The sequence below is a fragment of the Prionailurus viverrinus genome, chromosome A3 (genome assembly GCF_022837055.1).
Source record: "Prionailurus viverrinus isolate Anna chromosome A3, UM_Priviv_1.0, whole genome shotgun sequence".
Taxonomy (NCBI): domain Eukaryota; kingdom Metazoa; phylum Chordata; class Mammalia; order Carnivora; family Felidae; genus Prionailurus; species Prionailurus viverrinus.
Genome location: NC_062563.1, coordinates 10973875 through 11044810, shown reverse-complemented (window position 1 = coordinate 11044810; position 70936 = coordinate 10973875). Strand labels below are relative to the sequence as shown.

The following is a 70936-nucleotide window of genomic DNA, read 5'->3' as shown; positions in this document are numbered from 1 at the left end:
GCTGGGCATTCCCTGTTTGCTCCCCACACCCATTCTCTGCCCCGGGGGACTGGCCAATAGAAACTGCATCTCTCAGGCATCCTGCCTTCTGGCTTCTGGTTGGGTTTGCAAAGGGAGGCACTGGCAAAAGATGGGCATTTTTATTTTTATTTTATTTTATTTTATTACCTGTTTCCTCCCTGCTCGGGCCTGCAGCTGTGGGTTTCTATACGACCACAGCTCCTGCTGGGAAGATGCCTCTATAGCTCCAGGGCTGGGGATGTGTTCCGATTACCAACGTATTTTGCCTGTCGGCTCCAAATTCACCCTTCAATACTACCTGTTCTGTGATAACGCACAGGGCTCCGCAAACATCCTTCCTTTGTAGTGAGTGCAATGTCAAACGCCATCAGTAGAGGGCGCTAAAGGGATGCGGCTGGCTCACCTGTTTTCCTGCTTAGTCCGCTTTCAGCCCAGGGGGTGGAGCATGTCCCCAGGCCAGGCCAATCAGAGCACTGACTCCTGGTGGCCTCACTGCTGGACTCAGGGGTGGGCACATGGTCTAAGCCACCTCACAGTCAGAGTGAATCTCAAAACTTGTGGCAGGAGCCACCCAAGAGGTGCCTTGCTCCTTCCTGTTGGACTTGAATTTGAGGAGATGAGAGGCGGGGCGTCTGCAGCCCCGTTGTCACTATGCAGGGAGAGTCTTGAGCTGCCAGGTGGAACAAGAGAGTGGAGCCCAACAGGTGGAGGCTGTAAGATGGTGACTCCTCATGACTTTGAACTGCACCTGAGGCGGGCAGGACCTTGTACTTTCAGATACGTGAACCTATGAATGTCCTTTCTCCCCACTCCTTTCTCCCCACTCCTCACTTAAGCCAGTTTGAGTTGGGTTTTCTGCTATTTGGAAACATAATAGTCCTGCCTGATATAATATGCATTACAATTTTTACAAAGTGGCTTTAGGAAAAAACTACGACCAAATACCTCCTTCTTGCCAAACACTTGATTGCGTTGTCTCACGTGGTCCTTTCCCCGTCCCCGCACAGCCTTGGAGAAAGGCATTATTGTCCCTGTTTTCCAGATGAAGAAAACAATGCTCAAAGAAGCTAGGTAACTAGCTCAAGGCTACTCAGTTAGGCACTGGTACAAACAGGACACAGCCCCTCATAGCACTCCATGCTGCTTCCCAGCAGAACGAAGCCATTTGTCCACCTTCTCGAGTGGCCCGAGCCGTGCACTGCAACAGGGAATACACACTGGCTGCAGGGGAAGGCAGGGGGGAAATCTGGGTCCCCGAGTTATTGGATAATACAGTTCCCCCACATTGATTATCTAACTGCTAATGAAAAGATCTCCCAATTGCGGTCCTGCCAAACCTGTTGGAACGAAGTGCGAACGTGCATTTGTAATTAGCAGCCGCTGCCGTGCAGGCAAATGAGAAACGTGTGAAAGTCCTTTGGAATGTTATAAAAAAGCAGGCTAAGGCATACCCTTGTTATCTTGTGTATGCTATTAATTTACCAGACCTCTTTCATTGTTGCTAGTTGAGTTCTCGGGGAGCAATTAACACTAATGGCCATAGCTACTATTTATTGAGCACTTACTATGGGCCAGATTCTGTTCTTGATGCTTTATAGTGTTTGTTTCACCCAATTGGCTCATCACTCCAGGTTGATGGGGCTTATTATTCCCCCCCCCCCTTTTTTTTTTTTACAGAGGACCAATGAAAGGTTTAGTAACCTACCCGGAGATACACAGCAAGGCAGTGTCAGGGAATCGAACTGGAGATTCCTTGGCTCCAAAGCCCAGGATCCTTCTTTCTGTTCTGGGACTTGGAACGCCTTCTGCTACTCCAAGTTTTCCCACTCATCGTAAGAGCCTGTGCCTATCTGGGGTGGTTTAATTAAGAAAATTGGGCGGATTGACTCTTCTGAAGGCAAGTGTGCCTGGTTGGCTAGAGTGCTCAGTTCAGCTTTAAGATACTCTTATTCTTAAGGCTGTCTTGATAGATGCTAAGGTTCACAGGACCCTTCCTGGATGCCCAGTTCAGACCCAGGTATGCACCACTCAGTGAACATGACAGAAACCCAATTCATTGAATCATATGAATAAAAAGTCCAATGGAAGGGATGGCTCCAGGTATTTCTGGTTCCAGAGATTCAACGCTGCCTAGAACCTAGCTTCGCTCTCTCCGTCCTTTGGATCTCTTTCCTCTGTATTGGCTCTATTCTCAGGCCAATCTTTATACCATTTCTATACCACTCAGGTTTATATTCAGTGAGCAAGAGAGAAGGTCTTTGCTGACAGGCCCATAAGAATCTGAACATCCGTTTGGAGGATAGATTCCAGAAATACATCTGCTCTAAGGTATCCTCAAGGACCCAGATTCTCATCTTCCTGTCCTACTGCCCTCAGCACTTAGCTTGTATGTTTACGGTCACCTCCTGGTCCAAGAGGGCTGTTCGAGATCCAGCGATCGCATGTATGTTCCAGGAACAGGAAGAACAGAAGTACCATCTCCTCCCTTTGAGGGAACCTTCTGAAAGTCCCCCACAAGACTGTATCTCACTGGCCAGAACTAGGATTGGCCATTGGCCGTTTGGTCGCATCCAGCTGCAAGGGAGGCTGGGAAATATAACCTCCATTCTCAGTGTCAGCACATCTGGATCAACTCGGTGGAATTTTATCAACATTAGTAAGGAGGAAGGGGAGTGTGGCTGTCGGACGGGCCACTAGAATTTCTGTCCCAGTGGCCGTTGGCAGAAGCTAGTGGAGAGAGGGAGTCCAGGTGCCCGCTAAAGCCGGCAGGCAGTGTTGTGCTGAGGTCGTATAGCTCCTCCAACGTGAAACGGGTATCTTAGAAGGAGCTCCGGAATAGTGGCCCTCAGTTCTGGATTGCTAAGTAAGCTCTGCCACGAACTGGCTGTATGATACACGTCATTTTGCCTCTTGTGCCTCAGTTTCTCCCACTGTAAGATGGGGATCATAATCCCACCAGCTGGATATGCTCTGGCTGCAAGCTGAGAACGCCTGACAAGCAGTCGGATGACCAAATTGTCCAGGTTTTCCGGGAGCTTTTCTGGGTTCAGAATGGAATGTGGCATCCACATTCAACCACCCCGGGCCTGGGCAAACCAGGGTGGTTGGCGCCCAAGTGGCAGCAACTGAAATCATGAAGACATCCCCGGGTGGGTCCGGCAGCTTAGTCACATCCTCGCGGCCTCCTGCGGGCTCTTTGCGTCTTTCAGCCCCGCCTCCTTCACCGGTTGGGTTTCCTTCCTCCCAGCTGACCAGCCCCTGGTGACGAGTGTGGCCACCCAGCTGCGGCACCCATTGCCTTAGCCCGGGCTCCCTAGAAGCAGAAGCTGGGGGGCTGAGATGGGGATTGACGGGCGCGTGATTTAACAGGCGTGCTCGCAAAAGAAACCAGCAAGGGAGGAGGGAAGCAGGACTGCGCGGGGAAGGGGGCCAAGTGTGGTTTCAGCTGGAGCTGGGTCTCAGCAGGACCCCATGGGGAGCTGGGACGCATACGCACCATCACGGGACGCGCACGCCCCCGGTCAGCCGGTCGCTGGCTGTGCCCCTCTGGATGCTGTGAGTCCCTGGGGAGGGCGCTGCCATGAGGCACGACAACGCACAGAAGCTGGGGCTGGACACCCACAGCGTCTTCTACCCACGTGCCCGCTCAACAGCATCCAGGGCAGAAGGGAGGAAAGAGGAGAAAAGGGCTTTCTCCGCCCAGAGGAAATACATCCGCAGTAACCTCAGGCCGGCTCCTCCTGGGATCTCATTGCCAGGGCTGGTCACGTGCCTGCCCCTGGGACATTCCGGCAAAACGGTGATGGGATGACCTTGGCTGGCCTGAACCCTGGGACTGGCTGAACGCTGGACCTCCTGGTGGGGAAGTCAGGGGAATAGCCTTCACGTAGGCACCCAGCAGCCTCTGCCCCCCGAGACTGAGCACTGATCACAGACACAAGTGGTTGTCACTGACCCTCTAGATCCTTCCCCAGTCCCTGCGGGCAAGTATGTTAGACTCTCTTAACGGAGAGGAGGTACCCTCCGAACTCTCCCAGACCCTGCCTGGCAATTTCTGGGCAAAGGCAGGCTCTTGCCTTACGTTCGTGGAGGAGGCTGGAGGACCCACTCCTATTCTTTGCCAGCAGACGATCAGGCTCAGTGTTTGGGGCTGTGCTTTTGGCTGGGCCTCCCAATGTATTCTTTGAAAGCAAAATATAGCCCAGCAGCCCCTAATGGGATACAATTGAATACAATTGAACAGCCGAGGGCCAGAGAATAAAGGGCCAGAGAATAAAGGTACTGCCGCTCCCCTTTCCCCACAACTGTCCCCAGATACCTTGATTGACTGTCACTGCTGAGTAATTTTTATGCCAATTGCAAAAGACCTCCGAGCTTCCAAAGTGAAGAGGCTGTTCCTATTTAATTGACTGTATGGAGAAACCGTTTCTGTCCATTTAGCAGCAGTCCTGGCCACCTATTAAATGCACTTGTCATTTAAAGAATGATTCTAATTACTTTTTTTCTTGGGGGCCCCTGAATGTATAATAATAAAACCTAATAACCAGGAACCCGCGCCTAGGATCTGGTCCTTTATTATGCCCTGTCCCCACATCCCCCACCCCGCTGCACCATTTCTGAAAGCAAGGCCAGATGACGGCTTTAAATTTATTTCAAGAAATTCGTTTATTTGGATTTTACAGGTCCTTTGCATAAGCAGCACGTTCGTTCCACAAGAGGAAAAAAAAAATCTTTCAGGCTGTTTTTTTGGTTGCAAACAAAGCCCCACAGTATCTTTTCATACATTTAATTCAAAATACAAAGATGTTGGTGGAGAACTAAATTCACACGGGAGACATTGTTTCCAAGCAGAAACCGTCGGGTGACCTGGGTGAGGGGCAGGTTTTCTGCCTGCCGTAATTGTAGTGTCATTGCAGAGGAATAGATTTTAATGAGATTCATGTCACCGTATATATGAGCAGATAGGCCCAATACGTGTATGTATTTTGTAGGGCTCTGTATAGAAGTAAGGGATTCATTGATTCAGCAAGTGTTTATTGAGCACCTACTATGTGCCAGCTGCTGTCCTAGGCCAGAGATGCTCCTGTGAAGGTCCCTGTCCTCATGGAGCCGAACATCTAGTGGAGAGGAAAAGACCATAAGCAAATAAATATATAATGTGTCAGGTGACAATAAGGGTTTTAGAGGAGGATGAAGCAGGTTAAGGGGGCTGGGTGCTTTAAAAAAATGGATTTTATTACCATTAAGGTATGGTGAGTCCAACAGACTAGGAGAAACTGCCATTGAAAAGCCAGTTTGTGGGGTGCCTGGGGGGCTCAGTCAGTTAAGCATCCCACTCTTGATTTCAGCTCAGGTCGTGATCTTGCAGTTCATGAGATCAAGCCCTGCATTGGGCTCTACGCTGACAGTGCAGAGCCCGCTTGGGATTCTCTCTGTCCCTCTCTCTGCCCCTTCCCTGCTTGCTCCCTCTCAAAATAGATAAATAAACTTAAAAAAAATAAGCTAGTTCGTTATACTCACAGTTCCTAAGAGGAGGGGGCACACCTAAAGGGGGGAGGGCACATGGGGATGCACCAGGGCTGGTCAGAGGCAGAGGTGTGGGGGTCTGTGGCAGGAGTCTTTATCGTGATCTCTGAGGGAAAGGAAGAGGCGAAGCCAGGCAAGCCGGCTTAGAATTGTCTAGTTGAATGACTTCAGCAGGTCCTGGGGGCCGGGGGCTGTTCCTGGTTGTCTGGTACCTAGCCCTGGGGTGATTAGGGCCGGAGGATGGTGTCCTAGTATGTGAGAGCCTGAAAAAGGAGGTGGTTGGGTATGGGCTCTGGACTGGCTGGTATTTGAAAAGCCCATTTATGGGCGCATCGTTGATCATCTCTAGGCATTGGCTAATCCTGGGAGGGGCCATCCCTCTAAGGTCTGCAAGGCCTTAGATCAAAGCATCAGAATACAGAAAAAAGAAGACAAGGTTAATACACTGGGGGCATTCTGGGAGTGAGGTCTTTATGCAGGGCTGGGGGAAGAGGTCAGATAAGGCCTCTCTGTTTCAGTGACATTTGAGCAGAGAACCGAATGAAGTGAGGGAGCCAGTGGATGTATCCCAGGGAAGTGTCTCCTGGGTGGAGGAAACAGCAAGTGCAAAGGCTCTGAGGTCGGGCTGTATTTGGTTAAGGTTCAAGCCGAAAGGAGAGACCAGAAAAGCAGATCAGGGAGGTAGGGCTGAGACCCTGGCTTTTTTTTTTTTTTTTTAATTTTTTTTTTTCAACGTTTATTTATTTTTGGGACAGAGAGAGACAGAGCATGAACGGGGGAGGGGCAGAGAGAGAGGGAGACACAGAGTCGGAAACAGGCTCCAGGCTCTGAGCCATCAGCCCAGAGCCCGACGCGGGGCTCGAACTCACGGACCGCGAGATCGTGACCTGGCTGAAGTCGGACGCTTAACCGACTGCGCCACCCAGGCGCCCCTGAGACCCTGGCTTTTACTGCGCACGGGATGAATGTCACCAGGTTGCAGGAGGCGGGGTGCTCCCGGAGGGTGAGCATGATGGGACTTGGGTTCTCCGCTGCTGTGCAGAGAAGGGGTGGGAGAGGAGGCAGGGAGGCAGGGAGACCAGAGAGGAGTCTCTGGCAACAATCCAGGTGGGAGAGAGAGGATGGGGGCTGTAGCAGTGGGGGAGACAAGCGTAGATTCCCACTCTCAGCCGACAGGCCAGGATGGGGAGAGGTCTGACAGAGCGGGAGAGGCAGGAGAACTAGTGTTGGGAGGAACCGTGTCTGTTTCTGAAGGAAAACATGCATGAGGCCATTTTAGCAAATGGAGAGCTGAGTGAAAACCATGCTTTCTTTGGCTGGTGTCCTTCTCCAGGCTCCTCCAGCCCCCGGGCCTGCACCCCCATCATTCCATATGTTTCCATGTATCTTCTTCGTGTGTCCTTTCGCCATCAGATGAGCAGCACCCCTGGGGCAGGGACTGAGTCCAATTCCGTTGTTTTGTTTGTTTTGTGCCCAGCTGCCGTGATCACGCCTGCTTCAGAGTAAGTGCTCTGGAAATGTTTGTTCAGAGCGTCTACTTTGCAGATCTGAGTTTTCTCCCTGGGAGGAAGGATGTTCCCAGCAGGGACGTGTTTCCATGCCCATGTGTTCCCTCGACAGCTGGTGGAATGTCCCGATCTTCCCCGCCTCTTGGCCTTTGCACTGGCTGTGCCCTCTGCTTGGATTGCTGTCCATCTCCCTCCTCCAGGTCCCTTTTACTTACTTTTTATTTTTTAAAATGTTTGTTTATTTATCTTTGAGAGAGACAGAGCGAGCATGCATGGGAGCAGGGAAAGGGCAGAGAGAGAGAGAATCCCAAGCAGGCTCTGCACTGTCAGCGTGGAGCCCAATGTGGGGCTCCAACCCACGAACCGTGACATCACGACCTGAGCTGAAATCATGAGTCGCACTCTTAACTGACTGAGCCACACCCAGGTGCTTCCTCCAGGTCCCCTTTTAAATGCCACCTCCTCAGGGAGTCCTTCCCTCACTCTTTTTTTTTTTTTTAAATTTTTTTAATTTAAATAATTTCTACACCCAGTGTGGGACTCAAACTCACAACCCCAAGATCAAGAGTTGCGTGCTCTCTCGCTGAGCCAGCCAAACGCCCCCCTTCCTTGACCCTCTTAAGTGGCTGTTCTCCCTGGTCCCAGTCACTCCTTGCCAGGTCATGCTGTGCTTACCAACGTCAGAAATTATTGTCTTCGGTTCGCATGGTCCACTGCGGGGGAGGTGGTCTTGGTGACTTCCCTGATCCCCCTCAGGGGTACGGGTGCCCATGCCCCAGCAGCTGTGAGTGCCAGGTGCTCAAAGCCCCCACCTGCACTTCTTGGGAGACTTGCCCTTGGCCAGTTGGAGTTGTCTTGCAGGATATGCGGTGGGGGGTGGTCAGGGTAGGATCAGAACCAGGGAGGGGCAAGTTGGGGCCAAATCATGTCAAGTGCCACAGCACTTGCCTTTACTTAAAATTCTGATATTTTTTTCACCATGGATTTAGGGTAGTAATTTTGATTTTTTTTTAAAGATTTTTTTTAAAGTATTCTACACCTTACGTGGGGCTCGAACCCACAAACCCGAGATCAAGAGTCGCATGCTCTACCGGCTGAGCCAGCCAGGTGCCCCTAATTTTGATTTTTACAAAACACTGCATTAAAATCTGATTTATCTTGATTACTGAGTCTTTTTTGGCCTCCCCTTAAATTCTCTGCTCGAGGGGACAAGTCCTGAACCTGCTCAGAGGTGGGGCCTGAGAATCTGTATTATTAAATTGCCTTCCCAACCCCCTGCTGCAAGTCTTAGAGGAGCTCCGAGCTAAATTAGAGATGGGGGAGAACCACGTGACCTAAGAACGAAAACAAATTAGGAAAGGCCTTTGTTGTTTCCCATAGAGCAGTGAGTTCGCACACCATCATCCCAGCTGTACGGAGTCAGATGCCTGTCCCAGGGTCAAAAGGGAAGGCTCAGTAGGGCAGGGGCAAGGAATTTGCCCCCATGCTCCCATGAGAAGGGGTCTTATCTTCAGTGTGATTTGGAGCTGGGCTTTCTACATTGCCACATTGCCAGGAAAAAGTAGAAAAGCCACAGGCGTCAAGTTGGTCACTTTTGTCCTAGAAGCAGCAGGTTAGGCGTTCCAAGGCCTCCTACTTCTTAATTAGGGCCAAAGACCCTCAACCCCTCTCTGGGCGTGAGGGTCAGTGTCTAGAGCTCCTCTGTCCCTCAAGGGAGGTCTGGAGAGGTGCCCAAGTCTGGGCCTCTATCTTGGCCACCAGCGCAGATCAGAATCTGTGGAAGAACATGCAGACGTCTCAGCCCTTCAGTGACCCCAGCTCCTTCTCTGCACAACCCCAGACTCTGTCTTCAGTGTGTGTGTGTGGGGGGGGGGGGGGGGGGGCACAGCTCCCCCACCAGGGCTGTCCCATTTGGGGCTCCCTCCTCCACCCCAAACGGTATTTGCTTTCCACTCCCCTCCATTTTATACCCCTCTGTGTCACGTTTCGGTCTGTTTAGCATTTTCAATTGACCCCTGTCTCTCACAGCCACTTTGAAGGAGGGGGAGAAGGTCATCCCATAAATCTAAGATATTAGTACCGTGACGGCAGTGCCGGATTGCTTCGGTACCCGCCAGGCTGGGGAAGTTAGAGCTAATTAGTCTGAAAACTTACTTTTCAGGCATGAGTCGCTGGAAGCAGGTGTCAGGGGAGCCTTTAACAAGGCCCTCGTGGCTCAAATGGTTTCCACTCTGCACTGCTGTGTGTACATCGTGCTGAGATGGCCATGGCCATGCCCCTCCGCCCAAGACAGAGAGAGGCACGTGCTTGAAGGCCTGTCTACTTCCGGGCCCTCTGTGCCGTCTCCCTCCACTCATTCATTCATTCATTCATTCCATGGATGTTTCGGGAGCACCTACTAGGTGCCAGGCCCTGTGCCGGGTGCTGGGAATCGGCAGTGCGAGTGGGGCTCACAGTGCGAGAGACAGCCCATAACTGAGCGGCAGAGAATAAAGGGCACCTGGGAAGGTCGACAGGTGGACGAGGAAGATCAAGCAGGGTAGGAGGGAGTTGGGGGGAGAGGCTGGTGTGCATTCTTTAGAGAGGTGGGCAGGGAGGCGAGGGAAGGGGCAGCCTCGCGGTGTTCTTTGGGAAGGGCATTCCCAGCAGAGGGATCTGCAGGTGTGAAGGCCGGAGCTGGGAACCGGCTGGGTGGGTCAGAAGGGCTGAGGCCCCTGTGGCTGGGGGCGGTGAGCAAAGCAGAGAGGGGTGGGTGACGAGGCTGGAGAGGAGGGCGGGGCCTGGGTCACTCAGGGCATTTGGGCTTTATTCTCGATGTAATGGATGGCCACTGGTGGACTCAGGCAGGACAGTGAGGAGGTCAGATTTGTGTCAGAGCGTGCTATCTGCTGCCGGCCCAGGGGAGGGGCCGTGGCCAAGGCAGTAGCGGCTTTGTGATGAAGAAAGCAATGTCGCCCTGCCTGTGAGGGTGACAGCAGGCTGTGGCCGTGCCCTGGGGGTGAAGCCCCCTCCCTGTCCAGGCGCAGGGGGCTCTGATGCCCTCGAGCTGAGGAAATCGTTGGCAGGCTGGGGGTCTCTCTATGATGCATCACCCACACTACCTGGCATTCCCATCGGAGGGGTTGCCTTTGCTTCCCAGACTGCCCAGGGGACCACGGCCACCTTCCCGAAGCATCCATCCTACTCTAGACGTAGATTCAGGTAAATGATTTAAAGCATTTTTTTTTTTAAAAGAATGTGACAATAAATGTGGATAGAAAAGAAAATCCACGGTGGTTTTAAAAAATAAGATGAAGTGACTTCTCCTTTATAATCGGCGATGCTGACAGGCCCCCTTGGCGTCTACTTAACTGCTGGGGTGCCTTGGGGGAAAGTCGGAGAATCGTTAAGGTACAAGGAAGAGAACAGAGGATATGAGAGAAGGGAAAAGGGAGGAAGTGAGGCCAGGAAAGTGAGAGGAATCGAAAACTAGGGGAGGATATGTGGTATTTGTTGGCCATTTCCCCAAAGGCCTCTGTTCTCTCTCTTTTCCCCAACGCCCCCTGGGCCCCACCAGGCCTGAACGACCCAAGGAAACAGGCCCCTGTACTCCCAGTACCGGCCCTGGCTGGCTTTGCAAACAGCTTCCTCTCTTTCAGAGCCCTGGGGAAGGCATTTTCTCTCTTTTTCACTGGTTTTCTTTAATTGCATACGATCCACACTACACACAGACATTTGCTGTTGCCATTTGTATTTTTTTCTCCAGGCAGGCCCATGAAGCAAGTCTTTGCTGGGCATGTTATGTACATGGTGGAAAGAACAAAGCCATCTCCTTATTGAGGGAAACAGACATGGGGGGTGGGGGGTGGGGGGTGGCGGGGGTGCTGGGCTCTCGGCCAGCTTCTGCTTCACTTGTGGACGCAGAGTGGCAGGGGCTCCTCTGTGGACCTTGCAGGCTTCCTCCTCGGGGTGTGGCTCTAGTCGGTTCTGTGCCAGGGCCGCGCTCAGAGCAGCACGTGCCTGAAGAGGCTTCTGATAGTGACGGCAGTAGCTTCAGGCCGCAGAGGGCAGGCAGAGCTGGGGGTATCCTGGCGGCGGCGGCGGCGGTGGGGGCGGCGGGGTGTGTCCTCTGGGCTCAGTTGTTGTCTCTGGTGTCCGAGGAGGCACTTCCGAACAAGATGTCACTGTCGTGCGACATGCTGCTCAGCTGCGACTTGGTCTTGATGAGGAACTGCGCCCTCCGGAACATCACCCTCTCCTGCTCCTGCTTGAGCTCCAGGTAGGAGCGCGAGAAGGTGTGGAAGATGGAGGTCACCGGGAAGGCCATGAGCAGGATGCCGCTGAGGATGCTGCTGAGCGCCACCACCTGGCCGGGCGTGCTCCGGGGCACCATGTCGCCGTAGCCCACGGTTGTCATGGTGATGACGGCCCACCAGTAGCAGGCAGGGATGCTGGTGAACTCGGGGCTGTCGGCCATCTCGTTCTCGATGACGTAGAGAAGGGGGGCAAAGAGGGCGATGGCCACGCAGAGGAAGAGCAGCAGGAGCCCGAACTCGCGGGTGCAGCGGCGGGCCGTGAGCCCCAGCGTCTGCAGCCCCAGGGAGTGGCGGGCCAGACGCATGACGTACAGGATGCGCAGCGCCCGCAGGACCCGCAGCACCAGCCCCACCTTGTCCAGGTAGCTGTTGCCCGCGCCGGACTTGCGGCGGCCCGCGGAGGCGCCGTCCACCAGCAGGGTGATGTAGTAGGGCAGGATGGCCACCATGTCGATCAGCGTCAGCGGGCTCCGCAGGAAGGCGAACTTGCTGGGCGCCTGGATGAGCCGCAGGAGGAACTCGAGGGAGAACCAGCCCACGCACACCGACTCCACAATGAAGACGTTGCGGCACATCTGCGAGCACCGGCCCTGGGAGAGAGGCGGGGAGGTCAGGGGGAGAGGTCAGCCGTCCTCCCAGCGAGGCCGTTGCGTGCCATGCCCCGGCCCCTCTCTAGTGAGGCTCCCTTCCTGGGCCACGCCGGCCAGGCCAGGCCGAGGGCTGCAAGCACCTGCATCCACCGCTCTTCACCTCTGGAGGCCGCACCGGGCTCCGGGATTCCAGGCCCCGCCCCCAGACCCAAGGCCCCGCCCTTGGATTCCAGACCCCGTCCCCGGATTCCATACCCCCGCCCCCGGACTCCAGGCCACGCCTTTGGATTCCAGACCCCACCCCCCAGGTTCCAGGTCCCACCCCTGGATTTAAGACCCCAGAAGGGCTGCCTCCTTGACTCCACCCCTGGAGTGTCTGATAGGTGTCTCAAACTTATGCCCCAAAGTGGCTCCTGATTTTTTTAAAGTTCTTTTTATTGATTTTATTGGCTATAATTGACACAATATTGTGTAAGCTTCAGGTGTACAACATGTTGATTTGATACATCTATAATATTGGAATATGATTACCACCACAACCTTAAGCTAACACCTTTATCACCTTGTGAAACTATCATTTCTTTTTTGGGGGGTGGAAACCCATTAAGATTTAGCCTCTTTGGGCTCTTGCTTTCCCCTGCACACCTGCCCACCAGTGCTGTCCCTTCTTAGCTATCCACCTTTCCAGTTGCTGGGGTCTGGGAGACTCAGCCACATTCTAACCCCTCTCAAATGATCCTCAGGAAATCTGGTTGGTTCTTCACTTAAAATTATTTCGGGGCATGTAGGTGGCTCAGTCGGTTAAGTGTCCGACTCCCGATTTTGGCTCAGGTCATGATCTCTCGGTCTGTCGTCACAAAGCCTGCTTGGAATTCTCTCTCTCCCTCGCTCTCTTCCTCAAAATAAGTAAATAAACATTCAAAAAAAATAAAATGATTCCAGAATCAAACCACTTCTCATATGTCTGCTGCCCTCACCTTGGTCCAGCCACCGTTCTCTCTTGCCTGGACAGTCGCAGGCACCTCTTTCCTGGGATCCCTGGTCCCTACAGTTTATTTTGCACACAGCCAGAGGGATGCTGAGAACATGAATCAGATCCTGTCCATTCTCTGCTCAGCACCTTCCACGGCTCACAGAGATAGCTTGGAGTCCTTTCTGGGACACATGGCCTTGCTGCTACCTCTCCCACTCCCTAGCCCCCCTCCTGCCCTGTTCCTGTGCTCCAGCCTACACCCGGGGCTCCCTGCACCCCCAAGCCAGGCCTGGAGTTTCTGCTCCCCTGTGGGAGTCTTCTTCCCGGAGACACCCACATGGCTCTACCCTCCTTTCCTCCAGCTCTTTGCCTCACTATCACCTTCCCAGGGAGGTCTTTCGTGATCCTCGCCCTGATTAAAAGTCCCCTCCTCCCTTTGTCCTCCACCCTGATTCCCCTTTTCCTGCTCTGTTTGTTCAGAGGGCTCATCATCTCTTAATATGCTTTATAACTTACTTATTTGTCATGTTTATTGTCAGTTTCCACCCTCCACCTCCCCTGTTCCCCTGCCCCAGCTGATTATAGCCCCACAGGGAGGGGCAGCTGTGTTCTCTCTCTGTTCACCCTCAGGACCCCAGTGACTGGAACGGCCTGGCACGTGACAGGTGACCAATTCATCTTGGTCACCAGAATGGATGGAAGCACATGGGACTGGCGTTTATTTATTTACTATTATTTTTAAAGTTTATGTATTTATTTTGAGAGAGACAGAGAGAATGTGAGCAGGGGAGGGGCAGGGAAAGCGGCAGGATTTCAAGCAGGCTCCAGAGTGGAGCCCAAGAGGGGCTCGAACTCCTGAAACTGTGAGATCGTGACCTGAGCCAAAATCCAGAGTTGGACGCTCAACCCACTGAGCCACGCAGGTGCCCCGGGAGTGGCGTTTAGATGGGAGTGCCAACTCAAGGCCAGGTGGGCAAAGGGAGCCCAAGAGAGGTGGGCACGGGGGTGGGGGGTGGGGGTGGAGGCCTGCCAGAGAACACAGCTGTCCTGCTAAGTACCTCCTGACGACTGTCCCAGGAGAATTCAGGCTGCTGCCTCACCAAAGTCTGCAGGGGGGATGGACATCTGGAGTTCTGCGTGAAATTCCTGCGTTTTAAATGTTGCGATGATTCAATACAGAGAAACCACTCTGTGGGCCACTCAAACGCATCTGTGTGCCGCATCTGGCATGCGGGCTGCCAGCGGGTCTCTCTGGTCTGCAATGGGACTGGGAGGGTAGACCGTCCCCAGTGGCTTCAGACCTCTGTCTGACAGAGTGGGCAGGTGCGTGTGGTGCCAGCCTGGGCACCTGTCATTCCTGGGCACAGCTGGGTTCTAGGAGGCTTGCGATAGCAGCTCTCTCTAGGAATACGTTAGAGGCTGGAGAGATGAACTAGGCCTGGGTGGGGCTCTGAGGTCCCGGTCCTCTGTGATGGGAAGCCCCCTCCTCTAGAAAGCCCTCCTGGAGTGTGCCCCCTCGAAGTATCCCCAGCACAGTTGGCGGGCCTCTCCTGAGAGCCCCCTTGGCTTGGGTCTCACGCTCAGGGTCACAGGGGTATCCCTGTCCCTCCTGCACTAGACCTGAAGTCCCTGTAGCTGGAATACTCATTCTGGTCACCCTGCGATGCCTGGCGATGCCTGAAGACAGTGCAATACACTCAAAGGTGTGCTCAGGGAGCAAGTGAAACAGTGAATCCCACTGGTCTCCAAAATGAAGTCAAAGAATGGCATTTTTGGTGAATCATGAAGAAGTCCAGGCATGATTGAAAAAAAAAAAAAAAGCAAGGGTCAGAAGTTGAACAGAACAGTGGCTTTATTAGTATTTTCCTGAGAAAATCAGGATTGCCTATGTTGGAGTGAAGAAGAAATTTATGCTACACACAGGTGCTTTCGGACAGGTCTCAAACAATGAGCCTTTTCTCTTTCTTTTTTTGGCAGGTGCATGTAATCCTTATCGTTAGCACTTCCTGCACGCTCCAGCACCAGGCATCATTCCAATCACTTCCCGTAGACTCGCTCAGAAAGTGAGGCACAGAGAGGTTAAATAACTCGCCCACAGACACACAGCCAGAGTGGACAAAACGGCATTCAAATTCAGGCCATCTTCATCATTCCCCCTTCTGCTTATCAAAAATTAATTTTACTGGTCGAGTGCTGCTTCTTTTCAATACTTATTTTAAAAATTCAAAGTATAGGGGTGCCTGGCAGCTCAGTCTGACTTCGGCTCAGGTCATGATCTCACGGTTTGTGGGTTTGAGCCCTGCATCGGGCTCTGTGCTGACAGCTCAGAGCCTGGAGCCTGCTTTAGATTCTGTGTCTCCCTCTCTCTCTCTCTCTCTGCCCCTCCCCTGTTCGTGCTCTCTCTCAAAAATAAATAAACATTAAAAAATTTAAACAATTTAATGTATACAAAAGCTCTAGAAACCCCCCATGTATCATGAATGCAACAGTCGGTGTTACTTCCTTCATAACATATGTACACAGAAAAGTCCTCGTGTGGTGAGCAGTTCCAATGTTCCATCAGAGTTCACGTGAAGCACTTAGCACATGCAGGGTACATAGCCAGTGCTCAATAAATGCTGGCTTGGCGCTATTTTTATGTTGAGTTCACACAACCATACCTATTTCTCCATTGCCTATACAGTTTGTACCTGTCTGAATGTTTTGGTCTTGAAACTTGCTTCTAGAATCGTCCCTCCCCACCACCCCTCCCACCCATATGGGGAAAGGGTCCCAACTCAAAAGCCCAAAGGTCTCATACACTACGAAGCTGAACTGGGGAGCACACACTTTCCGTAGACTCACCGCCCCCCAAGAGCTGCTGTGTGGACTGCACAGGGGGCACAGGCCAGAAGGCCTGCTGTATACATTTTGAGAGGCTGAGAGTTCAAATTAAAAAAAAAAAAATTTTTTTAATGTTTATTCATTTTTGAGACAGAGAGAGACAGAGCATGAGTGGGGGAGGGGCAGAGAGAGAGGGAGACACAGAATCGGAAGCAGGCTCCAGGCTCTGAGCCATCAGCCCAGAGCCTGACGCGGGGCTCGAACTCACAAACCGCGAGATCGTGACCTGAGGTGAAGTCGAACGCTCAACCGACTGAGCCACCCAGGCGCCCCAGAGAGTTCAAATTTTTAAATGAAAAACACCTACTTTTATTTTTACAAATTTTTAGTTTTTTTTTTTTTTTTTTTTTTTTGAGAGAGCGAGAGACAGTGCGAGCAGGGGAGGGGCAGAGAGAATGAGAGAGAATCCCAAGCAGGATCCACACACTGCTAGCACAGAGCCAGACGCAGGGCCCAGACTCTTGAGCCATGAGATCATGACCTGAGCTGAAATCAAGAGTCAGATGTGTAACCGATGGAGCCATCCAGGCACCCCCAAAACACCTTAGTTTTAAAAGTTGGCAACCAAGTCAGACTTTTAGGGAGCACGGTACGGGCCAATCACACACTTCCGTGGGGCTCTGTGGAGTCCCAGGCTGTCATGTGGGCCCCGTACTTCCTGGCTTAAGACCACAGGATTTGGATGCAGTCAGACCTGGGTCTGGGCAAGCTGCTCTGCCTCGGCGTTCTGTCACGTGGGTATAAGAACCCCTGGAAGTTTCACCGAGAACTTAAGATTTAAGCAGAACTACAGCCCAGCCCGGGGCTCCTAGTAATTGCCTGCCGTGTGCTACCCCTGAGACCTGAGCACACACCTCAGTCAGGCCGTGGAGCAAACACTTTACACGCATTTAACACAGAGATGCTCACTATTTGAGGACATGTGCACACACACATACAGCTACCAACAAAAATTATGTTCAGGACCTGGAAAATGGTTCTGGGATATTTACAAAATATATAGATATATATATTCATAGACATATGTTTTTTAGGTTTACTTAATTGTTTTGAGAAAGCGGGAGACAGCACAAGCGGGGGAGGGGCAGAGAGAGAGGGAGACAGAGAATCCCAAGCAGGTTCTGCACTGTCAGTGGGGAGCCCTGGTGCAGGGCTTGAACTCATGAAACCATGAAATCATGACCTGAGCCAAAACCAAGAGTCGTATGTCTAACCAACTGGGTAACCAACAGTCACCCAGGCGCTCCTTTAATATATTTTTAAAAATGTTTTATTACTTATTTTTGAGAGAGTGTGAGCGGGGGGGGGGGGGGGGGGGGGGGGGAGGGGGGGGAGGTGCAGAGACAGAGGGAAAGAGAAGATCTGAAGTAGGCTCCACGCCGATAGAAGAATCCCATACGGGGCTCAAACTTACCCCAGATCACGACCTCAGCTGAAGTCAGAGAAAGCTCAACCAACCGAGCCACCCCGGCACCCCATTCTGGGCTATTTTTAAACACGGGAATTAGGAAGGCTGAGACAGGGATCACGTGGGTGAAATAAATTTTGAGGATATATTATGTGTTTAGCCCAGGGGCAGGCACATCATAAATCACATCACCCATGTACTACTCACTCATTTGCTCCTTCCCCAGAGCGGCTGAGCACCTTGTCCAGGCTGGACCCTGTTCTAGACCCCGGGGGGCACAGCGCACACCGGGAGGGGCCCGGGGCTCACGTGTGAACGCGGACTTGGACAACACGCGTGGGAACAGGTGGTCAGAAGGGACTGGAGATGCTGCTCAGCCAGCGCAGGCCAGGAAGGCCTCCTGGTGGAGGGGACAGTGCGGGTGCGGAGGGTGTGGGCGTCCGGGAGGGAGCGGCCCGCAGGACTGCTTGGTGTCCTGAGTGCAGAGACCCTCCCCGCACGCAGCCGGGCCCGCGGCTCTTACCTGCTCCTCCTCTTCCCGCAGGCTGGGCAGGGTGCTGATGGACAGGTTGACGGCAGTGACGGTGACGAAGAGCACCGAGAGGCAGGCGAACACCTTGCCCGGCAGCCCGGAGTGCGGCCTCTCCACCATGTCGCGCAGTCTCCGCATGCAGCGGCCCAGGCGGCCCTCGCCCTCGGCCGCGCCCTCGCTGCCGGGGTCCCCGCTGGACGGCGGCTCGTCGTCGTCCTCCTCCGCCCGCTCCACCACGTCGGCGAACTCCTCGATCTTCTGCAGGTAGCGGCGCTTGCAGCAGCCGTCCAGGCGGTCCTCGGCGACGCCCCAGTAGAGCAGCTCCTCCTGGAAGGACAGGGCGCACATCTCCCGCAGCAGGCGGAGCTTGCCGGCCCGCAGGAAGGTCAGGATGGTGCCGAACGCCCCCGGGTGGCGGTCGAAGAAGAACTCGTTGCAGGTCACGTCGTAGTCATCGCACACGTTCAGGATGTCGTCGAAGTTGGTGCAGGCCTTGAGCTGGCCCAGGCGCGTCAGCGGGAACTCCTCGAGCGTGGTCCAGGGCAGCGAGTACTTGATGCCGCCCACGTTGATGATGATCTGCCGCCGGCGGTCGTCGGGCTGGCAGCCCTGGCGGGGCGCGTCCTGGGGCCGGGGCCGCAGGCGCTGCGCGCGGCGGTAGAAGACGCCCTTGAGGGACTGGCCCTGCGGGAAGAAGGCCGGGTGGAAGGAGGCGTCCGAGGTGCAGCTCAGGGCGCTGTAGTCGTAGTCAGAATTGTCTCCCGGTAAGAGGGTCATTTTGGGCCTTCACATCCCCCTCGGGCCTGGGGGGAGAAGGGAGGAGAGACCCTCAGCGACTCCAGAGCCTGGGCAAGCAGTCCTGAGGCTGCAGACATGGGCTGTTAGGGACCGAACTGTGTCCCCCTCCCCGGATTCATAGGGGAAGCCCTGAGCCCCGCGGGCCAGCAGTAGGAGGCAGGGCCTGTGGTGTGTGTGTGTGTGTGTGTGTGTGTGTGTGTGTGTGTGTGTGGTGGGTGATTAGATTTAGATGAAGTCGTGAGGGGCGGATGAGTGCCCTTCTAGGGGGCAGGAAGAGACACCAGAGCTCCCCCTCTCCCCACCTTGCGAGGACACAGTGGGAAAACAGCCCTCTCCAAGCCGGGAAGAGAGTCCTCACCAGAAGCCGAGCACACGTGGCACCTTGAACCTGGCCTTCCAACCTCCAGAACCGGGAGCCAGGCATGTCTGTTGTTTCCGGCCCCTGCGTAGGTGTTTTGTGACAGCAGCCCAAGCTGACTAAGACATGCACTTAAGAGTAAAATCAGCAATAGTGTCATTCAGCCTCTATTGCACAGAACGATTCTTCCACATCCCCCTCACTTAGGCCATCAAAACTGACTGAGTGCTCCCGTGGGCCAGGCACTGCTCTAAGCACTGGGGGTTTGCACGGAGTCAGACACTGTCCCCAGCCCCCCCCCAGCCGACATCCCAATGGACTGCCACACGACACCTGTACTATTACCGACCTAATGCTCTGTTTTAAATTAGCCTGGGTTTTTTGTTATCATTGTATTCATGTGGCTTGGAAAGTCAATTTAGCATAGACCAGGGGTTCTCGGGCCGATTTTGTTCCCAGGTAGACGTGTGGCAATGTTTTGATGGTCATGACCGGGGGAGGCCACTGACATCTAGTTGATAGGGGCCAAGGGTGCTGCTCAACATCGTTATGATGAGCCGGCCAGACACCACAGCAGAGAATTCTCTGGCCCCCAAAGCGCACGGTGTGAAGGTGGAGAAGCCCTGATGTGGTGGTTCCTCATGGCCTGGGCAAGTAGTACTTAACCTTGACCTGTTTCAATTTCCTCATCTGTACAGTGGGTAAAACCACTTGGCCTACTTCCTAGAATTGCTGAGAGGATTCCATGAATTATGTGCATAAGAGCCCCTCGTCACAGTGGCTGGCACATAGATACTCAATCATTTTTGTCTATTATTACTGTTTGTGTTTATCTGAAAGGGACACCTTGCTTTGCTTCCGTAAGTGGAAAACCTGTATCACTGGCCATAAATAACAGGCAGTGTCCAAAGAAACGCATTAATTATCACAACAGTGTCACAGCTGCTCATATATCAGGAAACATCATTTTGGGGAGATAGGGGTGAACCGGGCAGGCATGCCCACTCCTCCAGGAAATGTTCCTTGGCTCTTCTGGGTGAATTGAGTCTTCCCACGCCTGTACCTGGGGCATGATCTTTGCCATATCTGTATGCAAGCCTGGCTCCTTTATAAGACTGCTCGCTCTGTGGGGCAAGAACTGGGCTTGATACTCCGCTCCGAATCCCCGTGCCCAGCACTGTAAGAGCTGAAAGGGCTTCCCGAATGAGGCCAATGTGATGAAGGCACTTCTGAGAACCTGAGGTCAAAATATCTGCTCGCACAGGCCCTGTCTTTCCCAACCCTCAAAGCTAACCAAGGCTATGTATTCATTCATAGCTCATGGGCTGAATTTGGCTCACAAATATTCTGCCTGGCTTGGAGATTTTGAAAATGGAGGAATTTTGTGTAAAAATTTATATTCTCGGTTTCTCTTGAAAAAAAAAAAAAAATCAGACACTTGGCAACATTTGGCCTAAATTCCGGCTGAGAAATGACCGCCTCCTGTCGGCAGGGTGTGCATGCTACAATCTACCACAGTCCCCGACCCTCCCTGTTATCTTTCTCACGGCCACTCCCCTTCACTCCTGTAGGTTTCCTTCCTGGCCCCTGTAGGCATTTGAGTTGGGGAGACCCTAGATGATGGCAACTGAGCTCTCCAGAGTTAAGCCGATCCACAGGAAAGTATTAACAGTCTAATACTCTGCTTTTAAAAATCATCATCCTTCCCTCCAGCCCAGTACCCCGTGGAAGCAAGTGGTACCAGCAAAGTCTATCAGTGCCAATGGAAACCCACTGCCAATACCTGAGCGTCAATCTGTGCTACGGACACGTTCAGGGAAAATGCACGAGCGCGCACACGGGTGCACGTACACCTGTATGGATGGAAAGAGTTCAGCAGGAGGCGGGCGGGGGGAGGGGGGAGGGGAGTCCATCTGAAAGAGGCTCCCATCCTAACGGAAATTCTTTTACATAAAGCAAACCGTCACTCCACTCATTTGTCTTTGGGGAAAGTGTCACAGATTGGGTGCTGGGAAACTAGGGGACACCTGCGTCTGAAATGAAAATGATTTGATTTCAGAGTGTTGAGAATGTTTCTTAACTTCGCCTAAAATTGGAACCGATCTCCTCGGGCACAGCCTGCCAGAATCCTTTGGGGGAGCGAGAATAATCCCTTTCAGGCACTTCACATTAGCGGTACCGCTTTTCAGCTCTGCTGTCTTCTCTTTGCCACCGAAGACAAGAGGAGAGGCGACATTCTGTTTGGCAAGAGTGGTGGCGGAGGAAAAGGAACATTCATTCCTCTTGTCCTGCAAGCCCTGAAGAGCCCCTGTGAAACCCCCTTGGCTGTAATCACCTCTTCCAGAATGTCTGCGTTCAACCTGTAGCTTTCCCGCCGGCAGAGAGCTCCCCCAATTAGAGATCCCTCGTTTCTTCCTCTCCTGACTCATGTCAGTTGTGAGTCAAAGCCTCAGCGTCCTATGTGGAAAGTTATCCTGTTTAGTGTGGAGAAGGGAACAAGAGCATACTATACGGTATGGAGAAGGAAAAAGCCCACTTCGTTTGGTCTGTTAGCACGTGGAAGGCCAGATGCTAGGGTTTGCTAAGTGAGGAACAGACACGCTTCTCCTTGGCCTTTGGTCTTGGGGACACCTCGTCTGATGGGTGGAGGGAGACGGCTCTGCATGCTAGACTCTAGAGTCTCGAACGAAGTCCAGAAATGAAAAAGGCCCCAAAGCCCTGCTTCTGGAAAATACTGCCGCTTTTCACCCAGCCTGACACCCTCCTGAGAAGTTTGGTCTTTTAAAATTTCTCTCCCGTGTTGTATCTGTCAGTTCCAGAGCACCATGGATTTTGGTGATTTTGCCTCTGAGGGACTGTGGACGGTTGGGAAGAGAGCTGTCTGAGAACGGGGCTGTGAGGATAAGGATGAGGGGTCCAGGACTGTCATTCTGCAATTACTGCATGTTGGGGCTGTGACAGGTCTATAGGCAAAGCAAAGACAGACCCAGCCCCTGTCTTCAGGGAGTGGACATTCTGGTGGTGGAGGCGGTCCCTAAGTAAGGTCATTTCAGGAAATAGAGCAAGGAAACGACAGCAGCATGAGCTGGAGGGGTCTGGGAGGGCTTCTTGGAGGAGGGAACCTCCGGGCTGAGGTTGGACGGGAAGGGGCGAGGGGGAAAAAGAATGGATTCCAGTGGTGCCATTCACCGAGGAGACGCTAGGTGGCGCCATGATGAGAACGGAGTTAGGGGCAGCATTTGCTGGCTGTGGGATGCGGGACAGGAGGGCAGGTGGGCAAATCCGGGAGAGACAGCAGGGGTGAGGGTGGCTCGCATGGGTGGGTGGATGGACGGATGGTCGGATGGAGTCAGACCACACCAAAGCTGACCTGAGGATTTTGTGTGTTTGTGTGTGGGGGTGGGTGGGTGGTAGCATCATCAGCCCTGGCTGGGCTGCAGGGGGCGGGAGGACCAGGCTGGCAGAGAAATGGCGAAGCCCAGAGGCTGAGGGGCTCCCCGTGCCCAGCACCCACTTCCCTATCGAAGCCGCACTCCACACCAGGTCTGGTGAGCACAGGTAGACACCACTGGTGGGGCATGTGTAGGCAGAGTAACGCGACCCCACCTAGACGTCCTAATCCTGATCCCTGGAGCCTGTGAATATGTTAGATTACACTCGAGGAGGGATCAAGGTTGCCAATCAGCTGCCTTTGAGATGGCAAGATGATCCCGGATTCTCTGGAGGCCCAAGCAATCACGAGGGTCCTTAAAAGATAGAAGAAAGAGGCGGGAAAGTGTGTCAGACGCAATGCGATGTGAGGAAGACGCGACTGGCCTTGAAGACGGAAGGAGCCACAGGCCGAGGACAGCAGGCCGCCTCTAGAAGCTGGTAAAGGCAAGACCTGACTCTCCCCCGGGCCCTCCAGAAAGAACACAGCCTTGCTGAGACACCTTTATCTTAGCCCCGTAACGCCCATTTGAGACTTCTGTCTTCCAAAATGTGAGGTAGTAAGTTTGTGTTGTTTTCAGCCACTCAGTTTGTGGTACTTGGTTACAGTAGGAAAGTAACACACGGGATGTTGAGAAAAACCAGGTCCTACTCCCGCTCTGGGGTCAACCTGCTGACTACTCCAAGCTGGGGCAGAAGAGCTCACTGGCTCTGAAATCAGGAGACCTGGGTTCCAGGCCAGTCACTCTGACTTGGGGGAAGTATGGCCTCTCAGACTCACTAGCCATATCTGTAAAATGGGGATACGACCAGCTCCGACCTCCTTGACTTATGGTGAGGACTAAGGCAGGTGACACAGGGTGATGTGCTTGGCCCAATGCCTGACACACAGTGGACCCTCAAGGGACACCTGCTGTACTATTAGCTAGAAGAGAGGTCGGTCATCTTTCTCTCCACCAGCCAAGGGTGACTCCTTTCTTGACCCGACCCAGTGGGATCGGAACCCAGCATTTGTCTGACCCCCAGAGCCCATTGCTAGAGGGAGTACAGTCTGGTACAGTCTCTGGGAAAGCTGTAAGGGGTATTGAGGGAAGTGATGGATGTTGCTGCAGTATGGCCCAGGAATCCCAGTCCCGGGTAGATTTCCCAGACCTGGGTCCACAGGGATTGTGGCACACAATAGTATCTTAATTGTACTCAGATCCTTGACTCAGGGTCTGCTTCTGGGGAATCCGATCCAAGAGAGGAACGAGGCACAAGAAAGCATGTCCTGCGTTGCCTGTGGTGCTAGATGTCCCTTGGTGTCTATCCCAGGGTGGGGGGTGGGGGTGGGGGTGGGGAGGGATGGACAAGCGAGTCGTGGTAGACACAGATGGCAGAGGAATTAGAAGCATTGAACTAGATGTAGGTTTAGTAACACATTTAGATCTGAAAAGCATGATGCCGAGTGGAAAAGAAACAGAAGTTTATAGCACTATGCTATTTATGTAAATGAACACACACACACACGTACGTTACATATTTCACAAAGACTCAAGCACATGGAAGGATCTATATCAACCACAGGGAGGATGCCTGGCAGGGCAGGGGGAGGGGACAAACAGGGCGGCTGGAACGAGGGAACCATGAACAAGACAGCCTGTGGCATCAGCCAGTGATGAAGAGCGGCATGAAGGTAACACAACTCTGGGAGTTAATCCAGGTAAAGCAAAATGCAGAGCACAAAACCAGCCAAGTCACCAGGTTCTGAACTGCCCCTAGGGCTCAGTGGAGATACAGATTCTTAGGACCATCCCTAGACCTTCTCAGTCAGAATCTCTGAGGTCGGGGGGTAGGAACTGGCATTCTGATTGGCTCCCTTAGAGATTCTCACCTGCGCTCAAGTTCAAGGGAGACCCAAAGAGTGGACGCCTTGAAAACCTGGAGATCACCCCCCTCAGGGGCCGGGGGATGCTAGAGCTGCTCTGGATTTTGGTAGGGAGCCCCCTGACCAACTTTTCCATCTCTCTGGAGGTTCCGGAAGGCTCTGCGGTACCCAGTAGAAACCCTTCTGGTGTGAAAGAAAACCTTCTGCACTGGGGCCGCCTTGATCAGATTCCCTTTGTGAGCCTACAGATCTGCTGAAACTCCCCATGCAACTTCTTTTCCTTCCCTTGGGAGAGAGATGGTGTGCGCAAGTTATGACAGAGGGCTGAGTACTCATTTCCGAAAATAAACAGTCATTTAAACCGTAAGGAGTCCTGAGTGGCTGAGGCTGCTCAGAGCCCATGGGGCCGCTGTGTGGTCAGCGTCTGACTACGAATGGAGGTACGAGACCCCGGGGGTGGGGGTTGGGGGGGAGAACGGGATGGGACGAAGGTCCAAGTCCGGCTTGCCTGGCCGCCCCAGCTGCTCCTGTTGATGAGCCTTCGGCCCGAGACACCATCTGCACCCACCGAGTCACCGGCCCTCTCTGAGCCGCTTTCCTCCCTATGATGTGGGGATGAGTGTGCCTACCTCACCGGGCTGTTGTGGGGATCTGGTGAGTGGAACTCTTCTACAGGAAGTAGCAGTGCTGCCCGACTGCTCGCCCCCGTGGCCGTGTCCCGTCAAGGTCACGAATGGGTTCCATAAACTGCTGCGCACTCATCCCGACTGCTAAGACGCCTCCCGGCCTTTTTCACAAACCACTGGTCTCTCTTGCCTCTGTTTTCCAGCCCTGTGCCGATCCCTCGGGACGGAGCTGTCTGTCCCTCTTCTGAGTGGGAGGGGGGATGCAGGGAGAGCGCTGAACACTCACAGCGCTGTAAGAACAGCAACCACGGCCACCCTTAATTGCACACTCAGTGCTAGGTGCTGTGCTAAAAGCCTTAATTGAGTGAGTCATGTCAGACATGACCATTAACACCCCCATCTTATAGATGAGGAAATTGAGGCTTTGAGAAATAAAAACTCAGGATTCTGGGGACAGAAGTGATGAAGCCAGAATCAATCTACGCCTATAGGACTCCAAGGCAAACTGTCTGCATTTCACTGCTTCCCTGGATTACAGGTTCCTGGGAGGAGGGAGAGGTCTCCACCACCTGCAGCAAGCTAGGGACTGGAGCTCGCATCTCTTATTTTCTACGGACAAGCTTTTGGAAAGTCTTTTGTGGCGGGGGGGGGGGGGGGGGGGGGAGGGGAGCAGACAACCACCCACGGCTGGGGGAAACACATTTATTCCTATTGTATATTTGCACAAGAGCAGAGTTAAGATATCGACAAAACCTTTGATGTTGTCAAAGTCTGAGGTGCCATTTTGGCCTCAGGGCAGAAGAGCTCTCCTGTGGTGTAAACGGGTTCCAGCCAGAGGTGAGGGTGTGGCCTCTGGGCCACACTGCCGGGTTCACCACTTCCTAGCTGTGTGCCCTTAGGAAAAGTGACTGCACCTCTCTGTGCCTGAGTGTTCTCAGCACACTGGGGTAATTATCCCACCTTGTAAGTGCTTGGAGCTGTGGCTGCGCATGTTAGGGCTCTGTGTTTGCTAGAAAGGCTTTTGTGTAGCAAGGCTGGCACCTCCCCTTACATTTCTTTAGAGGAGGAATGTGAAGTGGAAAACACCTGTTAGAAGAGGGGGCTTCAGCACTGGCTCTCCTCTCACCTGGCACCCACATCAAGTCATCCACTTGGTTGGACCTCAGTTTCCCCATCTGTAACATAAACTGAAGAGGCAAACCCCTATGGTAGGCACAATAATGGTCCTCCTAAGAGGTCTATGTCCTAATCCTCGGACCCTGAAAATATGTGGCCTTACGTGGCAGAACAGATTTTGCCGGTGTGACTAATTAAACCCATGATCTTGAGGTGGGGATATGAGCCTGGATTATCTAGGTGGCCCCCCGTAATCACAAAGCATCCTTAAAGAGGGAGGCAGGAGAGTCCGAGACAGAGAAGCAGATGTGATGACAGAATCAGAGGCCGGAGTGATGTGGGGCCAGGAGACAAGGATGTGGGCAGATTCTAGAAGCTGGAAAGGGCAGGGAAATGGATTCTCCCCCAGGAGGAACACAGCCCTGCCGACCCCTTGATTTTAGCCCAACGAGACCCATTTTGGACTTCCGATCCCCCAATCTGTAAGATACTAAATTTGTGTTGCTTTGAGCGGCTACGTTGGTGGCAAGATGTGGCAGTGGGGACCTAACACAACCTCAAATGCCAACTTGCTAAACGAAAAGCATTTCTGTCCTGAGCAGCTCAGGCTTTCGCTTCTTTTACTCACACCACGATTCTCAACCTGTGCCCTCACCCCAAGATCTCTCCACTCCGTCCTTGCCCTGCCAGCGCGGCTTCATCTGTCAGGGGTAGGGGCTCCTGGCTGGGCTGATTCAGAGGCGGGTCATGCTGCATTAATTCCCAATTAAAGCATTCAAATGGATCCAGCCAGCGGGCTGGCCCAGGTCCCAGCACGCTGGGTCTCCTCGAGATGCGGCGCCTGCATGGAGACTCTGTCTGTCTTAGTTACCTGCTGTCCATCCTTGTCACAAGGCAGCCGTGCCGGGCGGATCTCAGTCCTGCTTCCCGAGAGCCCAAGATACCGGTGGGAGTGAAGTATTTGAGGGAGAGCTGGCTCTTCCCTCCATCTCCACCTGCTCCCCAAAAGAAAATGTGCCAGAGTCCCTGCACCCCTCTATAAAAAAGACAGATCGGCCTCCGGAGTCTCCTTATTCTGCTTCTGGCAAAATAACACCCAATGCACATCTGTCTTCCCCTGGGAGCTGTTCTGGGATGGAGGCAAAGGTTCTTTTCTATTTGCCTCCTCGCAGCCCCGAACCCCGGGAGCACAGGCATAAGCAGAGGAACAGTCTGGGGGAGCAGCGAGGACCTGGGGCAGCAGGCAGGGGACACTGCACACGCAGCCCTTCTGTTCCTTTTCCTTCAATAGGTGTTAAGGCTGCAGTGCCTGTGGCACGGTGTGGCGGGGCAGTGAGGAAGCAGGGAGAGCCTGGCTGTACCAGCCTGCCCTGGGGAGACGCAGGTGTGATGCAAAGCCACCACAGGGCAGGGGCAAATCTGAGGCACGATGCAGGTCCTGTCGGTGGCCCACTCACTCTGTGTTCTGATTTTGCCAACCAAATACTGTCTGCTCGATGATAAAAATGGCCAACAGTGATTGAGTGCTCGCAGGCTAGACTTTCCTGCCTCTCCCTTTTTATTCGTCCTATTTAGAGTGGCTTTTCCAGCCACCATTTTCCACCCAGGGACTGCATTTCTGGGTTTAACAAACCAGCCAAGAGTGGTTTCCCAGACCCCTATGTCTTTGGCAACCGGAAATGCTGACTCTTCATCACGGATTTGGAAGAGGGATGTGGAGATAGGACAGCCCAGTGAAGACACTTTTTTGGGGTCCAGGGGGTTAATTCCTAATTTCTGGTTTGAGTGTCTTAGCCCTGCACCTGGGGGGGATGTTCCCTGGAGGCATCTCTCAAGCCTTTTGCCAGGACCCAGCTGTGTGTCTGATGCAGAGAGTTCAAAGTGGCAGTGGGATGGGAGCCTGGCTCCCAGATCCACCCCAACCAGGCTCTGTGGTGCCCCCAGCATGGGTTCTCAAACCTTGGGACAGGGGTCAAGGCTCCCTTGTTTCCAGCACACGCACAGTTGCCCACAGGTTTGGAGACATCCTTCCACTGGAATGGACTGCTTTAGGGAATGACCCATAAGGGCAATCCCCAGAGGCTGTCCTAGCCTGTCTTTCTAACTCACCGTCCCTCACTCCCCACTCGGCAGGGGCCTCTGCAGAGGTCCAAGAGAGAGGACACTGGGGCCAAGCTCAGGTCCGGGAGAACCCCAGAAGTCCACTTAAGAAAGTCAGCGTGCCCGGGCCACCTGTCCCTCCCCTGGCCCCGGCACTGGCCCCAGGTCTCCGGCAATGCCAAACTTCCCCTGAAGACTTGCTCCCCATAGAGGCTCCGGCTGCTGTCATGTGTGTGGGTATCAGACACACCCTAGTGAATAAAGCTCTGCTCAGATTCATAGAGGCAGGAGCCCCTCCACCCCCCACCCAATGAATCAGAGCAGCTCCCGCTCCCTCCTGGCACCTCCCCCCTGTGCCTCATCTCAAGGTGTCAGTGAAGGAGGTCAGGTCTCCATGTCTGTCTCATCCTCTGGGTGACTTTGGTGCCTGGCACCCTTTAAGTGCTTAAGAAAATGCTGCCTGAACAGACAACTTTAATGAACCGTCATTGGTGGGGGCCTGCATTCATCAGTGTTAGATCAGGATTTCTCAACCCCCTTCCCCATGATCAGCCTCCCCTACGGAGCTTTTTGAAGACATTTTCTTCCTCTCCAAGAAACCTATTCCAGCTTTCCCGCTCCCCTTGAGAATGGCCGCATTACAGGAACCAAGGAAAAGGCGATTCTGCTTCTGCCTATACACAGGGGGGCTGCTGCAGTCAGCTACCCCTGGAGGCTGGGGCCTCCTCACCGCAGGGGCTGGGTCTCAGTCCCTACTTCTCTCCAGGTTGCAAGATGCTTCCATCCTATCCCACCCGCATCCCATCCCTCTCCTTCAGTGGTTTCTCCCCAGCTCAGCGCCTCAACAACCGTTAAGTGAATGAAATAATGCATGGGAGGCACCTGGCTTGGTGAGCTGCACACAGTAGGTGCTCAACCCAGGTTTGTTCTATTCACGAATGAATGAATTTCTCTCTTTTCCTTTGGCACCCAGACTCCAGTCCATCCAGGCCGAGCCCCTGCTGGGTATGGAGCCCCTGAGGCTAAGGAGGCGACCACCACTTTTCCTACCATCAGATGCTAGAGGCTCCAGGGAACACAGCCGTCTTGGGATCCCGAGCGCCAAGCACACAGTGGGCGCTCAATAAAAGCTTGAGTAAATGAATGACTTAGTAAAGCCCATCTGCACTGGTGGAGATGCTGCATTCTGTGCCTAAGGATGGAGTGAATAAGCGAGTGACGGCCCCCCCTCTATCACCTCTCCCCAACACTCCCTCCACCCGGGATCCAGAAACCTCCGCCACAGCCAGGATTGCGCCCCTGCCCCGTCACCGCGGCGGAGCACGTCCGGCACTTCGCACCCCGGGGGACCGCTCGGGAAGAACTGAAGCCGGACCCGCACCGTGACGGTGGCGAGCGCGCCCCGCGCCGCCGTCCGCAGCCGCTGCCGGGTCCTCGGTCGCCCCAGCCTCCCAGCCCCGCGACCTTCGGTGCCTCCCCCCGCAGGGGGAGCCCGGGGGTCACGGCCACGTGCCCCCCAGCCCGAGCCGGAGCCCGAGTGTGCCGGCGCGGGGGCCGCCGCGCGCAAAGTTCCCACCTCAAGTTCCCGTCACGGCGTCCCCGCGGCGGAGTTGGCCCGGCCGCGGCCGCGGTCCCCCTGGGCTCTGCCGGCGGGTCCCGGGCGAGGGCGCGAGCAGGGGCCGGGAGCCGCCCGGGGCCGCCTCCCGGAGCCGCGGGCAAACTTCGGCCCCCGGGCCGGCTCGGCTCCCGCACTCGGACCCAGGGCCGCCCCGCCTCCGCCTCCCGGTCCCCGCCGGGCTCCGAGTGCGCCGGGAGCGCCGCGCCGCAGCCGCCGAGGGAGGGAGCGGGGCGGGAGGCGGGACGGAGGGAGGGGACTGCGAGCGGGGCGGGGAGAGTGGGCGCGCGGCGGAGAGCGCGGCGCTGGCCTCGCCCCGCGGCCCGGTTCCGCGGGGGGCCCGCGCCTCGGGTGGGCAGCGCTCCGCCCGCCCCCTGCCGGAGCCCCGCCGGGGCCGCGCGCGCGCGCGCGCGCCCCTCCGCCCCGTGCTCCCCGCCCCCTCCGCCCCGCGCGCGCGCCCCTCCGCCCCGTGCTCCCCGCCCCCTCCGCCCCGCGCTCGCCGCCCCTGGGCCGTCCGCGCCCCACCTCCACCCCCCCCCCCCCCGAGGTCGCGCGCGTCGTCACGTGCGTTCCTCCCGCGCCTCGGGCGCCCTGCGGGTCCTGGACCCCTCGCGCTGCTGTCCCAGGGTCTCCACGTGCCACGCAAAGTCCCCGCATGCGCTTCAACCTTCTGGGGGCCACGGGCCGTGCTTTACCGCGAGGTCCCGGTGCACCGTTGCCCTCGGGTCCCTCATGTCACCGCGCGACAGGGACGGCACGCGCCTGGCGGCGTCAACTTCTTAGGGACGGCACCTGCCGCGCCGGGCGCCTTTCCCTCCTGGTCCGCGTGGCCCGGCCGCCGCCGGCACCCCTGGCCGACGCGGGGCACTCACACCGGGCCCTGGGGTCCCGGGGTCCAGCGCCCAGTGCACAGGCAGCCGGTCAGGAGCGACGCCTCGCTTCGAAATTGGTAGGAGTCGCGCTTTTGCTGGGGAGTTGGGCTGGAAGGCTGTGCCCGAGGGGGCGCCACGGCAGAGCCGCCTCTTAGTGTCGCTGGCCTCCCACCCTCCTTTCCTCTTTAACTTCCAGCCTCTGTGGCCTGTCCCCACCATCAGAGAACAAAGAAAGGCTATGGAGAAACCCTGATGTGGGCCGGGTCTGAGACCTGGTCCTTAAGCGTGAGTTGAACGCCCACTGGCGTGGTGGTGGGGACTACGACTGACAAGGACTTGTCCCCACGAACTCACCTTCTGCTCGGGGAAAGGCCGAGCCAGGAACACCGAGAACGAGCAGGACTGCGGTCTGTGAGAGGGGCGACGAAGAAGCCAGAGCAGGGTGGGAGGTACAGAGCGAGGGGCGAGACCCCTTTCGATTGACCGCTGGGGAGGGGACGTATACACAGCCACGAACAAGCCCATCTTTGGAAGATGTGGTAAGAGAGCTTTGCAACTGGATGAAACAGCAAAGACGACGATCCTGAAGCAGGAAGGAGGGAGGCATATTTGAGGAAGAGCAGGGGCATCGGAGAGGAGTAGTGGGGAGGGTGTGCAGGAGAGGAAGTCTTCCTGGCTGTGTGGGCTTTGGTGCTCAGGTGGTCCCTGGAGCACACTTTGCGAAACAGGGCCCCAGGTGGTAGGTCGGGTCCCTGCCTTCCCGTCCCATCTGAAAACTGGCATTTCTGTCTCTTTCTCCTTGCGGATTGTCCGTCTCCCCCGCTAGACATCAAGCTCCATCAGGGTTGGGACTATGTGCTGTCCCTCTAGCATCTTCCACATTGCCAGGCACAGTCAGACCAGGCTTCTGAAAGAGTCGTTGGGGGAGCACTGAGGACAGTCCTAGGGGGTAGATTTGATCATTCCAGGGAGACACAGGACTTGTCCAAGAGCACAGGAGGAAGGTGCAGAATAGAAGTGCCCCCCCCACCCTGAATTTCTGATTCAGTGGGTTTGGGGTGAGACCCTTCTAATAAATTTTCTGGTCATTCTGATGTTCCTGGTCTGCGGCTTTGAGAACCACTGATGTTGAAGACTTGAAACTCAACCCAGCTGGGTCTGACTTTAAAGCCCATGTGATCTGCCAGATCCAGTGGGGTGTCCGGTGAGCTGGACCTTATGAGCACCTCTGGGAGAGGGGTACTGTCCCCGGGGGATGGGCCTATCAGAACACTGTGCACCTGAGTCAGATGTTGTGGTGACCTGTGGACAGAAGACCCTGAAACACAGGGAGACCATCCCTAAGGACCGTTCTCCCCCCCTCCCCCCTGCCCCCCATCCACCCACATATAGAGACTCACTTTCTGTGCCCAGGAGTTAAATTACTCTCTGCTCTTATCCCTGACTTGTGCTAAACTGTGTCCAATAAAACTCTTTTAAATCCTTTTAAGGAATTTCCTCTTTGCAGTTCCTCCCTCCCTTTAGAGCCTTCCAGATTTTCAGTTCTTCTCTTCCTATCTTCATCTCCCTCCCGAGAAACATTCCTTCCCAAGCTGTTGTGTGGAAATGCATGTTGGTGATACCGGTGAAGGTTTTGTGAAAAGATGAACCGCCCCCCCCCCCATCCGAAGCTTGCTGAGCACTTACTAGGTGCCAGGCAGTTCGCTGGGCGATTGGTAGGTGTCTGAGGTGCAAAATGGGTTCTGCCTCCAGCTCGAACACCTGTCTCTTTGGCTCTGCTGGATTAATTAAAAAAAAAAAAAAAAAAAAGTGAATTAGTTGCCAACCTTTAAAAAGTGGGAGATTTCACCTAACATTTTTTCTTTGGAAACACTGAGCGATCTGGCTGACATCCCTCGTGGGGGTGGTATGCCGGGTCGGGGACACCCCTTTGCCTGTGGTTTGCCTCTTGGCCCGTGTCGTCGTGTCATTTGCGGTACCACTGGGCCCCTGGAAGCCTGAGTTACTGACCTCTCATCTTGGCAGATTGTCTAGGGTCACACAGTAAGTGGCAGAGCTGGACCTGAATCCAAGCCTGTCTGACCTAAAAGCCCAAGCCTGTCACTGGAAAAAAAAAGCTGCTATTAGAGCGGGGGCAGGAGGAGGATGTGGCATCCCTGGCCCAGAGGACATACCTTAAAAGGGAATTACTGTCAGCGGTTTAAGAATATGCTTTCCTTCCCATTCATAACCAACTGTCAGTAAGTCATAAAGTTCTAGGTTGTTTTTCCATGGCATGAAGGGTTACCCAGAGTAGTCCAAGCTTTTTTATCCAACCTCCCCCTTGAGATGGGAGGGCTTAGATTCGCAAGGCTGGTGGTTAGTTAGGAGAGGAGTTTGGAGAGGGAGTGGGGTGGGGATGGAGGGAGTGCCTTCACCACCACCTCCCGTCACTCTGCCCCGGGCACTCTGCCTTTGTGAGCCTGGGACACCCCAAGCAAGCTCTGTCCTTGTGCCTGGAGGGATCTGCCCTAGCTCTCCATATAACCTTTTCCTCCCAGTCTTGGGTCTCAGTCATCCCCTTGGGACCTACTGGCACAGATCAGGGCACAGGGGGTGAGGTTGAGGCATACAAGGGCACGGCTGTATTTAAATCTTTATTTTAAAAGTTAATATTTTCTTCATCATGGGTTTGTTTTGTACTAATTTAGATTAGAAAATATTAGTGTGTCAAAATGTTATTTATCTTGAATGCTAAGCTTTTTAGTGCCTCCTTAAATCCTGCACCCCCAGCGGGGGCCTCAGCTCTGCTCCTGCTCCAGGGTGCTCTGGACCAGCAGTCAGGAGACCTGGGTTCTGGTTCTGGTCCTCCTACTAGACGTGTTCTGTGAGTGGACACAAGTCCCCTCGGTGGCCCGAGCCTGTCAGCTATTCCATCTGTCCAGGGAAGGGGTTATACCTGCTTTTAGTTCTAGAGCGATCCGAGACACCCAGCGTTGCTCTGATGGGTTGTGCATTGTGTCCCTCTCCTGGGGGCTTTGGGACTATTTTAGGCCTTGGCGACTCTGGTCATTATGGGATGTCACAGTCCTTTCCTGGGTACCCCAAGTGAGGTGTTCCTCTGTGCAAACACCCAATCTTCATGGCTGCTGTGAGCAATCAGCATTGATTTTCTTGTCCATTTTTCTGGCCCTGGGGGAACTTTTCTGTTTTGGAAGTGTGATCACACACCCTATTCTTTGAGGTCTTGCCTTTTGTTCTTTGGTTTCATTCATTGGACCACGTGACACACATTCATTAAGGACCTTCTATAGGTCACGCACTGATCAAGCACTGGGGATACAAAAGGCACATTTCCAGCCCCAGAAGAGCATTTGTTGTAGTGAGGGAGACTGCACGAGGCCGATCCGATCCGTGTGCTGTGAGAAGTCTGCCTGGGGTAGAGGACTTCCGGTCCAGTTAAGGCCGCGCTGAGAGAACTGTGCGTTGTCCTTTCCCCTGGGAGGACCCTGCGTCCCCGGTTGTGATCCAGATGCCATCAGCCCAGAGCAGAGTATGGTCACCTTCCTGATAGAATCTCCTGGAGAGAGTGCTGCAGTGGTACAGTTTGGATCCACATTTGAATGGGCAGAGCTCCAAGTTAGACCTTCCAGTTCCTTCTCACTCCCCTTCTCCATCCAGTGCCTCCTCTGGATTGTGGTTGGTTCCTTGGTTTTTCCTAGTCCTGACAGCCCTCGCAGCCCGTCTCAAAGCCCACCTCTTCCTTTGGCTTTCCTCCACTGCCCCAGCCCTCAGGGGACTCTCTCACACTCTGGTCCAAAGCCTTTATCAGCTAATTGGCCCGCTGCCTGGAGCTTAATTAAGATCTGTCTAGAGTTCCTTGTTGCAACGGTGCCTTGTTCCTTGCCTGGCAGTCAGTGACAGCTGGGAGGGCTCTGTCCCCTCAACTCCGAGGATGCAAACAGATGCGGCTTGCTAGGGCTTCCGTGTTTCAAAAATAATGAGTTATGTGCCAGCATTTGTAAATCAGGAGATCTCACCCAAAAATCTGGATTTCTGGCTTCCCTTGAAAACTTAGAAGATGTGCCAACCCCACACCTTATATTCCTCCCTGGCAAAAATTGGCTAGAGCTGGTAGCAGCTTTTTCCTTTAGACGGAGCTTGGGTTCTCCAGTTTGCCACAGTCCGCACTATTCCTTCATGTCTAACGGGGGGGGGGGGTTCCCTTTATTCATCCTCTTCACTCTCCTGCCCCCCCTATAGGCTTTGAGATTTTAACCCCTGCTTTCAGCTTTTTTTCTTCAAAAGGAGAGACAGCTCATCAGAGCGTTATGTAGTGGCAGATGCTTCGCAAGACTCAGAGGGAGTCTGGCCATGATTACTGGAGATTTGCTGGGTAGACGGAGGAGGGGAAAGTCAGGAGGGTGCTTGCTATAAATCCAGTCCATAGATTCTTAGGATCGATGAACTCACATTGGTGTTTGAACTTGGCTGGTACTTTTTTGCTTTACCTGTACATGTGGAGAGATAGTTAATGTGAAAATGAAACAATAAAAGCATTAAAATGAGGTTACTGAGAGCACACTGTTCTCAGATTTTTACATTTACTTTTCATCTGTCTGTGGGCAGTATTGTTTTTTTAAATTTTTAAGTTTATTTATTTTTGAGAGAGAAGGAGAGAGTGAGCATGAGTGAGGGAGGGGCAGAGAGAGAGGAGGAGAGAGGATCCCAGGCACGATCCGCACTGTCAGCACAGAGCCAGGAGAACAACACTTGATCAGGGTTTTGTTGTTTTGGTTTTTTTTAATGTTTATTTATTTTTTTTTTTAATTTTTTTTTTCAACGTTTATTTATTTTTGGGACAGAGAGAGACAGAGAATGAACGGGGGAGGGGCAGAGAGAGAGGGAGACACAGAATCGGAAACAGGCTCCAGGCTCCGAGCCATCAGCCCAGAGCCCGACGCGGGGCTCGAACTCACGGAGCGCGAGATCGTGACCTGGCTGAAGTCGGACGCTTAACCGACTGCGCCACCCAGGCGCCCCTAATGTTTATTATGTTTGAGAAAAAGAGAGATTGGGAAGGGGCAGAGGGAAAGGGAAAGAATCCCAAGCAGGCTTTGTGCTGTCGACGCGGAGCCTGACATAGTGCTCAAACTCACAAACTGTGAGATCATGACCTGAGCTGAAATCAAGAGTCGGATGCTTGACCAACCGAGCCCCCCCAGGCGCCCCCCCACCCCTGCTTTGCAGGCCGTATTATTATTTTCCCCATTTTCAAGACAAGGGAACAGAGACCCAGGTTAGTTACTTGCTCAGGATTGCACAGCCAGGAAACCTGAAGCTTGTGATTGCGACGTAGCCAGAATGACCCCGGCCCCTTCGTTGTGGCACAGTTGGAGGCACCGGTAGGTGCTGGGCTCGTTATTGTTTTCTCTGGGGTGGTCTCCCTCCTGTCTCCCTCCTGTCAGGTGGGGCGCATTCTTTCCTTGGCACAGGGTTGAAGTTAGCCAGCCCGCAAGCCTGTTACTGCAGGCTGTTAGATCCGGGGACACGCAGGGGCGAAAGCCTTTGGCAAGGGGAGCATAGGGTGGGGAGGGGGGAGGCAAGAAAGCAGTGGCCCCACCAGCCCGGGCCCGGTCCCCTTAGACGGCCCATGGATCCTGCAGGCACAGGGACCACCGTCCAGCCTTTGGGCATGAGCTCATTTCCCGTGTCCCCACGTCTGAGGTCAGCGCCCCGTTGAGCATCCATCCGTCTTGCTGCAGTGGAAGATTTTAGGACTCTTGTCGTTACTTTGCATTGCTTCTGGGCTGCGTTCCCTCTTATTTCATTTTCCTCTGAAATCCTGAGCTCACCCTCCTCAGCAGCTGACGGGACCATTTATTTCCAAGGCTGCAGCTGGTCGGAGGGCTGCTGACAGCTAAGCGGAGCCCTCTGGGTTTTTGCCACCCGGTTTTGTTCCCGCAGACAGGGACGGGAGATAGGAGAACATCTTCATTTTGTAGCAGCAAAGCTGTCAGAGCTTTGGAGTCTCAGCTCTATCCACTGTGTCGCAAAGGGCGCTGCCTTGGCGGACTCCGTCCCTCGGTCTTCTGCCCTTTGGGACTCAAAACCTTAAGAGAGTGCAGCCTGTGCTTTGCAAGTGTCCTGTCAAGTGCTCCTGGAGCTCAGAGAGGGTGAGAGATGTGTGGGGTTTGCACAGCAAATGAGTGCAGAGCACAGGGAACAGCTCCGGCCCCAGCCCTTTTGCCTTGTATCAGCCTCTGCCTCTTCAGGGTCTCAGAAGGCCGAGCTCCCAGGGGACACCCCCCCCCCGCCCCCCCCCCCCCCCGACTAACCACCTGGCATGCTTTTCTGCCAGCTCTTTATGAAGCCTGCTCCTCCCAATCTGGTCTCAGCTCAGATGCTCCCTCCTCAGAGAGGCCGCCCCTGATGCCTCCATCTGAAGCCCCCCCCCCCCCCCCGCCATCACATTCTCTCACATCTTCCATGTTCTTCTTCTCAGAGCTCTGATCAGTGCCTGAAATGATCCCTATCAGAGTTTAACTTACGTTTGTATGATCTCTTCCAGCAGAACGCAAGCTTCGTGGGGGCAGGACTACATCTGTCTTATTCACCGTTCTCTCTCAAGCACCTGGCCCGCAAGAGGGCTCCACAACTCTGTTTGGGTTGAAGGAATAAACCTAGCCAAGGTGGATTTGGGGGGGACTTCAAACAGTCCTTAAACAAGGAAACAGTTTTCAGGAAGCAATGAAAAATTAAACATCTGCAGAGTCACCTTCATTTGCTTCAGGGAGGATTTGATTTGTGGGAACAAAGTCCACTCTTAAAAACACTTCAGGGGCACCCGGGTGATTCAGTTAGTTAAGCGTCCGACTTTGGCCTCAGGTCATGATCTCATGGTTCATGAATTTGAGCCCCGCGATGGGCTCTGTGCCGACAGCTCGGAGCCTGGAGCCTGCTTCTGATTCTGTGTCTCCCTCTCTCTCTGCCCCTCCCCTGTTCATGCTCTGTCTCTCTCTCTGTCCCAAAAATAAAAACATAAAAAAAAAAACAAAAACTTAAAAAAAGGCTTCAAAGCCATCCATCTAGCCACCCATTTATTGGTGCATTTGACGCCATTTTGCTAAGTGCTGCGTCCAGGCCATGCTCTATGCAAGGTGCCGGCCATGCACAGATGAGAGGCTGGGGTTCTCCGGGAATCTTCTCAAATGGGCTTAAATACAAAGGAGAATCCATTGGGTCACATGGTTGCAAAGTCTAGGGGTTGGTCTGCTTGATTCCAAAGCCCCTATTCTTTAAAAACTACTTAAAAGTATTAATGTATAGTTTACATATAGTGAAATGCCCAGATCTTAAGTGGGTGGTTTGATCCATTTTGACAAATGCATGCACCTGTGTAATAACTCACATACCTATCACAGAATAGAACATCTCCATTACCCCAGAAAGTTCCCTCAGGCCCCTTTCCAGGCAAGCCCTGCCGCCCCATAGATAAGCTTTGTGTCCTCTGGAATTTCACGGGAATGGAACCATATGGAAGGGACCCTTTTGAGCCTGCCTTCCTTTGCTTAGCATAGAGTTTGGTGTTCTGCAGCCATGTTGTTGCAAGTGTCCGTTCGTTCCCTACTCCTGCTGAGTAGCGTCCCATTGTGCAGACACACCCCGTTTTGCTTTTCCATCCATCTGTTGATGGGCCCTTGGATTGTTTCCAGTTATGGGCGACGTGACCAAAGCTGCTGTGAACATTCATGTGTGAGTCTTTTTGTGAACATGCACACTCGTTTTTATTGAGTTCCTAGGAGTGAACTTGCTGGATGTAAGTGAAACAAAAATCCCATATCCTCCACAGCGAAGATGTACCACTTCCCTGTGCTGGAGTCTTCTGTGTGGAGGTATGACTTGAGACTAGTTGTGAACTGCGTGAGGGCACAGACCATTGGCGTTTGAAGCCCTGTGTTTAGTAGCTCGTCCGTACCCAGCATCAACGAGGAGGTGGAGGGCAGAATCTGTTTGGATTGATAGTTGTTTGGAGACAATTCTCGAGGGGGGGTTTTGCATTTCTGCACATCTTGCAAGGAGAGGCGCTAACTGCCTTCCTCCCAGACTCTATTTTAGATGTTGTTTGTGCAGTGAATAGCTCTGGAAGATAGAGATAGTATCTTTCTCCAGAGCAGAGGGTAGACATGTTTCCTGTCCATTATGAAAGATTCGAGTTTCCGAATATTATTCAGACCAAAAAAGGAAGGACATTCTGACACCGGCCGCAACATGCACGAACCTTGAAGATGTTATGCTACGTGAAACAAGCCAGTCACAAAAAAGATAATGTATGGTTCCACTTCTAGGAGGTCTCTAGGGTAGTCCCATTTAGAGAGACCAAAGTAGGAGGATAGTCACCAGAGGGTGGGGGAAGGGCAAATGGGGAATTGTTGCTTAATGGGTATGGTGTTTCAGTTTCGAAGGAAGGAAAAGCTCTGGAAATCTCTTGAACAACAATGAGAAACTACTTAACCCTACAGAATTGTATACTTAGAAATGGCTAAGACGATAAAATGTATGCTATGTGTATTTACTGCACACACACACACGCATACACGCACACACGCATGCACACACACGGATTTGGGTTTCCTAAGCTCAGAGTTCCAATCCTATAAGGTAACTCATTGCATGTCTTTGCACTGCTGTGTGGGAACTAGAACTTGGGGGACTGGAGCAGGAAAATGCTGATACTCTTGTTACTGCTGTGCTGTGAACTGTCTCTTATCTCTGACCCGGGGGTCTCGTGTCTTCTGCCAGCAGTCATAAAACTGGCAAGCTAACTTGCTGGCTGCCAAGTAGGGTCAATCTCAGACTCCTCATAGTTCTTGACAAAAGCAATCTCTAGTTTTTCCTTGCAGCACTTTTTACAACTGTAGTTAAATTTGTATCTTTAAGTACTGGTCTGCTCAGTGAACTCTACGCTGTCTTGTTCAGAGCTTTGTTCCCAGGGTCTCACACAGTGCACTTGGCACATGGGAAATGCTCAGTAAGTATTTGTAGAGCGAATGACTGGATGGCTGGATGAATGAATGCTTGTTGCCTTGATCCCCCTGTCTCTTCTTCAAAGAGAGCACTTCTGGAATGGGTGGCCTGGCTTACTCTCCCAGCTCCTTGGAGGCAAGCTCCTGAGGGACCCATTTCTGCTTTGGGCCAGGCTGGCTCTCGTCTTCCCCACCCCCTCCCCTGAGCTTCCGAGGGCACTTCACAGGCAGGAAGGGCCCACTTCTCTCCGTCTGCCAGCTGTTGGCTTGTAGTGGTCAAGTGCCACTCTCTCCACTTTACAGAAGAGGAAGCAGGCTCACAGAGGTAGAGGCCTCGTGTAACTCTTGCCCTGGGTTTGACCATTCACTGTCCAGTCTCAGGGGGGTCCGGGTGCTGGGACTTTTGTTCCCATAGGACCACCAGCGACCTTCTGGACATCAAGAGGGTGGGATGGGGGTGGAATGGAGAAATGTCTCGGACTGTTGACCAGAAGCAGCAGCTCAGTTAGCACTCGACAGGGTCCTTGGGGACCTCTGAGCGACTGCCAGTGGAAGGCCCTGGGCTGGCTCTGTACAGCTCACGAGCTCACCTCACTGGCAGCGGCCAGTCCGCAGGGGTGGACCTGACTTCCTGGGCTCTCTTGACGCCGACTTGGATCGTGTTCTTGCTCTTTCCAGGTCTGGTCACTTCAGACTCCCAGGTTAGTCGGATCTCCTCCAGCCGCCCCGGGATGGCCGTCTCCGGCAATTTCTTTGTTCTCTTTCCATAACATTATCATGGAATACATTTTATACCTTGCTCCCCTTGGGGCCTCCCATTTATTTGCAAGAGCTTCCTTTTGAGGTAAGAAAAAAAAAAACAAAGGAAGCTTATCAATTTCTCCTTTCTATGGGAACAGTTTTTATTCTCTTCCCCATAATGAGGATCCCTCTGACTTACTGGGGCAGAATCTCCATGGGAAGGGTGTGCAGAGAAGGCAACCAGAATATAAATACTCATATTTAAGATAGGTCACTGTGGCACTTGGGAATTGTGGTATAGGTCCGGGGCCGAATCGGGCCTTCCAGCTTCCATCCCTGGTCAGGTCTGTGTGTATCTAATAGGCGCCTCCCGTGTGCCAAATGGTTTGTTGATTTGTGGACGTTGAGTGCATAAAAGATATACTTTCTTCTCAGTGGTAAAGCTGTGGTTCTTGTGGTTCTGGGCTGGAATGAAAGGTCTTCTGGAGAAGAAAAGTTAGCCATCGCCACAAGGAGTAGATAGCATGGTCATTGACCCACCCATCCATCTTTAAACAAACACTTACTGGTCACCTGCTATGTGCCAAGTCTGCTGGATTGTGGGGATATGGCTTTGGCCATGACAAATAAGGTCTCTGTCTTCCTGCACTTCAAATATTAAACAAGTAAACGAATCCGTATGTAATGACAGATCACGATAAAGGAAGAGTGGAAAAGTGGCACAGGTGAGGGCTTAAGAGCGGCGTGGGCAGCTCTGGGAAAGTGTTGTCCAGGGCTAAGTACGCCCCGCCCACTCAGCAGTGGCTCCTTGAAGGGCTTGGAGCCGAGTCTCCAGTGCTGTGTCCATGTTGCATGTCCCTGGTGTTCTTTTTCTGCTAGTGAGGGACTCCCCGCGCTGAGGCATCATTACCCTCACCCCATTCTCTTTGGCTCCTGCCCAGCTCACGCTCCCCCAAATCCAGTCCCTCAGCCGGGTCCATCGACACCCCCTCGTGCCCTGGACCACCCCTTGTGTGTCTGCTCCAGCCACTCCTGCTCCAACACACCAGGCATCTGGAAAGTTCTTCCCTAAGATATCCACGTGGCTTGATCGTTCGCTTAGGTCTTTGCTCAAATGTCACGTTCTTGGTGAAGTCTTTCCTGGTCTCCCAATTAAAAATTCTGACAACTCCACCCCGACTCCAGACCTCCCCATCTTCTGTCCTGTGTTCCGTTTCTCCTTAGCTTTTTGTCGTCATGTGATATGTGTGTTTCGATTAGCTGTTGTTACCCTTAGGTCAGAAGCAATGAGAGGAGAGGGCAGTTACTGAATCCAGAGGGAGAGCACTGTGGGAACAGAGAGAGCTGTGCTGTATGGACCAGTGATCCTCCAGTGAGGGACCCAGGCAGCCTGATGCCATTCCGCTGCCCTCCTCACTCTGATCTTGCTGAGGCTCCCCCTTGGTCAGGCCCGATGAGAAGATGGGGACAGGAACACATCAGCCTCCAAGGGCATGGAGAAGCTGGGACAGTGATGCAGAGGGGAGTGGCCTTCACACTCTTGTTTGGAGCCCCAGGGCTTTGCGAAAGAGTTTTGGGGACATCACAGTGGGCAGAGGGGTGACCCAGAGGACTTGACTTTAATTGGCCACCAACATTTCCCCCAGTATGTGCGTGGTGGAGAGAAGGCAGAGAATTACAAGGCCTGAATTTGAACTTCAACTCTCCCAATAAGCAGGTATGTGACTTTGGACAAGTCATGGCGTCCTCTGAGTCCAGATACTCCCCTGTTAAATGCAGCTCAAACTCCCTGCTCTGCCTCCCTTTCTGGATGGTTGTGATGATTCAATATGGTTCAGGATGTGGGAGTGCTTTGCAAATGGCAGAATCTTGGACAGAATTGGTTGTTTTAATCTCAGCTGCCAGTGCATGCTTCCATTGTTGACTCAAAAATTCCAAGTCTAGATACAAAATGTGTTACTGGTCACCATGAGGACCTGGGAGTGACAGGTGTTTTCAGCCCAATGAATCCATTGATTTTTCTGATGAAAAAATCCACAAACTTTTTAAGATTCCAGGTATTGGTAGCAGTGTTACCCATCAGTATGCAAGATACCCAGCTTTTCCTGGGGGTCTACAGACAAGATCTGGATCCCAGCTTGATAAATGCTTCAGACAGTAACTGGTTCTCAACCTTGGTTTCTCCCTCACTCTAGCCATAAGGAGCACCTCTCTGGGGGTGAGGGAGGACGGCAGGGTGGTGGGCAGGGCTGTGTGCTCCTTACAAAGCTGCAGGAAGAGTGAGGGGAAACTAATCCTCCCTTCCTTGTTTGGGGGCCCAGGGGCCATTCAGTAGCAGGTAGGAGACCCCCCCCCCGCCCCGCCCATGGCCAGAGCCCTGTGGTCCCAGCTCCACGGATAGCAAGAACATTGCCCATGGTTGCCAAGGCGCTGAGCTGCAGAGGGCATGTCTCTTTAGCAGTCTGGGCCACCAGCCCAGCGTGAAGTTGGCTAGTGGGCGTGACGCGGCTAATTGCTGTGATTTGGCATCCAGTAGTGAGTACAGCACACTGTGGGAAGTGCCAGGGTTAGGGGCGGTTCTCAGCCAGCCACCGCTGCCTGCTGCCAGTCTCCAGCTCCGATAACAAGTCAGAACCCTGTTTGTTATTGGGGGTGGGGAAAGAGGCCCTCGTTTTCTCCGCTTGGCAGCTTTGAATACATTCTCATTTCCTGCCACGGGGTCCTGTCTCTCAGCGGCCCGGTCTGCCTCCTCCTTATTCCATACCTTCGGACAAGTTGCTTCCTTTTCTGGGCCTCGGTTTGCCCATTAGTCAAAGGAGAAACTTGTACTCGAAATGAGATGTTTCTTTCAATTTGAATATGTTGTGTTTCTAGGCAGGGTTTCTCAGCCTGGCACTCTTGGCGTTTGGGGCAGGATCATTCTTGTCATTGGGGGGGGGGCAGTCTGTCCTGTGCATTGGAGGGTGTTTAGCAGCATCCCTGGCCTCTAGCCGCTAGATGACGGAGGCACCCATCCCAAAAGCCATGACCGACAAAAACCACTCCGATAAAAATAATGATGAAAATTCCCCGGAGAGCAAACTTGTGCCCATTTGAGAACTAGTGATTCAGGGTAGAGGCTGAAGCTTTTGTAGTTTGTGGGAAATACTTCCCCTGGGTGTTACTCTGGAGGGTAACTTATTATCATTATTAGTCCTTGTATACATATCTATCTATATCCATCGATCGATCATCTATGTACCAGACACTGGGAATATAAAACTGAATAAGACACGCCTGTCCCTGCCCACACAGAGCCCATATTCTAGATAGGGCTTGGGGAGAGAGAGACGATATTCATGTAACCGCGTGAAGTGATGATCCAATTTCAAATAGCACCTTGATAAAACAGGTGGGCCCAGTGGGACCATAGGGGTCCTTATAAGAGGGAGGCAGGAGTGTCAGAGAGGAAATGTGATCATACAAGCAAAGCTCGGAGAGGAGACAGGGTGCTGCATTGCTGGCTTCGAAGATGGAGATCGGGCTGCCAGTCAGGGGATACAGGCAGCCTCCAGAGGCTGGCAAAGTCTAGGAGCCCATCTGCCCTGGAGCCTCCAGGAGGAACACAGCCCTGTTAGTACCTTAATTTTACCCAGTGAGACCCATTTTGGACTTTTAGCCTCCAGAATTGTAAGAGAAACGTTTGTGTTTTAAGCCCCTATACACTCGTGGAAATTTGTTATAGCACCCCTGGGAAAGTCAAATGTTTCCCCAAACTGGGTCTAGCATTTATTCCTGCTATCTCCTCTCTATTCTATTGTTCCATTGTAATATTTTTTTTAAAGAAAAATGATTATTCATTTTTGGGAGAGAAAGAGCATAAGCAGGAGAGGGGCAGAGAGAGAGAGGAACACAGGATTCAAAGCAGGCTCTGGGCTGATAGTCGAGGGCCCAAGGCAGGGCTCGAACTCACAAACCATGAGATCATGACCTGAACAGAAGTCGGACGTTCAACTGACTGAGTCACCCAGGCACCCCCGCCCCCGCCCCCTTTATAATATTTAAAGTCTATTTATGGCCTACCCTTCCATCTTTTAAAAACATGATCAAATATATGTATTATCAACCATAAACATATAGCCAAATGCATATATATTTGTGTCCTTAGATTGATAGCGTTTTATACATTGTCTTTTTCTTGCTTCTTTCACTCAACCATATATGGTAGAGCTCACTCCACGGCAGCAGGTAGAGATACTCCTCATTCTCTTTATTGCTGGATAGAATTCCATTGTGTGACAACACCATTTTTTATTTATCATTCTCCTTTTTTTTTTTTTTTTAATTTTTTTTTCAACGTTTTTATTTATTTTTGGGACAGAGAGAGACAGAGCATGAACGGGGGAGGGGCAGAGAGAGAGGGAGACACAGAACCGGAAACAGGCTCCAGGCTCCGAGCCATCAGCCCAGAGCCCGACGCGGGGCTCGAACTCCCGGACCGCGAGATCGTGACCTGGCTGAAGTCGGACGCTTAACCGACTGCGCCACCCACCCAGGCGCCCCTATCATTCTCCTTTTGATGAACATTGGGTTGCTTCTAGATTTTTGCTCCTGTAAATAGTACTGCAGGGCATATGTCTTCTCTTGCTTTTGCCAGTGTATCTTTGGGATAGACTCTGAAATCAAAGAGTAAGTGATATGTAATTTTGTAGATATGGTCAGTGTCCTTCCATAAGGTTATAACATTTTGGGGTTTTGCTTTGTTTTTGTTTTTTAAAATGTTGTATTTATTTTTGAGAGGGAGAGCAGGGGAGGGGCAGAGAGAGAGGGGGACAGAGGATCTGAAGCGAGCTCTGCACTGACAGCAGAGAGGCCAGTGTGGGGCTCGAACTCACGAACCGTGAGATCATGACCTAAGCTGAAGTTGGATGCTTAGCTGACTGAGCCGCCCAGCCGCCCAGGCGCATCACCACCTACAATGATCAAGAGAGCTGGCTTCCCCCAAACTCGGTCAAAAACATATGTTTTTTCAGATCTTTGGACTTGAGCGAATCTGATAGGGAGAGGTGGGTTAGCAGTGTGGTTTTCATTTACATTTTTCTTATTGTAAGTGAGGTTGAGCATCTTTTTTGTATGGTTCATAGACATTCGCATATGTTTTTCGTGAATTGGTCAATAACATTTGTAATGAAGAAGCCGAATGGATGAATGAATGAGCGAATGACTGAATAGATCAGAATTTCCAGGAAGAAGATGAACTGTATGAAGCAGGGCTATCAGCCTCCTGTTTCTTGGTTTCCCAGCCACTATCCCTCCTTCTGATGCCCAGCCCCATGCCGGGCACCCCACTGGTGCTTGGTAAACTTTATCATGTTGCAGTGTGGAATCTGAGAGCATTTCATTTTTTTTTTTTTTTAATTTTTTTTTTCAACGTTTATTTATTTTTGGGACAGAGAGAGACAGAGCATGAACGGGGGAGGGGCAGAGAGAGAGGGAGACACAGAATCAGAAACAGGCTCCAGGCTCCGAGCCATCAGCCCAGAGCCTGACGCGGGGCTTGAACTCCCGGACCGCGAGATCGTGACCTGGCTGAAGTCGGACGCTTAACCGACTACGCCACCCAGGTGCCCCGAGCATTTCATTAAAAAAAATTTTTTTTTTTAATTTACACCCAAGTTAGCCTCTAGTGCAACAATGATTTCAGGAGTAGATTCCTTAATGCCCCTTACCCATTTAGCCCATCCCCCCTCCTGCAACCCCTCCAGCAACCCTCTATTTGTTCTCCATATTTAAGAGTCTTTTATGTTTTGTCCCCCTCCCTGTTTTTATATTATTTTTGCTTCCCTTCCCTTGTGTTCATCTGTTTTGTCTCGTAAAGTCCTCATATGAGTGAAGTCATATGATTTTTGTCTTTCTCTGACTAATTTCACTTAGCCTAATACCCTCCAGTTCCATCCACATAGTTGCAAATGGCAAGATTTCATTCCCTTTGATTGCCGAGTAATACTCCATTGTATACATATATACCACATCTTCTTTATCCATTCATCCATCGATGGACATTGGGGCTCTTTCCATACTTTGGCTATTGTCAATGGTGCTGCTATAAACATGGGGGTGCATGTGTCCCTTCAAAACAGCACACCTGTATCCCGAGGATAAATGCCTAGTAGTGCAATTGCTGGGCCGTAGGGTAGTTCTACTTTTAATTTTTTGAGGAACCTCCAGACTGTTTTCCAGAGCGGCTGCACCAGTTTGCATTCCCACCAACAGTGCAAAAGAGATCCTCTTTCTCCACATCCTCGCCAACATCTGTTGTTGCCTCAGTTGTTAATGAGCCATTCTGACAGGTGTCAGGTGGTATCTCACTGTGGTTTTGATTTGTATTTCCCTGATGATGAGTGATGTGGAGCATTTTTTCATGTGTCGGTTGGCCATCTGGATGTCTTCTTTGGAGAAGTGTCTGTTCATGTCCTTTGCCCATTTCTTCACTGGATTATTTGTTCTTTGGTTGTTGAGCATTTCCTTTCCCTAAAGGTAACAGCAAGAGCGGGCTTGTGAATATGAGCAATTGACAAACCGAGAGTTCCGCCGACTCTTGGGTTGGGAAGCTGAGCGATAGACGCAGGTTGGGACGGACACTCCCAGGACACATCTGCAGCAGCCACAGCCACAGCCTCAGCCGAGACCCACCCCTGCCTGCAAATCGCCTGGCGATTCCTCTGCCTTGTTCTGTACCCACCAGCCGATCCGAGTCTTGGCGTTCAGGAATCAGAGTTATTGGAAAGGATAAGAGCCCAGAGGGAGTGAGCCGTGGCTGAAAGATGGCTGGCTTTGAGCCTGGGAGTCCCGGCTTTGGATCCTGGCTGTGCCGCTCACTTAGGACTTGGGTGAGTCATTTCATCTGCCTTGTGTGTCTCAGATGCTTTGTGCGAAATGAGGATACTTGTATCTTTAGCATCGTTTGTGAAATTATGTTTGTGAAGTGTATCGCTAGCAGCTATGGTTATGCCAATAAGCGTTTCCAGTTCCTGCATTCCTGGTATAAGAGAGGCCTGATGCTGTGTGGTTTTTAACGTGCCATCCCACGTATCCCTCACAGAAGCCCGATGACGTAATACCGTTATCACCGTTCTCGCTCAAATGAGGAAACTGAGGGACAACGTCTCAGGTCTCCCGAGTGTCAGAGGCCGAGAACGAACCCAGGCCAATTGCCTCGCAAGCCAAGGCGCTCACCTGCCCTGCTTTCTGTAGCTAATCGTGCAGACCATATGCCGGGCCTCCTCCAGAGGCCAGCCAACCAGACCTGGCCACTCGAAGGCCTTTGCCCTTGGTGGCGGGAGGTCTTCCAGACTGGCTATGTAGTTGGCAGGGTCCAGTGCAAAGTCAAAATGCAGGGTCCTTGTTAAAAAACATGAAGAACTTTGAGATGGCAAGAGCAGAGCCTTCAAGCCCCTCTCAACCGGGGGCCCCCAGGCTGTCTGTCCACGCAGCCGGCCCCGTGCCCCTGACTGGGCTGTGCCTCCCTGCCTGCTCCTGGGTTCCCTCTGGATGCCTTGCCAGCCCCCTCCCTTCTCTGAAGACCCAAAGGAAACCTTGAGATTTGCTAAGCAGCCCCCAGTGTGAACCCTGGCTGCACTTAGCTCCCCAAGGGACATGCCTGGGTCTGCATAAAATGGTTCCATGTGACTCAGGCTGGCCAAGAACTCCAACATGCCTGGGTGAGATCAGGAAAGTCTCTGCGGGCAGGTTCCTCACATTCCCTCTCCAGCACTACAACCTAAGAAAGTATAATCATAACTATATTCGTTATTAGTTATAGTAATACTACTAATTATTATTGTGCCCGTCAACAATAATTTACCCTGCCTTCAACATTCACATTCACTTAACTTTTGCAGGTTATATATAGACTTCCTGAAAAAAAAAATCAATGTTACTGAGCCAGCCTGTTTACGTGCAGAGTTATAAACGGTCTTCTCTTTCTTGTTCTAGAAGACTCCTAATGCTACCGTTTCCTCCTAACTTCAGCACAAGATCCCAACACTTTTCAAATGGTCGACAAAAAGGAAGAATGCCCCTCTCATCTATCACCCAACACACATGGAACAATTACATCATTATACACTTTTTTTTTTTAGCATTTATTCATTTTTTGAGAGACAAGAGACAGAACGCAAGTGGGGGAGGGGCACAGAGAAAGAGAGGGAGGCACGGAATCCAAAGCAGGCTCCAGGCTCTGAGCTGTCAGCACAGAGCCCGATGTGGGGCTTGAACTCATGAACTGAGAGATCATGACCTGAGCCGAAGTCGGACACTCAAACGACTGAGCCACCCAGGCGCCCCTTAATTACATCATCATAAATACAGTCCTGACTGTGCGTGGATTCGTGATTCGGGACCCTGGTCCAAGTTACCTGAGCGAGAAGAGCTGTTGGGATGGGTGGGCACAGGGATGTACGCAGCCTGGCTGGGGGGGCATTGAGTCATTTCAGTGGGTGCCCCCGATCGGCCCAGTGAGTTCGGTGTATGCGTCACCTTGATCTGTCAGGGGTCTCCTTGCAGCAGGTATAAATCTTAGCCCATAAGAGCTGGGCATGCCAGAAAAAAGAAATATAGCACATTTCTTTATTTCCTTTCGCTTCAGGCTGGTGGTAAATTCAGTGTCAGTCATTTGATGGGGTTCTCTGTCTCCCTCACAACCACCGAAGCAGCGAGAGCACCCTTGTTTCTGTCCCCTGTTTGGGGCACAGGTATCTTCATTGAGGGTGGGCATCCCCCTGCATCATCCTAGGACGTTCGTCCTCAGCTGGGAGCAATGCCGTGCATGCTGCTAAACATTCTACAGTCACAGGACAGCCCCCCACAAAACAAAGGATTATCCTTCCCCAAATGTCAATTGTGCTTAGACTGAGAAGCCCAGCCTTTAGAGAGATTCACAACACTCTGTTTTCCCAGCCTTCTGGACTCTGACCACTGTATGGGCTGGGGACCACATTTCCTTTCTCTTCATGTTGTTTTGAATGTAACTTCCCTCTTTCTTCTTGTTAACATCTAAGGTGCCTCGCCCTTAGAAGAGCTAGTGACTGGGGCGCCTGGGTGGCTCAGTCGGTTGAGCATCCAACTTTGGCTCAGGTCGTGATCTCTCAGTTTGTGGGTTCGAGCCCCGTGTCGGGCTCTGTGCTGACAGCTCAGAGCCTGGAGTCTGCTTCAGATTCTGTGTCTCCCTCTCTCTCCTCCTCTCACCCACTCATGCTCTGTCTCTCTCTGTCTCAGAAATAAATAAACATTAAAAAAAATTTTTTTAAAAAGAGGAGGTTGTGACTGATGATACCCACACCTCAGTGCTAGATACTGACCTTTTCCAGCTTCCCTTGCAGCTAGGGGCTTCCTTGTGACAGTTCTGGCCAATGAAATATAAGGGGAAATGTGCTAGGGGCTTCTGGAAAAGAGATCGCTTCTTGAGTGAGCTGTTCTGGAAAGGACAGTTGGCTGGTGTCCACCCCCATAGCCTCCCTTCCTGGAGCGCTCATGCGAGGGTGTGATGTGTGGGGCTGAGGCAGCCATCTTGCAACCATGAGGTAAGTCAGGAGACTCATATAGATGCCGGACCTCTGTGAGCCACTGAATGCACCTGGAACCATCCATCTTCAGGCCTCTTGTTACATAAGCCACAAATATCCCTAGGGTTTAGACCACCCTTGATACACTTGGGCAAGAGACGTAACTTCTGTCTTGCTCTTGTTAAGAAGGAGAGAATAAATACTTACTGAATAAAGTTGTTGTGGAGATTTATTTAGATGATGTGTGTAAAATTTTGTCTAAGTGCCTGCATTTGATAATAAATATTTGATGTAGATGGTTCTGTTACTGTCCCTACACTGGAATTAATCAGGACTGATATTGTGGGTCTTATGGTAAGTGTCTTCTACTGGTTGATTGTTCACTCAGTTACCCGACAAATATACATTAAAGCCTGCCGTGCTAAGATCGTGGACATGATAGGAAACTATTTAAAGGGAATACGATGAGAGGGAAATAATACCCAGGAAATTGTCTGTTGGATCCCAGCAAAATACCCAGTAAGAGCTATATTTTTCAAACTTTAGTTTTCTACCTTCTGTCTCTATATTTGTCATCTCTATTTATCACATCCATGCCAGAGTAAAACACCTGTATTATTACTGACTTAAAGCTTTTCTTTAAACCAACTTAACTCTTTTTGGTTAAATAGACTTACTTTAAACAGAAACTTTATATCACTACAGTCCTTGGAAAATCAAAATCACTTGGCATAATTTAAAAAAAAGCCAAAATATGAATATAATACAAGACTCTCTAATGCTACTAAATGAAAACAAAATATCTATTTTTACATTACCTAAAATCATCTTGCACACCACAGTTGAACTTGTACTGTACTTAGCGAAACACTGAAGAGAATAATCATACTTGGTGAAAAAAATTTAAAGTTGAAAAACCACCTAAGATTCATAAATGAGGCAGTGGGTGTTGACATAGGAGTTAGACATAAATAATATGATTATTATACCTAATTATTCCTCGGCAGTTTATCATACTTAGAGGAACATTACTGTGAAATATAGTGTGACTTTTTGGTTAACAACATTTTCCCCCCTTTTATTAATTTTTATTAGCATCTCTTTATCATAATCCCCAAGATATTTCACAGTGACTGTAGGGATCCAATAATACCTTTCAACACTAATTTACTCTGAGGTCAGCAATCACATTTACTTAACTTTTGCAAGTTATGGACTTTCTGAAAAATCAATGTTAGCCGAACCAGCCTGTTTATGTCCAGAGTTATAAATTGTTTTTTCTTTCGTGTTCTGGAAAACTCTTAATGCTGCAGTTTCTTAATGCTGCAGTTTGTGCAAAAGTTAGCACAAAATTCTAACACTTTTCAAATTGTTGACAAAAAGTTTACCTCCCCCCCCAACCAACTTACATGTGCCGTTTCAAGAAAATATGTATAATAAATTGTTCTTGAGTAAATCTGAACCTGGATCCCTCAGCCTATGGGAAGTATCTTGACTTTGGGTTATTTTGTGATTGTTAGTTGAAGCCAGAGTAGGTGGGAGTAAGATCTTTTGAGGGGAATAGACACTTGTCAGTTGTCCTGGGAGAAAAGCTGAGAATGAGGTAAGGGGCTGGGTCTAGGAGGAGGCTGTTCAGAAAAAGCAACTTTGGAAATAGGTATGATTGAAGGGTTGACATCAGTAACTTGAGGATGGTGGTCCTTAAGGATATGGTGGGGTCAGGCCACCTATGGAGTGAGAGAAAATATTTGCAAACCGTATATCTGATAAAGGGTTAGTAGCCAGAATACATGAAGAACTCCTATAGCTCAACAACAAAAGAATAGCCTCATTTAAAGATGAGCAAAGAACTTCCTCCAAAGGAGATGACAGATGGCCAACAAGCATATGAAAAGATGCTCAGCATCACTAATCACAAGGGAGTTGCCAATCAAAATCACAATGAGGTATCACCTCACACCCATTAGGATGGCTTCTATCAAGGAACAGAAAGTGTGGAGTGTTGGCAAAGGCGTGGAGAAATGGGAGCCTTGTGCACTATTTGTGGAAATATAAAATGGTGCAGCCAATATGGAAAAACGGTATGATGGGCCCTCAGAAAATTACACATAGAATTATCATATGATCCAGCAACTGTATTTCTGGGCATATACCCAAACACTTGAAAACGGGGTCTTGAAAAGATATTTGTATACCCGTACTCACAGCAGCATTTATAATAGCTAACAGATGGAAGCAACCCAAATGCCCACCAATCACATTCCAAGTGTCCACTGATGAATGGATAAACAAAATGTGGCTTATCCATACAAGGGAATATTGTCTGGCCTTTAAAAAAGGAAATGACACGGGCGACAACGTGGATGAACCCTGAATACATTTATGCTAAGTGAAATAAGCCAGTCATACAAAGACAAGTACTGTAGATTCCACCTAGATGAGGTCCCTAGAGCAGTCAAATTCATAGAGACAGAAAGTAGAGTAGGCGTCACCAGGGGGGCTGGAGGGAGTTGTTTAATGATACAGAGTTTCAGAGTTGCAAGATAAAAAGAGTTCTGGAGATTGGTTGCGCCACAGTGTGACTGTATTTAACGCTGTGCACTTAGCAAATGGCGAAGGTGATACATTTCATGTTATGTGTATTTTACCACAATGGCAAACAAAAAGGAATGTGGATGGGTTCCTTGGGAAATTACTGGTCTCCCTGCCAATATGGGCAAGCAGTGGCTTAGGGTCAGGGAACCTTGACTCTGCTTTATGGTTATAGACCAGAAATATGCTGGTGACTATGTAGGAAAAAGGCTTCTCTGCCCAGCTGGGGCCTGGAGGAGTTCATGTCTGGAACTGGGTAGACCAGAGCTGTCTTGTGCACGCTTGTGCAGGTGTGATCACAATCATATCTGCCAACAGGCCAGCTGTTTCTTCAATGCTTGGGGTAGCTAGAAAACTGGATTTCAGAATACTTTAAAGTGCAGAAAGCTCACTCCCTTGTGGAGTCAGGGCCAGGAGGCAATGTCTCCTTCAGAGAGCGAGGAACACGTCCCCCTTCACGGTTGGCTGATTTTGCCACACTGTCTGGGTTTAAAAGACTTCCTGGGGATCTGAGGGTTTACCTCTCTGTTACTATAGTCGCCGCACGTTCGGGCCCCTGAACTTGTTGCTGGATTATTGCAATTGCTTCTCTGACTGCCTCCCACCCGGAACCAATGTGGTCAGATCCCTCCCACATTGCAACTTGGACTTTTATTTCGCTCTGCAAACCGTCAGCGTTTGCGGCTCTCCACCATGGTTCTAACCTGCCCCCCTAACCTTGGCCCCCTCCTGTCTTTTCGCATGTGGCTGTTCACCGAGCGTGTGCTGTTCTCTGAATACAGCCCTGCATTCTTGTCTTGGGCCTTTGTCCTTGTCACTCCTTCCTCCTGGACCCCGCCCCCCCCCCCCCCCCGTCTGTTGGCTGCTTTTGATCGATGTTGTCACCTGCTACAGTGACCAGTGACCATTTTTGTACTTCTGAGTGTCTTTCCGGATGGTTCCCAGGCTGCTCGGGGACGTGAGGCACCTGTAATTCATTTCTGCATATCTTGCTGTGATTATAGGAGGGTGAATTGGCATGACAACAGGGAAAGACCGGTAATGTGAGTGGGTCAGGGTCTGACTGAGATACAATAGGGAGCTACGGATAGTGAGAGGAGAGGGCACGCCCATCGTGGGCAGAATTGCTGCCACGAGAGAATGAATACAGCATTCAAGAGCCCTGTGCTGTATTTCAAGAGAAGCCTGAAATCGGAGTGTTTTTTTGTGAAGCCCCATTCGGCACTTGGTCTCTCAGTTGACGTCCTGGCCTGACCCCTGCCCTCAAAACCCATTATTGAGTAAACAGCTTTTTGCTGAATAGTTCAGAAATGAAAACCAGCTCATCCTGCTAGCCCCTGCCTCTGTTGTATAAAGCACTGATTTGTTGGTGTGTTTGTCACCCAAATGACTGAATTTAGCGGGGACGATAGCTGTCCTAATTATGGGATGCTTGCCCCGGGCTGGGCCTGGTTCTCGGTCCTCCAGGGGAACGTGCTGATCTCAGCAGCCTGACAGCCCCGTGAAGCAGGCTCTACTGTTGTGTCTGGGGCGGGGGTGGTGGGAAGAGACCCGAGCAAAGCGACAGATGCAGGAGTCAAGCCAGGGTGTAAGCTGGGGTTTCATAGCAGAGTCGAGTCGCTTTGCCGCCACACCTGCAGGACAACCTCTGAGATTGCACAGGGTTTTGTGGCTCTTTTCACATTGCTTTCCCAGACTCCCCTTTCCGTAACCCTGAGGCAGGGCTACCCAGTAAGCGGGGCTGGTGACGAGTTCCCACGCTGGAGATGAGACTGAGCCACGAGGCACAGTCACAACGCAGGTGACGCCGCTGGATGGGAACAGAGCCCGCAAAGCTGTCTTCGTTCCATCCGCCTCCTAACTGTGTTCGTTTAGTCGCATCTGGGGCTCTCTCTGTGGGTCCAGTGCTTCGGAGAGTGACTTAGTCCATCTGGATTCATCGGGTTTGTTGAAACAGCCCAGGAAGCAAGCGGCCTGGCAGATAAGAGGCTGGAAAGGCAAGGCAAACACAATTAAGCACCATCAGAGGGCCTTGAAGGGGTGAATGAAGTGACAGCAACGTGAGAGTAAATAATTAGGTTGGAGAGGAAGTGCACAAACTCTGGATCGCTGCTGTTGCACGGGGCGTGGGCCTGACCCCGGCGTGGCACCTGCCGTGGCACCCTGTCGTGGAGGAACTGGCCCCTCGGCAAGCCTCGCATTTGGGCTACGTTACCTGCCCCTCCTGCAGGCCAACCCCGTCTCCTGAAACAGTTTTCTTAACTCTTCCGACTATTTGGCACTCAGGCTAATAATAATGATGATGATAATAATGAGCTGATTTTTAGCAAGGGAGTATGTGCCCAGTACTATTTTAAGGGCTTTATATGTTTTAATTCATTTAACAATCCTAGCAGTTCACAGATGGGTCTTTTACTATTCTCATGTTTACAAATGGAACAACAAGGGGCACAGAGAGGTGAAGGTCGCTCAGAGGGCTTTGAATCCAGACAGAGTGGCTTGACGGCCTGTGCCCTTGGCTCACTGGGCCCCCTCCCCATCAGTGTAGTCCCTGCCCCCGAGGTAATGTCTATTGTCAGACAAGGGTGTTTGTTCCCAGGCCCTCTAAGAGCTGTGTGTGTGTGTGTGTGTGTGTGTGTGTGTGTGAGATAACATACAACCCTGGATGGTAGCATCATACACTACCTATTTTTCTCTACCTTCCTCTTAATATTTGTTTTAACGTTTTTATTTGTTTTTGAGACAGAGACAGAGCATGAACGGGGGAGGGGCAGAGAGAGAGGGAGACACAGAATCGGAAACAGGCTCCAGGCTCCGAGCTGCCAGCACAGAGCCTGACCCGGGGCTCGAACCCACAAACCATGGGATCATGACCTGAGCCGAAGTCGGTTGCTCAACCGACTGAGCCCCCCAGGCGCCCCTCTACCTTCCTCCTTAAAATACATTTACACGTGGGTAAATAGCTCAGTTGGTTGGGAGTCCAACTTTTTATATTGGCTCAGGTCATGATCGCATAGTCTGTGAAATCAAGCCCCACGTCGGGCTCTGTGCTGACAGTGTGGAGCCTGCTTGGGATTCTCTCCCTCCCCCCCTCTGCCTCTCCTCGACTTTCTCGCACGTTCACTCCACCCTCTTCTCTCTCTTGTGCGTGTGTGCACACTCTCTCAAAAGAAATAAACGTAAGAAATACACTTATATGTTAATATGCCATGCACATCCATCTCATTCCGTTTTTTTGTTGTGGTGGTAAAATATATACAACCATAAAACTTACCATTTTAACCATTTTCAAGTCTATAGTTCACCGGCACTATATTCACATTATTGTATAACCATCATCATCATCCGTCTCCATAACTTTCTTATTTCCCCAAACTGAAGCTTTGTACCCGATAAATAATAATTCCCTATCACCCCTCCCCCCAGCCCCTGGCAAACACCATTCAACTCTTCGTATGAATTTGACCATTTTAGGAACCTCATATAAATGGGATCGTATGTTACTTGTTCTTGGTGTGTGACTAATTTTTCTTAGTATAATGTCCTCAAGGTTCATTTATATATAGCATATGTCTGAATTTCATTCTTTTTTAAGGTTGGATAATATTCAATTGTGTGTATATGCGCACACACACACACACACACACACGCACTGGAATATTGTATATTCCAGTTGGGAATGGGTGGAGTTGCTTCTCCCTTTTGGCTGTCATGACTAATGCTGCTATGAACATGGGTGTGCAAATCTCTCTTCAAGCTCCTGCCTCACCTCACAGGTGTATGTATTCAGAAGTGCAATTGTTGGATCGTGGGGTAGTTTAATTTGTTGGAGAGTCTCCATACTGTTTTCTTTTCCTCATCCTTTTATACTGCTGTATGGTATTCCATTCCATTTGGTTCTGCCTGCCATCAGTGCTGCTGTGACTGTCTTTGGACGTGTCTCCATGTGCACACAGGAATGTTCCCTAAGGTAAACACTGACCAAATCAATGTTCTGGGGTTGGAGATAGTCTTGATTAACATTTTTAATTTCACTGGACTAGCGGTTGGTCTCTTGTGCCAAGTCCATAATCAGCCACGATCTTAATCTTCTACTGTTTAGCTGTTCACAGTGACCCCCCCCGCCCCAGAATGTGACAGACCCACCTCCCACTCCCACTCCCACCCACAGGCAGAAATGGAGTCCCTGTGAGCTGGGCTGTAGCTTTCTTTGCCCACCCCACAGCTGTGTTGCAAGAGTAACACTGAAGCTCAATCACTTGTATCTCTTGTGAAGTCGTCTCTTGTAGTCATGGATGCCAACGACCCAATGGTTATTCTTCCTTTCAGTTTGTACAGTTTCTTCTGCCAGAGTTACGTCCTCAGTAGTTTCTGCTAAATTGATCCTGTCCATCAGTTATTCCTCTTTCTGTTCCACCTCTTCCAGGAAGCCTTCCCTGCTTACTCCTACCCATTTTTATCTCTCCCTTTTCTGAACTTAAAATGATGATAATAATAAATGATAATTACTGTTTATTGAGCCCTATCTCAGGTGCCATATATGTGTTACCTTTAAAAATTCTTACAAAAGCCCTGTGAGGCATACACTAGTTACATTTTACAGGGGAAGGAACAGTCACAGAGAGGTGAAGGAACTTGCCCCAAGGTACCATGCTGTCCAATGGCACAGCTGGTTCCAAGCTCAAGCGGCAGGACTGGGGAATCTTGAAACTCACACCAGAGCACTGCCTGCACTTGCCACGTTGCTGTCTGAACCCTTCACTTTGTCACATCATCATAAACCACCTGGCACTGTCTCTAAGGGGCAAAGTTGATGCCCTTCTCAAGAGCGTTATGTCTTTTCCTTTCCTGGTGTTCCAGGCATGCAGCAGGTGCTTGGAGAATATTTCTTATCTTTGTCTCATTACTGTCTATGAGTAAATCTGCAGACTGTTTTCCAGGAAAGAGGGTAAGCAGTCTCCTGCCGTCAGTGGAAGATGCTGATGAACAAAGGCTCTTTTGAAGACAGCCTTTCCGTTTGTATGAAAGAGGGAGGAGATACAGCCACTCAAGGAGCGGAATGAATCATTGACCCTCACATTCGAGAGGGAGTGGTGATTAACATTGGATTATTGAAAATGTATCGATACCTGTCGGCGTCAGACTCTAAAGATAGGCAGACAAGGACACAGTTCCTGACCTCAGCGGCTCACAGCGGAGGGGACTGGGAAGGAAAAACACAGTGACAAGAAAGTGTGATCCATTCTAAGGTGAAGTCATTATGGAGGAAGGATTTCTCATCCTCGTGGGTGTGTGTGAGTGTGGGTGGATGTGTGGGGAAGTAGGTGGGTGTGTAGACATTCACGGTTATGAGAAAGTGTGAGTAGGAATATGTGCGTGTGTGTGTGTGTGTGTGTGTGTTTAAATGAGTGTGTGCCTGCCTGTGGTGTCTGTGGCCAAATAGCAGTGTCAGGAAAGTCTTCCCAAAGGAGCTGGTTGTATTAATTATCTGTTGCTGGGTAACAAATGATGAGACGTAGTGGCTTCAAACAGCAGCCGTTTGTCATCTGACAGTTCCTGTGGGTCAGAAATCAGGGCTTAGCTGGGTGTCCCTGCCTCACCTCGGACAAGGCTACCATGAAGGCTGGGGATCTCATCTGAAGGCTCGACTGGGGAAAAATTGCTTCCATGCTCACTCACATGGTTATGAGCAGAACTCAGTCCTCGTGGGCTATGGGACCGGGTCCACTCTCAATTCCTTGCCACCTGAGCCTCTCCATGGGACATCTCACACGGTGGCAGTTGGCTTCCAACAGAGCGAGGGATCTAGCAAGGGCAAGACAGAATGAGCAAGGTGAAAGCCGGTGTTTTGGTAACCCTAATTTTATTTTATTTATTTATTTTTTTAAAGCTTTTCTTTTCTTTTTTTTTAAATTTTTTTTCTTTAATGTTTATTTATTTTTGAGACAGAGAGAGACAGAGCGTGAACAGGGGAGGGTCTGAGAGAGAGGGAGACACAGAATCTGAAACAGGCTCCGGGCTCCGAGCTGTCAGCACAGAGCCCGATGCGGGGCTCCAACCCACGGACCGCGAGATCATGACCTGGGCCGAAGTCGGGTGCTCAACCAACTGAGCCACCCAGGCACCCCGGTAACCCTAATTTTAAAAGTAACGTTCCGGGGTGCTCAGTTGTTTAAATGTCCGACTTCGGCTCAGGTCATGATCTCACGGTTGGTGAGTTCGAGCTCCGCATCGGGCTCTGTGCTGACAGCTCAGACCCTGGAGCCTGCTTCAGATACTGTGTCTCCCTCTCTCTCCCTCTGCCCCTCCCTGACTCATGCTCTCTCAAAATTGAATAAAGATTAAAAAAAATACAAATGAAAGTAACATTCCATCACCTTTCCTATATTCCATTTGTTGGAAGTGAGTCAGTGGGAGGCGCTACACTCAAGGGGAGGGGATCACACAAGGGTCTGAATACCCGGAAGTGGGATCACTGAAGGCCATCCTAGAGGCTGCCTATCACCTGGATGCTTCAGCTTCACAGGTGAGCGGGAGTTAATCGGGTGAATAAGAGGCACAAGGGTGTCGTTCCTGGGCAGAGAGCAGGAGCACAGGTATAGGAGGACACATGCTACTTTAGGGGAAAGCCGTGTCCCATGGGGCTGGCATAGGGATTGTGTGTGTGTTTGTGCACATGTGTGCCTATGTGCACACACCTGTGGTTACAGGGACACACGAGAAGAGAGAGAGAAATGTAGAGCATGCATTTGTCACATGGGCGATGTTACCAACAGGGAGAAAAATTGGTTCTCATGGAGAGTGAAAAATCTTAGATTTTACAGTGACTGATGGTTCTCCAGAACTCAACCCTGTAAAGTATACCTGTGATGTTTAATTTTCACGAGGAGAGTCTCGGTTGATTAGGAAAAAACTGTCCAACAGTACCCCTTGGGCTGGGGGTGACAGTGAGAAAAGTCAGGAAATATTGGTCTAGAGAAGTCAGAGGAACATTTAGTGAGTACTTGTAATCTATCAGATGACAAGTGTTTTATGCTCAAGTGTTAAGCATGTTGTGTGCAACCTATGATTCCATCTTGTAACAACCCTGTATCCTCTGCATCTTAGGGAGAAGGAAACTGGGGTAGGTGGTTCCTGACATGGCCCCCAATGATCCCCGTCCTCCGGTGTTTATGCCTCTCCCCTTGAATGTGGGTGGGCCTTGTGACCTGCTTATAACAGGTGGAATATGGTAGAAGGTATGAGATGTCACTTCTGTGATGAGACTGTGAAGATGGGTTTTGTTTATGACCTAATCATGTAAATGGCACTCTCTTCTGGCACTTTCTCTCTGGCTCTTCTCGTGAAGCAAGCAGGAGAGACCTATGTGGGTGGCAAGGAACTGAGGGCACCTCCTGCCACCTGTCAGCAAGAAGTGAGGCCCTCTGCCCAACAGCCTCCGATGAACTGAATGCTGCCCACACCACAAGGGTGAGCTTTGACGTGGATCCCTCCCCAGTTGAACCTTCAGGCAAGACTGCAGCCCAGGCCGACACCTGCCCTGTGATGGATCCTGGGCAGAGGAGCCAGGGAAGCCACACCTGGATCCCTGCCCCACCAAAAGTGTGAGATAACAAATGTGTTGTTTAAGTGTCTAACTTTGGGGCGCCTGGGTGGCGCAGTTGGTTAAGCGTCCGACTTCAGCCAGGTCACGATCTCGCGGTCCGTGAGTTCGAGCCCCGCGTCGGGCTCTGGGCTGATGGCTCAGAGCCTGGAGCCTGTTTCCGATTCTGTGTCTCCCTCTCTCTCTGCCCCTCCCCTGTTCATGCTCTGTCTCTCTCTGTCCCAAAAATAAATAAAAAACGTTGGAAAAAAAAAAAATTTTAAGTGTCTAACTTTGAGGATGATTTAAAAAAATTTTTTTTAATGTTTATTTATTTTTGAGAGAGAGATAGAACACAAGCAGGGGAGGGGCAGAGAGAGAGGGAGACACAGAATCCCAAGCAGGCTCCAGGCTCTGAGCTGTCAGCACAGAGCCCGACGCGGGGCTCGAACCCATGAACCGTGAGATCATGACCTGAGCCGAAGTTGGCCGCTTAACCGCCTGGGCCACCCAGGCGCCCCACGCGCTTCGTTTAATTGTGCTTCACAGACACTGCATGTTTTACAAATTGAAAGTGTGAGGAACCCCGAGTCCAGCAAGCCTACTGGCACCCTTTTTCCCCAACAGCATTTTGCTCATTTTGTGTCTCTGTGTTGCGTTTTGGCCATTCTTGGAACATTCCAAACTTTCTCACCACTGTTACATCTGTCATGGTGATCTGCAATCAGTGACTACGACTCACTGAGGGCTCAGATGATGGCGAGCATTTTTTAGCAATATTTAAAAAAAATTTTTTTTTAACATTTTATTTATTTTTGGGACAGAGAGAGACAGAGCATGCACGGGGGAGGGGGAGAGAGAGAGGGAGACACAGAATCGGAAACAGGCTCCAGGCTCTGAGCCATCAGCCCAGAGCCCGACGCGGGGCTCGAACCCACGGACCGCGAGATCATGACCTGAGCCGGAGTCGGACGCTTAACCGACTGAGCCACTCAGGCGCTCCTCCCCCCAAAATTTTTTAAATGGGGTAATTTCTGAATGCAGCAATAGGTAACTAATAGAGAAACCAAGCAGCTCGTGGAGACACTTGGCGAAGGCCACGCAGCTGAGATCCCAAACCTGGTGTGCTAACCCTCAGCTCAACTCTTTGTCACCACCTCAGTGCCTCAAGAGTCTAGACCTCAGCCACCTAAAATGCTTGCTGCAAGAGTGTGGTGGCTTCTTTCAAGAAGGAAATGGCAAGCTGCTGAAAGTTTCTGGGACAGCCTACGTCCTCCTGAGTCGAATGTCCAGATTTCAGCCTGGGATGGCTAATCTAGGGGCGTGGGACATCTGGATCATGCTGGCAAGACCTTGGACTATTCTCAGGAGCTGAGCTGAGGGTCACAGGAGGAAAAGTCAATCTCCCATTGGTCTCCTTCCCACCCCGGTTTTCTGAAGGGGGGTGAGGTCCAGAGGGGATGGCAAGAAGTAGACGACCGGCTCAAGGTGCCGGCACTGTCTTCTGTGATAGTACCAGGCATGAGGGTAATGTTATCGGCGCCCGGCAGTCACTGCAGCGGCCTTGATCGCAACACACAGCTCAGTCTCCTGTACAGGCAGCCTGTCTCTGACCACCTGTGGCCCCAAATGAGCCGCTTGGGAGCTGGATGCCTTTCATTTCCTTGTGACAATAGCGGAGGAAAATAGCTTTCTGGCCTCAGCCCCAAACTGATAATTAAAGGAACGCTATACCGCCAGCAAGGGCAGAAGCATCCACCAATGGCCTTCCAGAAAAGGGGGGGAAATAGTAAAAATAGCCTTGCTCCCTTCGGTCTCTTTCTCTTCGTATGGAAATAGCTGACAGGTTTGCAAACAGCCTCGGCTCTGTGTGTTTCGCCTCTGTATCTTTGCCGCAGGAACGTGAAGGGACCCACTTCGCAGGCTGAGAGTTCTACTTTAGCTTCACATTTCTGCATGGACCCAACGGCCCCATCTGTTCTCTTTTGCTTCCTGGGGCCGTTTTGTTAGAAGATGCCTTGGGGCGCCTGGGTGGCACAGTCGGTTAAGCGTCCGACTTCAGCCAGGTCACGATCTCGCGGTCCGGGAGTTCGAGCCCCGCGTCGGGCTCTGGGCTGATGGCTCGGAGCCTGGAGCCTGTTTCCGATTCTGTGTCTCCCTCTCTCTCTGCCCCTCCCCCGTTCATGCTCTGTCTCTCTCGGTCCCCAAAATAAATAAACGTTGAAAAAAAAGTTTTAAAAAAAGAAGATGCCTTGGGGCGCCTGGGTGGCGCAGTCGGTTAAGCGTCCGACTTCAGCCAGGTCGCGATCTCGCGGTCCGTGAGTTCACGATCTCGCGAGATCTCGAGTGATCTCACGTGAGTTCGAGCCCCGCGCCGGGCTCTGGGCTGATGGCTCGGAGCCTGGAGCCTGTTTCCGATTCTGTGTCTCCCTCTCTCTCTGCCCCTCCCCCGTTCATGCTCTGGCTCTCTCTGTCCAAAAATAAATAAACATTGAAAAAAAAAATTAAAAAAAAAAAAAAAAAAAAAGAAGATGCCTTGAGGTCAGCTGCACAAGGACGAGACACAGCCGGCACCAGAATTAGGACGTGGTGCCGGCGTCTTCTGGTTGTGTGAACCTGGGCAAGTTACTTGATTTTTTTAAAGACTCGCTTTTCTGACCTGTCAAACTGGAGTCCCCACCACACAGGTGGTCATAAGGATCAACAGGGATGATGCAGGGAAAGTACTTGGTGTAGTGCCTGGTGTACCGTAAGCAATCTAACATTTTCAGCAAAACATGGATGCTGGTGGGGACTGGGGTGGGGGGCAGTTGGGGATGATGGAGTAGGGGAAGCCCTGTAGTCCCCTGACCTCCCACCCGTGGATCTCCCGCTGCTTACCTGAAAGGTGGGATGGCCTTCCGGGAATACCAGCTCTTGGACCTCCCTAAAGATGGGAGCATGGCTGTCCTGCTTGTCCTCCATGAGGGGCAGTATTAATTGATGGTTATTAAAAACGTGTGACGTGGCCCAGGATACAGGTTTGTGGAATCCATGTTTGCGGATTAAGGAAACTACAGACTGGTTTGTATTTGTCTTGGGTTGTTTGACATGAAAGATCCAATCTGAGTGTGTGTGTGTGTGTGTGTGTGTGTGTGTGTTTTGTGCTGAAAGACATAAATCTGACTACAGGCTAAAAGGTATGACGTGATGGAAAGAGTCTGAACATCCCATCTGAGGCTGTCAGACATTCTGTCCTACTCTCTCAGCTTCTCTAAACATGAAGTGAGCAGTGTAAGCGTGTCTATAGCCCCTTCCTGGCTCTAAGAGTTGGGTTGGCAAGTGTGTTCACCTCCCCCACCTGTGTGTCCTCGTCTGTTAAAATTGTCCCCACATCACAAGATTATTGGGATAACGTCCCTCAACTTTTGCAGGGTGTCAGGTGCATAGTGAGAGCCCGACAGATAGCAATGATGCCCGCGGTGAGAAGAGAATGCTGTCTCTGTGGGGCTCTCTAAAGACAGAGCCTGCGGGGGGTTGCAGCACCTGTGGCTTCCCGCGGGCATGCCCTCTTGATAAAGGGGGTGAAGGAAGCTGGACGGGACAGGGGAAGAGCTGAATAAGGCTGTGGTCTCGGCCTCCACCTGATTCCATTGGTGGGTAGGTGGGTGGGGCTCTGGAGTGTGAATTGCATCTGTGAGTTGCACAGAGGCGGTCCCATCTTAAGTCAAGGGAAGGGACTAGCCTTTGTAACCCTGCCACCAGTTGTTGCTCCTGGGCTGCCCCCTGGGGTGGAGTGGGCAATTTTCTGGAGAAGGGGACAGGTAGGAGCCAATAGAAGCCAATCCCTACACATCCACAGTAGGTAGGGATGGGTGCGTGCCTGGTAAAGGGGATCTGGGTGGGCATCAATGGGACCCTCTACAACTCTTCTTCATTCCTAAAAGATTGAGACATGATGGTCCTCGCTGTCTATGCAAACTCTTGTTAAGACCATGGCCTGGGATGGAGGTAGTGGCCAACATATTGATCAAGTGGTATCCTCTACTTGGGATTGATTTTTCTTTGCTGCCCAGCCCTGGCAGGGTTGGGCAGCAGAAGTGAGGTGTCTCCGCCCTCTGCACAGTCCTTTTTGCCCTTTGCTGGAAATGAAAGCAGCCAGAAATATGGCCTGTGCAGAGGCCAGAGAGATGAGATCCTAGGGGCTGCTTGATGTGAGAGAAATTGCTGTAAAAAGCACATTGCCACAAAGACAGAGAAAAGGATGTCACCAAGCAGTCCCCAGGGATGCAGGGGGCCTTGGCAACTCATCAGAAGGCTTCCCAGGGGTGTGAATAGAATTCTTCTGTGTGCTAGAGGTTGAACAGTTCCTGTCCACAAGATTTGCTGCAATTCGGTTCTGTCCTTGCAGATAAAGCAGACGGGCATTAGAATTTGACAGATGAAGTCCCTTTACTTACGGTAGCCGCAGAGGGTGAGAAGAAAGTGCCTCAGGGCTGTAGGGGGTGAGGGAGAACCCCTGGAATCAAGGGAGATGCAGAGCTGAGAGAAGTTGTGTCTCAGAAGCTGAAGACCCCCAAAAGGGGTTAGAACCAGCAATCCTCAAGTCAGAGATTAACCTGGGAGCAGCCCATCGTGGTAATTGTGGTGTGGAAATGGGGAAGCAGCATGGAGCAAATGTTTGGAATGGGAGTTGTGCATAAATTCATTTTTCTGTCTACCTGCCCATCCAACCATCCATCCTCCACCTATCCATCCACGCACCCACTCACCCACTTATCTGTTATCCATCCATCCATCGACTCATCCACTCACCCAGCCATTCATACATCCTCCAACCATCCATCCATCCATCCATCCATCCCTCCATCCATCCACCCATTCATCCATCCATCGACCCATCCACTCTCCCAGCCATTCATACATCATCCAACCACCTATCCATCCATCCATCCATCCATCCATCCATCCACCCATCCATCCATCCGTCCATCCATCCATCCACCCATCTACTCATCCATCCATCCATCCATCCATCCATCCACCCATCCACCCATCCCTCCATCCATCTACCCATTCACCCATCCATCGACCCATCCACTCACCCAGCCATTCATATATCATCCAACCATCCACCCATCCATCGACCCATCCACTCACCCAGCCATTCATACCTCATCGAACCACCCACCCATCCATCCATCCATCCATCCACCCATCCACCCATCCACTCACCCAGCCATTCATACATCATCCAACCATCCATCCATCCATCCACCCATTCACCCATCCATCGACCCATCCACTCACCCAGCCATTCATACATCATCCAACCATCCATCCATCCATCCATCCACCCATTCACCCATCCATCGACCCATCCACTCACCCAGCCATTCATACCTCATCCAGCCACCCACCCACCCATCCACCCACCCATCCATCCATCCATCCATCCATCCACCCATCATCCACCATCCACCCACCCAGCCATTCATACATCATCCAACCATCATCCATCCATCTATCCGTCCATTCTCCCATCCCTTCCTTACCACTAGTAAAGAAAGTTTTGGAGTAGCTAACACAGTCACATGGAAAAAATTGAAATAGAACAAAAGGGTAAAACGTAAGCCCAAGACTTAGCAACTAGGTTTTCCTCCCTTGGGGGGCGGGGGGGAAGAATCACTAGTTCCTTACGGTTCTTTCCATAATTATCGTGTGTGCACACAACGTATCTATATATACAAATGTCAGCAAACTATACTCTATCCTGCGCCTTGGTCTTTTAGCATGTCTGCAAGACACAGATGACAGCTGTGCCAGCTTTCACAAGCTTTGGGCATGCCATCTAGGTTTCAAGAACCAGGGTGATTGCGGATAATCACAGACACAGGCTTTGAAACGTTCTGCCAAGTGGCTTCACAGAAATCCAACATCAGTAGGATCTAGTTTTTCACTTGCTGTCTGAGTCGGGACTGCTGGGGTCTTATTCTTCTGCAGAGCTTAGCCAAAAATGGCTTTCTTTCCTGCTTCTCCAATGCCCCAAATAAACTAACAGGGCATTTCCACCGATGTTGCTGAGTTTTTCACCACAGAGCAGTGAACAATTCACCTGTTGTTATTCTAACAGTGCTCACACCTATTGATGAAAGAGGGCTCCCTTTATCCACAGGCATAATTGGGTTTTCAGGCCCAGTTTATCATTTCCCCCAACCTTAATTTTGAAACATTCCAAATCTGTAGGAAAGGTTAAAGAATAGTGTAATAATCCTCTTTATACCTCTCGTTTAGATTCACCGATTGTTGCCATTTGACATTTTTGCCACATTTTTTATTTTTTCCCAAACTGTTTGAAAGAAGACCGCAGACGTTATGATCCTTCACTTCCAAATACTGCAGCCTGCCTCCCCTAAGAAGAAGGACATTCTCCTATATAACCACAATACCATTACCATGTTCACAAATGCACTGGCTGATATTATAATTTTCTTTAATGTAGAGTTCATATTAAAATTTTCTCAATTATCTCATTATTGTCCTTCGAAGCTATTTTTTTTCTTTTTTTTTTTTGATCGGATATCCAGTAAAGGATCACAGATTGCGTTTAGTTGTCCTGTCTCTTAGGGTTCTTTAATCTAGAATGTTCCCCACACCCTCCTCCCCTAACCTTTGTTCTTTCTGTCTCTTATGACATGGGCATTTTTGAAGAACCAGCCAATTGTCTTTTAAAAGAGTGTCCAATGACTTGGATTTGTCTGATTATTTCTTCATGATCAGATTGAGGATAAACCTTTTTTGGCAAGTGTAATACACAGGGAATGGTTTTTACTTCTCACTGTGTCACATCAGGAGGTCCAGACTGTCAGTCATGATCCATTACTGGTAATGCTGCATCTGAATACTGAGGCTGTGTCTACTAGATTTTTCCCTGTAGAGGTACCTCTTTCCTTTTCTTATTTCTAGAAGTTATTTATTTATATTTACAGAGAGAAAGAAAGTGAGAGCAAGAGAGAGAGAGAGAGAGAGAGAGAGAGAGCAAGAGGGAGGGAGAGGCAGAGAGAGGGAGAGAGAGAATCCCAAGCAGGCTGCATGCAGTCAGGGCAGAGCCTGACACGTGGCTCGATCCCATGAACTGTGAGATCATGACCTGAGCTGAAACCAAGTGTTTGTTGGAGGCTTAACTGACTGAGCCACCCAGGCGCCCCTGTTTTCTTTTCTAATTAACAGTTGAGGCTACATGACTATTCTGTTCCCAAAGGCGTTTCCTCAATGGTTTCAGCATCTACGGATGATCCTTGCCTGCATCAGTTGTTGCACTGGTAGTTACAATCTTCCAATTCTGTCATTCATTTTTGTATTTATTAGCTGATGTTCTTGTGTAAAGAAACGAAGGAATTGGTGGGTCAAATTAGGGATTGGGATTGGCGGTCATAGGCATATGTAGTCTTGTTAGATGTTGCCCAAGTTCCTTCCATAGGGATTGTGTCATCATATGCACCTGCTACCAACATATGAAGTACCTATGTCCCCCACGGACTTGCCAGCACATTTGGTGTTAAGCTTTTGAACTTGCAATGTCGATAGGGGAATGTAGTTTTAATTTGCATTTCTCTTATTATGAATGAAGTTGAGCATTTTTTAAATGGAGTCATCATTCCTCATTTTAATTAATGGTTTTCATAGTCTCATAACTTTAGGGTCAATTCTGAGATTTCGCTCTTTTGCATGTCTTTATTCAACTAATTACCAAGACTTGGTGTTTCCTCTTCCTAATATTTCTTGAATCTGGTATTTCCTTTCCACAGACCCATGGCTAACATCTTAGTCATTGTGCCCACATGGCTGTGGGAGCCATTCTCTGGGCTCCAGGTTTTTTGATCCTCTGCTGCCTTAATGATCTTCTTAGACCTCTTAACACGATCCTGAAAGTTTTGGAGGTTCTGTTGATGATTTTTTAGAAATCATTTTTTTCTCTCTTCTTCAGATTAAATAATTTCTCTTGACCTAGCTTCAAGGTAAGCAACTCTTCCCTCTGTTACTTCCATTCTGCTGTTAAACTTGTACACTGAATTTTTTTTCATATACTGTATTTTTTAGTTCTAGAATTTCTTTTTTTTTTTTTGCATTTTTTCTTTTCCTGCTGAGATGTCCCATCTTTTCTATTGTCATGAGCATATTTTCCTTTCATCTTTGAGCAGTTATAACAGTTCTTGAGAATGAGTTACATTTTCCTATTTCCTTTCATGAGTAATTTTGGTTTATATCTTGGACATTGTGAATATTATGTCATGGAGACTTTAGATTCTTCTACTTTTCCAAAACATGTTGATTTTTATTTTTTTTTTTAATTTTTTTTTCAACGTTTATTTATTTTTGGGACAGAGAGAGACAGAGCATGAACGGGGGAGGGGCAGAGAGAGAGGGAGACACAGATTCAGAAACAGGCTCCAGGCTCTGAGCCATCAGCCCAGAGCCTGACGCGGGGCTCGAACTCACGGACCGCGAGATCGTGACCTGGCTGAAGTCGGACGCTTAACCGACTGTGCCACCCAGGCGCCCCAACATGTTGATTTTTAAAATTTATTTTTAAAAATTACATCCAAGTTAGTTAACATAATGAGTTTGGGAGTAGAATCCAGTGATTCATCCCCTGCATATGACACCCGGTACTCATCCCAACAAGTGCCCCCCTTGATGCCTCTTGCCCGTTTAGCCCATCCCCCCCCCCCACACCCCCTCCAGCAACTCTCACTTTGTTCTCTGTATTGGTCTCTTACGGTTTTGTTCCCTGTCCCTGTTCTTATGTTATTTTTGCTTCATTTCCTTTATGTTTATCTGTTTTCTATCTTAAATTCCAAATATGAGTGAAGTCATATATTTGTCTTTCTCTGCCTGACTTATTTCGCTTACCATAATACCCTCTAGTTCCATCCACGTTGTTGCAAATGGCAAGATTTCATTCCCTTTGATTGCCGAGTAATTCTCCATTGTATATATATACCACATCTTCTTTGTCCATTCATCCATCAATGGACATTGAGGCTCTTTCCATACTTTGGCTATTGTCAATGGTGCTGCTTTAAACATGGGGGTGCATGTGTCCCTTTGAAACAGCACACCTGTATCCCTTGGAAAAATGCCTAGTAGTGCAATTGCTGGGTTGTAGGGTAGTTCTATTTTTAGTTTTTTGAGGAACCTCCATACTGTTTTCCAGAGCGGCTGCACCAGTTTGCATTCCCACCAACACTGCAAAAGAGATCCTCTTTCTCCGCATCCTCACCCACATCTGTTGTTGCCTGAGCTGTTCATGTGAGCCATTCTGACAGGTGTAAGGTGGTATCTCACTGTGGTTTTGATTTGTCTTTCCCTGATGATGAGTGATGTTGAGCATTTTCTCATGTGTCAGATGGCCATCTGGATGTCTTTGGAAAAGTGTCTATTCATGTCTTTTGTCCATTTCTTCACTGGATTATTTGTTTTTTGGGTGTCGAGTTTGATAAGTTCCTTATAGATTTTGCATACTAAACCTTTATCTGATATGTCATTTGCAAATGTCTTCTCCCATTCTGTTGGTTGCCTTTTAGTTCTGCTGATTTGTTTCCTTCACCGTGCAGAAGTTTTTATCTTGGTGAGGTCCCAATAATACATTTTTGCTTTTGTTTCCCTTGCCTCCAGAGACATGTTGAGTAAGAAGTTGCTGCAGCTGAAGTCAAAGAGGTTTTGCCTGCTCTCTTCTCTAGGATTTTGATGGCTTCCTGTCGTACGTTTAGATCTTTCATCCATTTTGAGCTTATTTTGGTGTATGGTGTCAGAAAGTGGTAAAAGTTCATTTTTCTGCATGTCACTGTCCAGTTTTCCCAGCATCACTTGCTGAAGAGACTGTCTTTATTCCATTGGATATTCTTTCCTGCTTTGTCAAAGATTAGTTGACCATACGTTTGTGGGTCCATTTCTGGGTTCTCTATTCTGTTCCATTGATCTGAGTGTCTGTTTTGTGCCAATAACATACTGTCTTGATGATTAAAGTTTGTAATACAGCTTGAAGTCCGGGATTGTGATGCCTCTCGCTTTGGTTTTCTTTTCCAAGATTGCTTTGGCTATTCGGGGTCTTTTCTTGTTCCATACAAATTTTAGGATTGCTTGTTCTAGCTCTGTGAAGAATGCTGGTGTTATTTTGATAGGGATTGCTTTGAATGTGGAAATTGCTTTGGGTAGTATCGAGATTTTAACAATATTTGTTCTCCGAATCCATGAGCATGGAATATTTTTCCATTTTTTGTGTCTTCTTCAATTTCTTTCATAAACTTCCTACAGTTTTCAGTGTGTAGGTTTTTCACCTCTTTGGTTAGGTTTATTCCTCAGTATTTTATGGGTTTTGGTGCAATTTGGTGCAATTTGGTGCAAAATGGGGTTTGGTGCAATTTGGTGCAATAAATGGGATTGATTCCTTGATTTCTCTTTCTGCTGCTTCATTATTGGTGCATAAAAATGCAACCGATTTCCATGCATTGATTTTATACCCTGCGACTTTGCTGAATTCATGGATCAATTCTGGCAGTTTTTAGGTGGAATCTTTTGGATTTTTTTTTTTAAAGCAGGCAGTTAACTTGGTTGAACTAACACTGCAAAATGTCTCCCGAGTGGCAGCTAATATCTCAGTTCAGGTTTGTGTTTGTTTTGTTTTTGCTTTTTATTTTTTTTTTTAACTGTATCTAGGCAGCTTGGAATCTTCCATATGTAATTCAGAGATTAGATGGAGATTTGTGCAAAGGTTAAATACAGAATTTGGGGGCCTTCCCTCTGTATCTCTTCCTTTCCAAATTCCCTTCTACCCTTCACTTTCCCATGGTTGTGGTTGTTCTGAACTCTGTCTTCTGGTTGTTAAGGCCAGAAAGATTGTGGGTTTTCTTTCTTTCTTTCTTTCTTTCTTTCTTTCTTTCTTTCTTTCTAATTTTTAATGTTTGTTTATTTTTGA

The 70936-nt window shown here is 50.7% G+C and overlaps 1 protein-coding gene across 1 annotated transcript; it reads right to left on the bottom strand.

The window, feature by feature from the left end:
• Positions 1–10782: 10782 nt before the first annotated feature.
• On the bottom strand, positions 10783–29810 carry KCNG1 (potassium voltage-gated channel modifier subfamily G member 1). Its single transcript, XM_047853103.1, has 3 exons — positions 29607–29810; positions 17728–18539; positions 10783–11940 (listed from the first exon to the last, which is right to left on the bottom strand). Exons 2-3 carry the CDS (start codon positions 18511–18513, stop codon positions 11170–11172), a joined length of 1557 nt encoding a protein of 518 aa, XP_047709059.1. The 5' UTR covers positions 18514–18539; positions 29607–29810; the 3' UTR covers positions 10783–11169.
• Positions 29811–70936: the final 41126 nt, after the last annotated feature.

Coding starts and splice junctions, on each gene's coding strand:
- KCNG1 (XM_047853103.1), bottom strand. CDS start 18,513: ATGACCCTCTTACCGGGAGACAATTCTGACTACGACTACAGCGCCCTG. Junction 11,941..17,727: donor TGCGGGAAGAGGAGGAGCAG/GTAAGAGCCGCG, acceptor CCTCTCTCCCAG/GGCCGGTGCTCGCAGATGTG.